A 72089-nucleotide genomic window follows, 5' to 3' on the forward strand; every position below is an offset into this window, starting at 1 on the left:
GAATTTGGGGCACCTCTTGCAGGACCGGTGTCAGACTGGGAGACCTCTCCTGTGTCATCCAGCAGGAGGATGAGGCGGGGCGGGACTGCACTTGGATCTGGAGGTCGGCTTCACCCGAGGACTGCACTCTTCTTATGGAAGGTGACGTGGGACCGTCTTCCGATGAGAATAGTACTGAGTAGGCGTGGCTGGGGGAGGTCGGCATGGCAGTGGACAGGGATCTCGCAGGAGGCCTGGAGTGGGAGACTTCAGTTTCTACATGTGATACAGCAGTGGTTGGTTCGCCCTCGGATATATCAGTAGGCTATCAGAGCGACTTGCATAATACATCAGATCTGGCTGGCAAGGAATGCCCGCACATTCGGCGAGCAACAGGGTGTCACCTAGGTTTGTTGCGGAGTTTGCTCGAGTACAAGCGATAGAGATTAGGCCCACCCTCTCTTCAGATGGACTTTTGTCAGCTCAGGACATTTGGGGTTCCTTCTTTGCTCAGGCAGTTCCTCAGATGGTGTTCTTCACCTGGGAACCTCCACCTTCGAGTTTTCTCAAGGTTAACTTCGACATATTGGTACTGGATGGAGGCGCGCGGTGTGGTACGGGCTTTGTTATATGGGACTCGCACTCCAGGGTGGTGGCAGTGGGTGGCTGCCAGTTGTTTGGCACGTCGGTTCCAGGGGCAGAGCTGTGAGCCATCTGGGCTGGTCTTCGACATGCGCGGCAGGTGCTGCAGGCCAGCTCGATCATTCTAGAGGGCAATTCAGCCATGGTTATCGGGTGGATCCAGGAGGGGCCGAGGGGTGAGAGCACAGACCATCCCTTGATCCGGGATATAGGGATGATGAGGAGGGATGGGGTGGCCTTCCAAACCAAACATGTATTTAGAGAAGCCAATGGGACGGCCGACTGGATGGCTGCCTATGCGGCTCACCATTCAGGGTACACCCTCTGGACGGAAGAGAGGGAGCTGCCACAGGCACTCTGCGAGTTAGTGTTTTTTTGACTTTATTGTGTGTATTCGTACACATATTGTATGAAGAACCCGTTTCAGCACAAAAAAAAAGCAGCATCGCTCAATCCAATTTTCTGCCCTTCTGCCTTCTAGTAATGCTCAAATTGATTTGAAAAAGGGAGAATCTTTAAAGGATGCGAAGCATTGCTTGCCATTTCTTGTCTTTGAAAAGCTTTAACGTTTATATTGCGTTGCCTTAAATTTGATTTATTGCTGATAGGAGAAAGCTATTACAGATTTTGACCAGCTGCCTAGTAGGTTTAAGTTTTCTGTGTCAATACCTGCAAATTGTTTATCTTGTCAGCTTAAATTTAATGTGCTTAAAAGAAAAGAATTTTCAATTCATTTACTTATCAATCAAATAACATAAAGATTTTAGATAAGCTAATTCAACACAGTTCTACATCTAAAGCCAGACAGTCTGCTGTTATTCCTCATTGCATACCTTTATGCTTACCTTGCAATCACCATTATAGGCATTTGGATCCATGCAACTCTTATATCCTTCCGTCAACCACTCTCTTTCCGACTGTATTAACATCAGTGGCGCACCTGTGCATCTATCTATCCATCTTGCCATTGACTAATGAAATAAGCTTGCTGACATGCTCATCCTTAGATGGTGGGAGAAAGCCTTGTGCCTATCAGGATCTTAACACACACATACTGTTAGGAAATTATGAGGTACTAGGGCTAGCAGGCCATGAAGACTTTTTTGTGAGAGTTATTAAGGCCTTTATGCGCCTCTTTAGTGGTTACTTGAACTAAAACTATAAAATGGCTTCAGGTCTTGGGTAAGTACAACTCAGCAGATCTAAGAGGTCTTGTGTTAGTACTCTAGTCCGAGAGATAGCCCTCCATTCTTTCTCTCTGTTTCCACTCTACTTTTCTTTCTTGTTTCATTTTTTTTCTAAGCATTTCTTTCCATCCTTCTTAGAAAATTGAAGGAGTTTATTGGTTCAAACCTTCACATCATTGTGCTTTTAATATAAGGTTTTGGGCTGAGCGTAGTTCATTATATCTTAGGAATGATCTCCCTATGAACCTGCATGAGGGAACAATCTGGTTCCTTTTTTCCATTCTTCATTTTCTTGTGTGAATAACAGTGGAGAGCTTCACCGCTTTGATCGCTCTTAACCTTGCATCTTTTCTCAAGATATTTGGTGGTCTCCCCACGTCAATGGTTGTCTTCTCTTAGTTATCAACTATATCTATGCTGAGGCCCTGGTCAACATGCTGGCAGACAGGTTGCCAAAAGAGTCCACATTCGATGGGGCCTCTCTCCTTAGTAGATTGGCAGGCGGAGAGGCTATCTTCCTTCTTTTTCTCATCATCCAATGTGACCTCTTTCCCAGCATGACTTGACATCATCTCTCGCATGACTTTAGGGAGGTAAATTGAGGGGATAGGATGAGAAGGTGGGAGTATGGTTAGGTGAGGGAAAATACCTTCCAATTGAGAATAAGGTTGGGGTCTAAGTTTAAGGCTAGGGTTGTAGGACAATGGGTTAGCGAGGTCTAGGAAGCTACCCAAGATACAGCTTGAATCCATTGGCTTAATAGGTGGCAGGTCTACTAGGTTAAAAAGGGAGATTGACAAGGGTCTCTTTGTGGCATCCACAATTAGCAACTTGAATCCATTAAGTCAGCCATTTCATGGAGCCCTGCACTTGATATTAGGGCAGCAGTTACAGCAGGTGTTGGAGAGAGAGAATTTGGATTCCTACCCTAGTTTGGTTCTTTCGGGTTCAATTTTTTAATTATATCCGGATCATATCGATCCAACTTGACCGCGTATAAAATCACCAATGAGGTAGGCTATGGCTTGCACAAAAAACCAGCTAAACTGCGGACCCGATTTGAATTGATTTGTTTCGGTTTGGTGTTGGTTTGACAAAGATCTGTACCAAAAAATTTGGTTTAGTTCCAATTTGAGTTTTTAAAAAACTAATCTAAATCGATCTGATCCGACCCGATATACATATATGTATATACATAATACATATGTACATTCATATATCCGTATATACATATATTCATATATAGATATTTTGATGATCATGTCACCGCACCCATTCAACCATCGGTAATTATTAATTGGAGCTCGCCAGCACCCTACATCCCCAAACAAAGGCAAGTGATGTTTTATATTGAAAGTCAAAAGAAAGACCAGAAAAAGAAGAGAAAAGCACTTCCGCTTGCACAAATTCTCCATAGATTGGTTCTTCGCTCTGCATGACATCGCCTTCACTTCCCTCGACTCTTCGATCACCATGGCTTCCACTCGTTGCCAGACAAGATAATTTTCTTGATTGGCATATGCATTAGGGAAATAAATGCTCACTCTTTTTATGTTGCTATCGATTCCTATTATGCCAGCACGATTGGTTAATATATCGAGACTCTCATCCCAAGAACCTAATTCCACAAATACCGGGAAGCAGAGATGAGGTTGAACGGGACGTGGAGAGGATTGTCACTAGGCCCAGTCGGGCCAAAGACCCAATCATACTCGAACATTATAGATCCCATTATGCCCGAAGGTCTCAGGTTCAGGCTTGAATTAATCTGTGGGTGATATATTTCCTTCGCGGTCGTCCAAGCCCCTCCACCTCTTCGCCTAGCCCCAATTGATCTACAAGCGGGTCTCGCACGATAATTCCGTCGATTCGGTCACCGCCCTGGTCATAAGATCCTCCATGACTAGGGCTCAACAAATATTGAACCGGCCTGTACCAGCCGGTTCAGCCTGTACTAAACTGGTCTGTACTCGCCGTTTTAACCCGTACTAAACCGGTATGGTCTCTAACCAGTCTGGTTCGGCGTTAAAAAATTGTATCGGGCTATACAGGTCCAAACTGGCCCATACCGGCCTCTGTACTGGCCTGTACCGACCGGTACCGACCCCCATACTGGCCTGTATCGGCCGATACCGTCCCATACTAGTTAAGTCAATTTTTTTTAGATTTTTGGAGGCCGAACCAGTGGCACCGATTCGAACCAGTTTGATAACCGATCGGTACGCCTACCGATATCGGTTCAGCAATCCTTATTAGGGCTATGATCGAATCTATATGGTCCTCGCCCTCAACTGCACATTCACCGCCGACATCAGTGCCGATGGAGGCGGATGGGATGCGCAGGGCGAGGTGAGATTCGTTGGTCCGGAAGAGGCCCCTAAGCCTGACTACCTTGACTGCGGCTCCTTTCTACGAGAATCTCAATCCCGAGAGGATAAGGGAGTGGATAGCCTGCCGCTGGAAGCTCTTCGGCGAGAAGTCCCACTTTGTGATCCACGACGACGGTGGCGTTCACCCAGGGTTGATGGAGGTTCTCCAGCCATGGATCGAGAAAGGGTTCGTAACGTTGCATGATAACTGGGAGCAGGAAAGCTTTGATGGTTACTACCACATCTAATTCTTGGTAGCTAACTATTGCATACATAGGTATTGGTTAATGGCCAAGTGGATTTCTTCTCTGCCTTGGAATCGGTCCTCGCCTCGTTCTCGGCTCACACATAGTTCATGATCGAGCAGATGCCGATGTAGAGCAAGTTGTGCCAATTGCGTGATGCCGGGAAAACCCCAAGGTAAGCTTCCAATAATCTTTCTTACTCTTTGAGTTTTGTCTGGGGTTGGGTTCTCTCATAATTGTGATTTATGAATTAAATGCATGTCTATTTTTATATGAACATTTTATGAATTAGGCTAACATATTAGGTACAGTTTGCTTCGAGATTGGAACAATATTTTTTGTTGCAAAATATTTATATGAATAGCTAGCCATCCTAGCTTTCTCCTCTGCTTTAATCAACTTAGTTGTTTTCTTAGTGTGACCCATGGCATGAGAGTGTTGATACACATTAGGACTGATCTTCGTTGACAAGACAAGCCAACCAATGAAAGCTTGCCACCTAACTACAAGTTGACCATTCAAAGCTTGCTACATTGCTGACTCAAAAGACATGCAAAGAGTTCTCTGTATTTCAATTTCTCCTTCCATTTGGCAACAACTCGGCTGTGACCAAACAAACATAACGCCCGAGCAAATCTATATGTCCGAGAAGCACAGGCATGATTCGCGGATGAGATATACGGTCTGTTATCATATCAACCAGTGTATAGCCTCAGATTACTCGACGGCGGGCTCCTGCCTCTCTAGGTAAGTTCTCTTTTGGCTCTCTTACGTTGCCTCTCTACCCTTTCTAGGCCTCCTATTTTTTGAGAGCTGTATTTAAGTTAAGCATTGGAGGGTCCCAAATCGTGTTGGGAATTGTATCCTAAATGTCAATCGTCAGCATATTGATGATTGAATTTTGTAAATAAATTGACAAATTAATAAAGTATTATTTGGCATTATTCATCATTTCATCTTCAAATGAACTCTTATATGATGAAGTCCTTAGGACTTATGTTATGATAAAGGAGGATTTATCTCTGAGTCCTTAAACTTGTTCGCGACCAAATAATATGTTGTTACTAGGACGACAACATTATCGAGATTAGGTCGTTGTGTGACATATACGGTGGTTGTCCTCTTAACCAAGGAGTGTGGAGACACTGGTATGCCATACAGGTGAAGTGTAGGAGTACATTTCACTGAACGTGACCAATTCCGGAACGCTCTACTGTCGAGAGATGTTCCGAGTGGATATGGGTATAAGTTTGGCCCTCTGACCTGAGACCACAACCTGTGACTAGCAAGCAACTCACTGTACTTTGGTACCGAACTACCTGAATTTCTAATTCAGTGACGGAAGGTCACTGGGTGCAGTCAAGTACTTGCGTAGTCAGTTGTGAGTCAAGATGGAATTGACTCCTCCTAGAAACAGGAATAATGTCTTGTGATTAATTTAGCAAAACCTTGGCCAGGGTAATCCCAGTGAGGAGTCACGGGATATCTAAAGTTAATCACATAAATGGATGTACTAATTATAGGGTTGACAGTGAGCTCTAAGTCATCCTGGCATTAAGAGTCAAAGGGATTGATTATACAGTAACCATAGTTCAGGGTTCTAGAATATTTGCTTCGCATATATTCGGCCTATTCGGACATCGGGTACCATTACTAGATGGTCACATCGATTAGTGTAGGAAGTCGTTCCTATACTACCGGCTTAGGTTCGAACCTATGAGGTCACACGCATAGAAAATTCCTGATTGATCAAGAAGGCTGATGAATGATTAAGAATCATTTAGGGGTAATTTGGTCAATTCGATTGGCAAATTATCTTATAAAATAATTAAAGTAATTATCGGAGGATTAATTAGTAATTAGATTGCTAATGAACTCAATTGGATTGAGTAATTAGACTAAGGATGAGTCAAATTGAATTAGATTCAATTCTGGGCTCAATCAGGATTTTTGACCTGATTGGATTAGGTCTGAATCAAGAGGACTTAGGTTGACCAAATTAAATTAGATTAAATTTGTGCTTAATTAGGGATTGACCTAATTGGATTAGGTTCAACCCATGGTAATTGGATCATTCTAATTGTTAGAATTTAATTAAATTAAATGGGTTTGATCTGAAACTGTTCGGATCTTGAAATCCACTTGTCACATATCCATACATGGCGCCATAAATTAATTTTTAATATGATTAAAAATTAATTTAATTTATTTAATGGTGCCATAGGACACTTGGCAACATCAGGGACCTCTTTCATCATTAGATGGGTCGAAATGGAGAGATAAATTCATGAAAAGAATTGGATAAGATCAAATTCTCTCTCTTCATGACATATGTCATCCTTATCTTTATCTCACTTCTAATTAAGGTTGAATTTCGAATTTAATCATCACAAAATCACCACGTGACCCTCTAATCTGTTTGGGGGCATGGGAATTTTGAAATTGAAAGAGGAAAGTGGCAACATGATGAATGGTTTAGATTAGATCAAGCTTCATCATGTAATGGCACATGAACTTGAATTTTGAATTCAAAATTCAAAACCCCACAAAATCCTCCACAAATATGGGATGGTTGGCATGAAGTTAGGTAGGAGAGCAACATTAAAAGGACCTCCATCATCTGGTGGTCGAATTCAAGGAAAAAAGAGAGAAAAAGAAGAAGAAAAAAGGGAAAAGAAAAGAAAGGAACCCTAGTTCATGCATGGAAAAATTCTGCATTCAATCTAGCTGACTTCTTCCTCCTCTAAGTCCATCGCGCCATTAGTGTTAGGGGTCCCTGATAAGAGTCTTTAGATCAGATCTAAGTCCTCTTCAATCCCTTTAAACCTTTCCTCCAAGTTCTTCCAAGAAGGCGGATCAAAAGTTGATAGCGTTTGGAAGATCAAATTTCAGCCTCAAGAAATTCTGCGCAAGCTAGCACTTCCGCAGGATTGGATCTCTTCAGGAACTTCGCGTGGACTTCTCGTAGAGGCCATTCGTGTGCGTGGCTGCGAAGTCGAGGATCAGATCCACAAGTTTCATCCATCATAAAAGGTATTAATCCTACATTAATCTTTTATTATGGTGTCAAGATCTAGGTCTGATTCTCCGAGGTTTTATCCTCTTTTGGGCTCCTCACGGAGATATCTCCAGAATCCATTCAATGGATATTCGGAGATTAATCGGAATAGAGTTCTTAAGTTTCAGATCTGATAGTTAATCATGCATTAAAGTTTTAGCATAATTGTTTAAACGATTTCGGCAAAATCCTATGTGTTCTTAAGGTGCTGATTTCTAGATTTGATCTTGTAAGCATGCATGAATTAAATTGTTTGATTCGATTTTTCTGCTGCGTTTTAAAACTTAAAAAGAACTACGTATGGCTTGATCCCCCTTATGAAGGGGTACGTAGGCAACCCGATCAGGTTCAGCCATGGTTTTTTTTTTTAAAAAAAACCAGCATGCTTAACACCGAAGAACCTAGGATTCACTTTCAGTGGTATCAGAGCAAAGGTCCAAGAGTTATGACCGATCTTCGGAAACTCTCACGCGTGATCGTGTGACGAAGCATGGCTCTCCATCCGGAAGCGTATAGAGATGCGTGCTCTGATAGGTATACATGGGTGTCACCCTATTTTTAATAGGACCGAACCCATGTAGGAGTGGAGACTCCCACTTTCAGTGGTATCAGAGCCAGGTTCATGTTTAAACTTTTATGTTTTAATTCTTGTAATTAAATCTGAAATCATTAACATATTTAGATTAGATCTAAAGTATTGATTTAATTGCTGATTATGCATGATTAAGTAGATCTGAAATTTTGGATGCATATGATGCATGTTTGTGTTAGGATTAGTAACATGAATAAATCTGAAATTATAATATTATTTAGATTAGATCTTGTTGCTGGAAATTGGACCCGGGGGCAATCTTCGGTCGAGGAGAGGGAGCAGCGGGAGGTCACCACGGCGGGGCGGCGACCAGTCGGCGGGCGGCGTCCTCCGTCTGGGGTGGTCGGAGAGAGGGAGCAGCAGGTCCTCACGGCGGGGCAGCGATCCGTCGGCGGGCGGCGTCCTCCGTCTGGGGTGCCTGCAGACAAGCCGGTGGCCGGGTTTTCCGGCGCCGGCCCTCCGACCCTCAAGTCAGGGAGGGGGCAAATAGTGTAGAGAGGAGAAGAATAGTGTTTGTAGGGTGCGTAATTTTTCCAACCCCCCCCACCTGAGGGGCCAAGGTTCCCTTTTATAGGCGGGGGTCGGTTTACCTGTGATGTAACGGGGCGAGGCCGTAGTACGGCTCGGCATGTTGTTCAGGTCGGCGCACGATCAGGTGAATCATTGCGTTGATGTCGGTGGTGAGGTCGTCGTACGACCTGGGCTTGCACGCTACCAGACGAATTATTGCATTGGTGTCGGAGGTATGGCCGAGATCAGAGACTTATCATGGTTGACTAGACTCTGCTGGGCTAACTTGCCGTGGAGAGCTGAGAGTCCGTAGATGATAGGAGCCATGCGCATTAAATATGGAGTAAGCCGGAGATCTGCATTAATTGTGGAGTAAGCCGGAGATCCGCATTAATTGTGGAGTAAGCCGGAGATCCGCATTAATTGTTGAGTGAACTGGAGGTTTACAGTAGCCATGCGCAATAAATGCCGGGGGGGGCGTCAGAGTATGGTCCTCAGCCGGACCTCAGAGGGGCATGGCCGTAGTAGGTGGCTGATAAAGGTAGACTTTGAACATCAGGGTTTTCCTAGGTCGGAGGTCTCGAGGCCGGATGTCTTGAGGTCGGGCGTTCCGAGGTCGGACGCCGACTTCGGCTGTCCAGGGTCGGCGATTGTGCGGCTTCTCGGGGGCATTCGTGTCATTGGGGAGAAAAGTCTTATTCCCCCAACACTACCCCCCGACTTTCGAGTTCGAGCGGCTTGCGGGCTCGGACGTGGGAAGTAAAGTCTATCATTAAGGTTGGGCGAATCTCGTCCGTGCCCTTGTGTTTGTCGGAGTTTTTATAGTGAAACTTGCGCCCTTTGGTCCCTCGAGGTTGCTTTATTCAGTGAACTTATGATGAGGCTTGTATCCTTACGTTTTTCGAGGAGGCTGTAACGGGGGTGGCGCCTCTTGGATCACCGAGGTCGCTTCGTGCGGTGGACCCATGATGAGGGTCCTCGAGCTCGGCGAGGCGGCGCCTTGATCCTGTGGTCGAAGCTCCCCGTTCATCAATGAGTGTGCCGTTTTGTGTTTCAAAATGGACACGCGGCATGATCTGAGGTCGGACGTTTCCGATCTCGTGTTACCGGATCATGGATCTGGCGAGTTGGAGGCTACATCGGGGCTCCACGTGCCCCAGGGCCTTATTAAATGAGGGGAGCGGGGGCGCCGTCCGCTCGTTCTTCAAGGCGATTCGATTCTGCAGACCCATGATGAGGCCCCAAGATCCGATGGGACAACATTTTGATTTCGTACCCGATTTATTGATCCGGAGTGAATACGGTGCCTCGGCCTCCGAGGTCGACACGTGGCGCAATCCGGTCGGGGGATGGGAACCGACCCTGCCGATCTGGGCCGTCAGAGGGGCCTATATAAACCCCTCGAGGTTGCCCTAAAGGTTTTATTTGGCTGCCTCTTATTTTTGCTATCCTCCTTCTTGCTCTATTCCCCGTCCAACTCCTGCCGTCGGTGCCCGGAGCGATTTTCGGCGATGTCCAGTAGGTCCCTACCCTGCAACTGCTAGGGTTCCTCTTCCTTTTTCTTCCCCAGTTTTCATCCTCCATTTTCAATCTCATTTCGCTCTTCTATAAAAATGGGCCTCGGTCCTGAGGAGGTTGGGTCAAGTCTGTCGGGGGAGGAGTTGGAGTTGATCCGCTCCCGATTTTTCTTCCAGCCCGGGTTCCGCCTCGAAACTGCGGGGCCGGAAGATAGGGTGACGCGGCCGCCCCCAGGTCGGATCGCGGTTCACCGCGAGACCCTCTGGGCCGGCCTACGGTTCCCCGTTCACGAGTTCGTGAACAGCTTGCTGGTCGAGTACCAACTCGTCCCAGCACAGCTCGCTCCGAACTCGTGGAGAACCATCATCGGGTTCCTCTCCCTGTGTCTCGGGCATGGGATCCCGATTACCGTGAGCGTCTTCCGTCGGTGTTTCTTATTAAAGAAGAACCCAGCGGACGCGTAGTGGCTATACTTTGCCTTCCGAGGCGGTATGTCGCTCTTTCACGGGGCCCCTTCCTCTATTCATGAGTGGAAGGGGAAATTTTTCTTCCTGGCGTTCGAGGCGCCGTGGGGGTTCAATCCGAAGTGGGGACACCCTCGGTTGAAGGCCCTCAACAAGCTCTCCGAGCCCTCGGGGAGGGAGCTGAGGGTCCTGGACTCTCTGCGAGCCCTCGGGAAGGGCTACGACCTGACCGAGCTCCAACGGGAGGACGCCCTGGCGAGCGTGGGTCTGAGCTCGGCGCGCCCCGAGGGTAAGAGCAGTTGCATTACCTTCTTGTTTGTCTTTTCTTTTCGTTTATATTGGTCTAACACTTGGGAAATTTTTGATTTCAGACATCCCTCACATGCCAACCAGCAACGTATCCCTCTTCTCCCGCCTGAGGAGGCGTGAGGCCGAGGCCGGGGGAGCTATGCCCCAGCCTCGGAAGAAGGCGAGGTCGGCCGACGCTTCCACGTCGGCCGGGACGAGTGGCCCCGAGGCGGGGGCCTCCACAGCCGACCCGAGGCGGGCGCGGGTCGTCAGCGACGCGGGCCCAGCGGCCCCTCCTTGCCTTGCCCCCATTGCCCAGTGGGAGGGCCCGGCTTCGGGTTCCTCACAGCGCTCGGGGCCCGAGCCGACCAGGGGCCCTGAAGCAAGCGGCCCCGAGATCCCGAGGCCGGACGTGCCGAGCTCCTCAAGGTACTTTCAAGAGGAGTCGGATGAGCTGGACTCCCCTATCCCCGAGGGGAGTTCAGCTATTCATGATGTTGAGGTCGCACGCGCCGTGTTCCGGCGTGCGATGCTTCCGGCGGACCGGGCCGAGTTCCGGAACATTTCGCTGGAAGAGGTCGTTGACAGTACCTACTGCAACACCGCCCGGGTAAGTCCTTTTCTCGATTTCCTTAAAGTTATTAGCGAATTCATATGTTTTTAACTCACGATCATTTTGTCTCTTTCTCTACAGCATGTTCACGAGCTCGACACCCTGGTGTTCATCGCCCAGGGATGTCAGGAAGAGACCCGGCGGGTCAGTCGGCAGTTGGAGCCGGCTAAGAAAAGGATCGCCGAGCTGGAGGCGGCATTGGCCGAGGCCGAGACTCGGCGAGAGGCCACCGAGGCCGGGCGCCTTGCTATGGCGGAGGCGCTCGAGGAGGAAAGAGCCGCCCACGCCTTGACCAGGTCGGCTCTGCGCGCCTCAGAGGCGCGCCTGGGGGAGGTCCAATCAGAAGTCGCGGGCCTCAAATATGAGGACGGGGTTTTCCGCCTCCGAATCGAGCAGCTTGAGGCCCGAGAGAGGAGGGCACTCGAGCGAGCTGAACATGCCGTGGAACTCTTCAAGGAGTCGGAAGAGTTCCGCGACATGTTAGAGGAGGAGACGGTCGACGGGTTTCTCCGGAGTTTCGAGAACTTCCGGCAGCAGATGGCCCGGTTCTGTCCCCAGTTCGACCTTTCGACGGTCCGTCCGAGGATGAACCTGGGCTACGGGTCCGACACGGAAGACCTTCCTGCCATTTTGACATCCGAGGCAGGATTATATGAACAAGATCCCGCCGAGCCTTCGACGAGGGTGGCCGAGACGGACGGCGTCCCGGAGGCGGCACCCGAGGCCCCTGCCCCCGACCCCGAGCCTGTGCTGGCTGAAGGTCCCGAGGTCATCACCGTGCCAGACGACCCCGCGGATGTTGCTGCCGCCGCTTAAGACTTGGCGTACTTTTTTCTTTTTCATTGTATCCGAGGTCGGCTTTTGGATGGCCGACCTCCAATTTTGTAATTGGCCTCTCCGCCCTTTATTAATGAAAAAATGCTGTCATCCTGTGCTCGTCTTTCCTTTTCTTGTCGTGAATGAGGCTAGAGTCTTAGCTAACCGTCTCACCGACTTCTAACTTTGTATTTTAGTTTTCGGGTTGCTTAACAAAGTCGCCCTTTTTTCTGGGCTATATCTGGGCTTTCTCGGATCCCAGTCATTCCGACCAAAGGGAGCTCCGAGCCCAGGTTTTTTAGAAAATTTTTTCAAGTCCTATAACTCGGATCTTAGAATCGCAGGAGTTGCCATGCCTGGCCTTTAGGTTCTTAAAGGCATCGGGGTCGGGCCTTAGCCCTTCAAGTAAGACCGGGCTAGGTCTGTTCGTGCCGCTATTCGGGGAGTCTAGTAGGGTTTCCGAACTCGACTCCCGGGTCCTTCGTAGGGAGCGCGGGCTAATAGTCGAATTATCGCCGAATGTTTTCATAGTTATCGTTCTCGGGCTTTGCCGAGGTTTCGGTGAGCAAGGCTAGGGTCTTTAAAGATTGCCTTGGTATTTGTGTTCGGCTGATACACTCGCGGCCGGAGTCACTTTCTCAGCTAGACATCGGAGTCTAGGTATGGGGGCCGGGTTGGGCCCTAATTTGTGAAAACTTGTACGAGTTGTGGAGATTTGACGAGCGGAGCATGCATAATGTCATCAGGAGATCGGTCTTAAGCCGACCCATTAGAGTAGCCCGACTTTGGGCGAAATAAGTCCCCAACGTTAGATGAGACTCTGCTTAGCAATATGTAGATAAAATTTGACAAGGACGGCATCGAGTTAGATGTACCTCTCGCATTCTCAGAGTTGTGCTCCACATGGCGGAGTAGGTTGCTTCCCTTCCTCGTCGACTTCCGGAGTCATTTTTGACTTGTAAGGGCTCGGGCTTCTCACGGACCCGACGACACCCGCCGAAGTTGAGAGGACCTGGGGAGGCTTTATTGATTTGTAGCTCTTTTCGAGGTCAAGGGAGCTTGAGACCCTATGGTCGGACCTCGGGGCGCCCCAACCTTGGTCGAGGGATCTTACGTCAGGTCGGCGGGTCTGAGGACGCTTTGCTGACCTGCAGTGCATCCCGAGGTCGAGGGAGTTTGGGACTCTACGGTCGACCCTCGGGGCATCCCGACCTTAGTCGAGGGATCGTTCGTCAGGTCGATGGGTCTAGGCACGTGCTATCGACCTGCGACGCTTCCCGAGGTCGAGGGAGTTTGGGACTCTACGGTCGACCCTCGGGGCATCCCGACCTTAGTCGAGGGATCGTTCGTCAGGTCGATGGGTCTGGGCACGCGCTATCGACCTGCGACGCTTCCCGAGGTCGAGGGAGTTTGGGACTCTACGATCGACCCTCGGGGCATTCCGACCTTAGTCGAGGGATCGTTCGTCAGGTCGATGGGTCTGGGCACGCGCTATCGACCTGCGACGCTTTTCGAGGTCGAGAGAGTTTGGGACTCTACGGTCGACCCTCGGGGCATCCCGACCTTAGTCGAGGGATCGTTCGTCAGGTCGATGGGTCTGGGCACGCGCTATCGACCTGCGACGCTTTCTGAGGTCGAGGGAGTTTGGGACTCTACGGTCAACCCTCGGGGCATCCCGACCTTAGTCGAGGGATCGTTCGTCAGGTCGATGGGTCCGGGCACGCGCTATCGATCTGCGACGCTTCTCGAGGTCGAGGGAGTTTGGGACTCTACGGTCGACCCTCGGGGCATCCCGACCTTAGTCGAGGGATCGTTTGTCAGGTCGATGGGTCTGGGCACGCGCTATCGACCTGCGACGCTTCCCGAGGTCGAGGGAGTTTGGGGCTCTACGGTCGACCCTCGGGGCATCCCGACCTTAGTCGAGGGAATCTTGCGCCAAGTCGATGTTCCATCGTCCTGCGATACTTCCCGAGGTCGAGGGAGTTTGGGACTTTACGGTCGAACCTCGAGGCATCCCGATTTTGGTCGGGGGATCTGGGGATCACAGACGACCCAACATTAGAAGAGAATTATGATTATCAAAATGGGAGAATTATTTGCAGAAAAGAGGCTGAGTCTATTGCCCTGATTGTTTTGAACCCCTCAGGGTTTCACTGGTAGTACATTCGTAGATTCTCGGAGTTCCAGCTTCGCGGGATCAGGGTCCCCTCTAGGGACTTCAATTTGTATGCTCCGGGTCGTTGTGCTCGGGCGATTTGATATGGCCCTTCCCAATTCGGGGCGAGCTTTCCTTGCTCGGTCGGTTGAGAAGCCTCGGCTCTCCTGAGGACGAGGTCTCCTACTTTGAAGAGCTTGGGCTTGACTCTGGAGTTGTAGTATTGGGCCGTTTTCTGCTGGTATCTTGCCATACGGACCCGGGCGACCTCTCGTGTCTCTTCGACGAGGTCCAAGTTGCTCCTGAGCTGGGAGGAATTGGTGTCGGGGTCATAATGCTCCACCCTTGGGGAAGGAAGGCCGATCTCTAGCGGGATGACGGCTTCAGTGCCGTATGCTAGGTTGAAGGGGGTCTCTCCCGTGGGCAGTCGGAAAGTAGTCCGATACGCCCAGAGGACGTTATATAAGTCCTCGACCCACTGTCCTTTGGACCGATCGAGCCTAGCCTTGAGTCCCTGCAAAATAGTACGGTTAGTTACCTCAGTCTCCCCGTTTGTCTGGGGATGGGCAACCGAGGTAAATCGGTGATGAATGCCGAGCTCAGAATAAAATTTCCTGAAATGGACATTGTCAAACTGCCGACCATTGTCGGATATAAGGATACGAGGTAGCCCGAATCTACAAATTATGGACTTCCACATGAAGTCCCGCATCTTTTGTTCGGTGATCCGGGCTACAGGTTCGGCTTCAACCCATTTGGTGAAGTAGTCGATGGAGACGACCAGGAACTTTCTCTGTCCGGTGGCCAGGGGAAAGGGCCCCAGGATGTCGATCCCCCATTGGGCAAACGGCCAGGGGGCGATGATGGAGGTCAGCAGGGCCGAAGGTCGGCGCTGGATATTAGCATTCCGTTGACATCGGTCGCACTTGCGGACGAAATCTGTTGCATCCCTCTGGAGTGTGGGCCAGTAATATCCTTGCCGCAGGATCTTATGGGCCAGTGCCCGACCCCCCAGGTGATTTCCGCAGATTCCTTCATGGACCTCTCGGAGAGCGTAGTCCGCCTCGGAGGGGCGGAGGCATCTGAGCAGGGGAGAAGTAAATGATCGACGATAAAGTCTATTCTCGTACAAGACATACCGGGGGGCTTGGCGCTTGATTCGGCGAGCTTCTGTCCCGTCATGAGGTAGGGTCCCATCTTGGAGATAGCAAACGAACCCGTCGATCCAGCTTGGCTCGGAGTCGATGCACATGGCGGGCTCTGGTTCCTCCATGCTGGGGACCTGAAGATATTCGAGCGTAGTTCCCTTGGGAAGCTCGCTCATGCGGGAGGTTGCCAATTTGGACAGCTGGTCTGCCCTGAGGTTTTCCGCTCTGGGAATGTACTGAATACTGAAGGAGTTCAGGGCAGATGAGAGTTTCCGCACCTTTTGGAGATACTTTTGCATGGATGGCTCTTTAGCTTCAAAGTCTCCTTGGATCTGGTTCACTACCAGCTGGGAGTCGCTGAAGGCTTTTAGATCCTTCACTTTCAGTTCTTTCGCCAGCTTGAGCCCGGCGATGAGAGCCTCGTATTCAGCCTCGTTGTTCGAGGCTGGAAATTCAAGGCGCAAGGCTTGCTCGGCCACCACTCCATCTGGACTGGTGAGGATGAGCCCGGCTCCGCTACCTCCCGAGGTTGAAGACCCATCCGAGTGTAGGACCCATGGTGGCCTCGGTGCTTCCTCCGTAGATACGGGAGGCAACTCGGGGTCGTCCGGCAGGGTACATTCCACGATGAAGTCGGCGAGTATCTGAGCTTTGATGGCCGGCCTGGGCCGATATTCGAGGTCAAATTTTCCGAGCTCGACCACCCATTTGGCGATCCTCCCCGCACGATCCGACCTTTGCAATATTTGCTTTATAGGCTGGTCGGTCAGTATAGCTATTGTGTGGGCTTGGAAGTAAGGCCTGAGTCTCCGAGCTGAGATGATGAGAGCGAAGATGGTCTTCTCAAGTTTAGAATATCGGGTCTCAGCATCTCTGAGAACCCGGCTGGTGTAATAGACCGGCTTTTGGAGCTTGTCCTCTTCCCGGATGAGGACTGAGCTCACTGCAGCTGGGGAGACGGCCAGGTATAAATAAAGGACCTCACCCTTCTGGGGCTTGGTGAGCAGCGGGGGAGAGGCCAGAAGGCTCCGGAGCTCTTCAAAGGCTCGCTGGCATTCTTCTGACCACCGGAAGTCTTTCGGCCGCTTGAGGCTCTTGAAGAAAGGGAGGCAGCGCTCGGCTGACCGGGAGACGAACCTTTCCAAGGCGGCAACCCGCCCTGCAAGCCGCTGCACCTCCTTAACTGTTTTCGGAGGCGCCATTTCTTGCAGCACTTGGATTTTCTCGGGGTTGGCTTCAATTCCACGTTGGGTGACTATGAAACCCAGGAATTTGCCCGAGGTGACTCCGAACGCGCACTTCGCCGGGTTGAGCTTCATTCGGTATCTCCTGAGCTTGGAGAATGTCTCGTTGAGGTCAGCTACATGGTGCTCCACCGCTCGGCTTTTCACCAGCATGTCGTCCACGTAGACTTCCATATTTCGGCCAATCTGATCTTTGAAAATTTGGCTGACCAGCCTCTGATAGGTGGCTCCAGCATTTTTCAGGCCGAAGGGCATCACCTTGTAGCAGTAGGTGCCCTTGTCGGTGATGAAGGCCGTCTTTTCCTCGTCTTCCGGCGCCATTCGGATTTGATTATACCCTGAAAAGGCGTCCATAAAAGTTAGCAATTGGTGTCCTGAGGTGGAGTCGACGAGCTGGTCGATGCTCGGGAGGGGGAAGCTGTCTTTCGAGCAGGCCTTGTTTAGGTCGGTGTAGTCCACGCACATGCGCCATTTTCCATTGGCCTTCTTTACGAGGACTACGTTGGCGAGCCAGTCCGGGTAGGAGACCTCCCGGATGAAGCCGGCTCCGAGTAGTTTGTCCACCTCCTCGGCCGCAGCCCGTTGTCGTTCTGGGGCGGAGCCCCTTTTCTTCTGCTTCACAGGTCTGCTAGTTGGCTTCACCTGGAGCCGATGGACCATGACCTCAGGGTCAATTCCTGGCACGTCCGCGGGCGACCAGGCGAAGACGTCAGCGTTGTCCCGCAGGAAGCTGACGAGGTGGTCCCTCTCGCAGGCGCCAAGGCCGGAGCCGACCTGCACAGTTAGCTCAGGAAAATTTTCTCGTAGTGGAACTTGAACAAGAAGCTCACCGGGCTCTACTTGCTTCTTCCAAGGGGTGTCCCTCGCATCGAGGGTTTCTATGGATAATGAGGGGCCCGTTGGCTGAATCGTTGCCCCGGTTGGTTGCTTTACTCCGTGGGCCGCCATGTAGCATTGCTTGGCAACCAGCTGGTCTCCACGGACCTCGCCTACTCCTTGGACGGTGGGGAACCGCATGAGCAGATGGCGGGTTGAAACTACGGCTTGGAGGGCGTTTAGCCCTGAGCGCCCAAGGATGGCGTTATAGACCGAGGACAGACGGACCATCAGGAAGTCCGTCCTCACAGTGCTCTCCCGGGGAGCGAGGCCAACTGTGACAAGGAAGCTAGCCTCACCTTCAACTGGGACTGAATCCCCAGTGAACCCAACCAGTGGGGCATTAATTCTCCGGAGATGTCCTTCTGGCAACCCCATTTTTTGGTAGGCATGATAATACAAAACGTTGGCTGAACTTCCATTGTCAACTAGGACACGCTTTACATCAAACCTATTTACAATCATAGAGATGACCACAGCGTCATCATGAGGGGTCTCGACCCCTTCTAAGTCCTCGTTCGAGAACGAGTTGACTTCATCAGTGCGTGGGCGCTTCGGGGGTGCTCCCTGGGCGGCCGTTCCTGCCGAGGCCCTTCCAATCATGTTGATGGTGCCGGCAATGGGCCTGTTGTCGTCCGGATTCTTGGACGGTATGGTATTCTCCGCCGGCCTCCTTTCCTCATGTCGGTTCCTCACGAACCGATTGAGTACTCTCCGACGGATGAGTGCTTCTATCTCGTCCCGAAGCTGGAAGCAGTCCTCCGTGTCGTGCCCACGGTCCCGATGGAAGCGACAGTACTTCCTGGGATTACGGGGAACTCCCGTGTCTCGCATAGGAGGCGAGGGTCGGAAGAAGTCCCGACCCTCGATTTCCATCAGGATCTCGGCCCGGGGAGTATTGACAGGCGTGTAGTTCTCGTACCTCCCCGTGTACGTCCGAGGCCGTGGTGGAGACCTCGGTCGAGGAGGGGTCCTCTGCTGAGGTCGTCCCTGCTGCCGGGGCGGGCTCCTCAGCCGGGGGAGATTCTTCTCTCGACGGGGAGATCGACTCCTTTGTCGGCCGCGTTCCTCGCGGCGTTTCTTCTGCTTCTTTGAGGCGGGCTCAATTGCACCCCGCCTGGAGGCGACCGCCTCCTCGGCCTTGGCGTACTTTCGGGCTCGGGCCAGCATCTCGGTGAAGTCGGCCGGGAAGCTCTTCTCGATGGAGAAGAGGAATCGGTAGGAGCGAACCCCAGTCTTCAAAGCCGACATGGCTATTGACTGGTCTAGCTCGCGAACTTCCTAGGTGGCGGCGGTAAAGCGGTCCAGGTACTCCTTAAGGGATTCCCCCTCCTTCTGTTTGATGTCCAAGAGGGAATCTGACGTCCGTCGTTGGCGTCGGCTGGCAGCAAAATTAGTGGCAAACTGCCTGCCGAGTTGCTCAAAAGAGGATACCGTGTTCGGCTTCAGTCCAGAGAACCAAAGCCGAGCGGTCCCTCGGAGGGTTGCTGGGAAGGCCTTGCAAAGTATGGCCTCCGAGGACCCTTGTAGGGCCATGAGGGCAATCTTCGGTCGAGGAGAGGGAGCAGCGGGAGGTCACCACGGCGGGGCGGCGACCAGTCGGCGGGCGGCGTCCTCCATCTGGGGTGGTCGGAGAGAGGGAGCAGCAGGTCCTCACGGCGGGGCAGCGATCCGTCGGCGGGCGGCGTCCTCCGTCTGGGGTGCCTGCAGACAAGCCGGTGGCCGGGTTTTTCGGCGCCGGCCCTCCGACGCTCAAGTCAGGGAGGGGGCAAATAGTGTAGAGAGGAGAAGAATAGTGTTTGTAGGGTGCGTAATTTTTCCAACCCCCCCACCTGAGGGGCCAAGGTTTCCTTTTATAGGCGGGGGTCGGTTTACCTGTGATGTAACGGGGCGAGGCCGTAGTACGGCTCGGCATGTTGTTTAGGTCGGCGCACGATCAGGTGAATCATTGCATTGATGTCGGCGGTGAGGTCGTCGTACGACCTGGGCTTGCACGCTACCAGACGAATTATTGCATTGGTGTCGGAGGTATGGCCGAGATCAGAGACTTATCATGGTTGACTAGACTCTGCTGGGCTAACTTGCCGTGGAGAGCTGAGAGTCCGTAGATGACAGGAGCCATGCGCATTAAATATGGAGTAAGCCGGAGATCCGCATTAATTGTGGAGTAAGCCGGAGATCCGCATTAATTATGGAGTAAGCCGGAGATCCGCATTAATTGTTGAGTGAACTGGAGGTTTACAGTAGCCATGCGCAATAAATGCTGGGGGGGGCGTCAGAGTATGGTCCTCGGCCGGACCTCAGAGGGGCATGGCCGTAGTAGGTGGCTGATAAAGGTAGACTTTGAACATCAGGGTTTTCCTAGGTCGGAGGTCTCGAGGCCGGATGTCTTGAGGTCGGGCGTTCCGAGGTCGGACGCCGACTTCGGCTGTCCAGGGTCGGCGATTGTGCGGCTTCTCGGGGGCATTCGTGTCATTGGGGGGAAAAGTCTTATTCCCCCAACAGATCTAAATAAAGTTTATGATTTATATGATCTCTGATTTTAATGAACAAATCAGATCTGAAAATAAAAGTGAAAAAATAAATACATAAGATGTATGTTGTTTGAATTAATTCATGTTATTGTGTATATGTGATGCATGAACATAAAACATAATGACTTAAACATGAATTAAATCTGATTACATGTGATTAATTATAAAAACTCAGATATGAAAATATGTTTTAAGAACTGAAATATTGTAATTAATATGTAATTAAAAAGAAATATGCAATGATCAAAACTTTCATAAGTCTAAACTTAATTGAGAATTAAGTGTTATGAAATAGAATTGTAACTCAATTAATTGACATTGCATAATTATTTGGGCATATGGGTTAGCTTGAATTAAGTTCCTAGGATTGGGTTAGACCTAAGGTTAGAATCATACATGGACAAATAGAATTAATTGATTAAATCTAATTAAGTAGTAACTAGATTAGATCAAGGAAATTCTAGGTCAATTTACAATAGTTGTAGATGGATCAAGTCCGTGTCTTTGATTAGACCAAGATGGAACTTGATTTAGGCTCAGAGGTGTAGCCCGAGTCATTTTAGTAATCAAATCGAAATTGATTAACCAGTCGATGTCTAAGATAAGTTTGGCAGTTTTGACCGGTGGTTTTTAATTGGGAGCTACTCGCACTGATTCGTCTTTGCCGAGTTAATGGCATATCCCTTCCACCGATCTCACTTACCTGGCCGACATGGTCAATCACATTTTGATTGGATCACTTAATGATTCGAGTTAGCCCATGCCTATAAGAAAAATCAGTTTGACTGATTTAGGTGCCTCCTTAACCGGTTTGAGTCTAATCTGATTTGGTGAAGTCAGTGGGAGAAATTAGACTAACCGGATCTTCTTATCTATCCTAATTAAGAAATTCTCTAAAATTATTAGGTCCTTAAAATGAAATAGTTATGGGGATAACTAGGTCATAGCCTCCCATTAAGTTGGTTATAATGGGTCCAATGCTTTGATAATTATTGGAGGCGCGACACGCCTGGTACTTATCATGCATTGGAATTGTCATTCAATATATGATGAGTTAAGTGTACCTTCAATAGGCGGTCAGGTGAGCTGAGCCACACTCGGGCTTGGTCGTCTATTAGTTGATTAGACTTAACCCTATCATTTAATGGTTGGACCTGACTAGGGTATTCGCTGGAGGCGCCACACGCCTGCCGAAGAACCTAGGGCAAAATTATCACTAGAAGTTGCTTGGTGAAGCAACTGGTTTAGAACCTACCAATAGGTGCATATGGGTTAGCCGAGCCACACTCGGGCCTATATGCGATCCATTGGGTTCTAGTGCCCACTAAAGAATTAGGAGTAATTTTTCGAATTGGAGGTAGAGGCTACCAATTTGTATAAAATAGTGGGAGTACCTTTAGACTAAAGTCCAAGTCTAATGTGTTTAGTCAATTCATATACTAATAGCCAAATTTTTTTTTTTTTGCAGAAATGGCCACTAATTTGTCACTTCGCTCATTGTTGGACAATGACAAGTTGACTGGTCCAAATTTTAATAATTGGCATAGGAAACTGAAAATAGTGCTAGAGCATGAAAGGATCCTTTATGTGATAACGGATCCAGCACCTGAGCAGCCCGCTGCTAATGCATCAAGATCGGCCAGAGACACTTATTAAAAGTGGCTTAGTGACCGGATCACTGTTCGATGCATCATGTTGGCAGCAATGAGTGATGAGTTTAGTAGGCGTTTTGAGAATACACAGCCGGAAGATATTATTCAAGTGTTGAATGAATCATTCGGTATTCCTGACGACGTTGAGAGGCACAAAACTAGTTGTGCCATCTTCAGCGCCCGAATGAAAGATGGAACCTCGGTAACTGATCATGTACTGTACATGATTGAGTTGATCGAGCGTCTAAGCTCTCTTGGTTTTTTCCTTCATGATCAATTGGGGAAGGATGCCATACTAAACTCATTGCCTGGATCATACCGTCCTTTTCTCACTCATTTTCGTATGACGAAACCTGTAGTGAATTATCACCAATTGTTGGGGTTACTACAGACGTTTGAGAATGATCACCAACTTTTTAAGAAGACGGTGAACTTTGTGGGAGGTTCATCCAAGGGTCGGCCCTTTAAGAAAGGAAAAAAGAAAAATAAAATCCAAAAGAAACAAGTGCACCATGCTCAGCCTAGTCAGAAAAAGAATAAAAAGGCTGATCAGAGCAAGGTGGAGTGCTTCTTCTGCAAGAAGCAAGGACATTGGAAGAGGAACTGTCCTCTTTACATTGCATCTCTCGATCCGAACCGGCTTAAGAAAAGTGGGCAATCAGTTGCCAATCAAGGTACTTATATGATAACACCTTGCAATTTTTCTATTTGTGATAATTCGACCTGGGTATTGGATACCGGTAGTCCTTTTAATATTTGCAATTCGTTGCAGGGGCTACAAGTCAGTGAGAGATTTGAAGAAGGAGAAAGGTTCCTGAATGTTGGAGATGGAAGATCAGTTCCAGTTCTAGCTTTAGGAATTCTTAAACTTGAATTTAGCTCTCATGTAAATGTCCTTAGTGATTGTCACTATTGTCCAAGTTTTTTATTGAATGTCATTTCTGTAGGCCTTTTGGCCAAAAATGGTTATGAAATATCAATAAAAAAGGATTATTGCAATATCATTTGGAATGGTGCTGCTGTAATGAATGGAACTCTGAGTATTGGCATTTACATTTTGTCATAGCCTGTTCATGTAATGTACAAGTCCAATAAGCGCCCTAAAATAGATAATGTCACGGATGTCTACCTTTGGCATCATAGGCTAGGACATATTAACAAGAACAGGATGAACAGGTTAAGTAAAGAGGGAATCCTCGATGTTAATGATTATGAATCATTGACAACCTGTGAATCATGCCTTCTTGGTAAAATGACCAAATCACCTTTTACCGGAAAAGGTGAACGAGCCAGTGACTTATTGACCCTTGTACATTCTGATGTATGTGGGCCAATGAGCACAAATGCTAGAGGTGGGTATTCATATTTCATTACGTTTACAGACGACCTTTCTAGGTATGGTTATGTCTATTTAATGAGACATAAATCTGAATCATTTGAAATGTTCAAATTATATCGTAATGAAGTAGAAAAACAAACTGGAAAGAGTATTAAAACTCTTCGATCAGATCGAGGAGGTGAATACCTCACCAGTGAGTTTTTGACATATCTAGGAGAAAATGGGATTCTCTCTCAATGGACTCCTCCTGGTACACCACAATATAATGGTGTATCAGAAAGGAGAAATCGAACTCTGTTAGACATGGTTCGATCCATGATGGGGTTTGCTGATCTGCCCATATCCTTTTGGGGATATGCTCTTGAGTTAGCCTGCTACATTCTAAATAAGGTTCCAAGTAAGTCTGTAAATAAAACACCACATGAGATGTGGACTGGACGTAAGCCGATGCTCTCTCACCTTAGGGTTTGGGGGTGTCCAGCGTACGTCAAACGTTTGAAGACAGACAAACTTGAACCCAAGTCTGACAAATGTTTCTTTGTTGGTTATCCTAAAGAAACTAAAGCATATTACTTCTACTTTGCTAAAGAACAAAAGTTATTCTTAAGCAATAGAGCTGTTTTCTTAGAGAAAGAATTCCTTAGTGAACGAACTAAAAGCTCTAATGTTGAGCTTAGGAAAGTTCAACATGTAGAAGATCCGACACCATCTACTGAACTAGTTGAGTCGGATTTGATTAGATCAGATCCAGAACCCATCTTAGATGCACCATTAAGGCGATCAGGTAGAGTACCACGTCAGCCGGACAGATACTACGGTTTCTTGGTCCAGGACGGGGATCCTGTCGAACTTGATGAAAACGATGAGGATCCGATCACCTATATGGATGCTATGCAGAGGCATGACTCTGATGCATGGCTTGGAGCCATGCAATCCGAAATGGAATCCATGAAGGTCAATGATGTATGGACATTAGTTGACCCACCCGAAGGGATTAAACCCATAGGGTGTAAGTGGATTTTCAAAAGAAAACGGGGCGCAGACGGAAAAGTAGAGACCTATAAAGCCCGTCTGGTTGCCAAGGGATATCGTCAACGTTATGGTATTGACTATGACGAGACGTTTTTTCCTGTGGCAATGCTCAAATTCATTCGGATTATGCTTGCGATAGCAGCACACTTAGATTATGAGATCTGGCAGATGGATGTTAAAACCGCTTTTCTAAATGGAGATTTAGAAGAGGAGGTGTAGATGATGCAACTTGAAAGTTTTATATCTGTAGATGAGTCTAAGGTGTGCAAGCTTCAAAAATCCATTTATGGATTAAAACAAGCTTCACGGAGTTGGAACATACGATTTGATAAGGTGATCAAATCATATGGCTTCGTTAAGAATGAAGAGGAACCTTGCATTTATAAATGGGCTAATGGTTCAGTTATTATATTTCTTGTTTTGTATGTGGATGATATTCTTTTAATCGGGAATGACATTCCTGCATTACAAGGAATAAAGGTTTGGCTATCATCTCAATTTGCCATGAAGGATTTGGGAGAAGCATCTTACATCCTAGGGATGAAGATCTATAGAGATAGATCTAGAAAATTGCTTGGATTATCCCAATCCACATATATTGATACTATACTGAAAAGGTTCAGTATGATTAATTCCAAGAAAGGCTATCTTCCAATGGGCCATGGAATTAACCTCTCTAAAAGGGATTGTCCGACAACCTCTCAAGAAAGAGAAAGTATGGATAGAATTCCATATGCTTCGGCAGTGGGATCTATAATGTATGCCATGACATGTACTAGACCAGACGTGGCATACTCACTAGGAGTAGTGAGTAGATACCAGTCTGATCCAGGTAGCAACCACTGGAAGGTTGTAAAAATCATCCTTAAGTATTTGAGAAATACTAAAGATCAGTGGCTTGTCTACGGTGATTCTGACTTAAAACTTGAGGGATATACCGATTCAAGTTTTCGGTCAGATCAAGATGATAGCAAGAGTGTGTCGGGATATATCTTCACTCTTAAGGGTGGGGCCATCTGCTGGAAGAGTTCCAAGCAACATACAGTGGCAGATTCTACATGTGAAGCAGAATACATTGCAGCATCTGAAGCAGCCAAGGAAGCCGTATGGTTGCGCAAGTTCATCACCGAGCTGGGAGTGGCACCTTCCATTGATGGTCCAGTTCCTATATTTTGTGATAACACTGGAGCCATAGCTCAGGCAAAGGAATCTAAAGCACATCAGCGGACCAAGCATATTCTGCGACGCTATCACCTGGTTCGAGAGATTATAGAACGAGGTGATATTGATCTTCAGAAGATTGACACAAAAGAAAATCTGGCTGACCCATTTACCAAAGTCCTCGGCATCAAAGAGTTCAACGAACACAAGTCGAAGATGGGTATTAGATACTGTGCCGATTGGCTTTAGGCTAAGTGAGAGTTGTTGGGAATTGTATCCTAAATGTCAATCGTCAGCATATTGATGATTGAATTTTGTAAATAAATTGACAAATTAATAAAGTATTATTTGGCATTATTCATCATTTCATCTTCAAATGAACTCTTATATGATGAAGTCCTTAGGACTTATATTATGATAAAGGAGGATTTATCTTTGAGTCCTTAAACTTGTTCGTGATCAAATAATATGTTGTTACTAGGACGACAATATTATCGAGATTAGGTCGTTGTGTGATATATACGTTGGTTGTCCTCTTAACCAAGGAGTGTGGAGACACTGGTATGCCATACAAGTGAAGTGTAGGAGTACATTTCACTGAACGTGACCAATTCCGGAACGCTCTACTGTCGAGAGATGTTCCGAGTGGATATGGGTATAAGTTTGGCCCTCTGACCTGAGACCGCAACCTGTGACTAGCAAGCAACTCACTGTACTTTGGTACCAGACTACCTGAATTTCTAATTCAGTGACGGAAGGTCACTGGGTGCAGTCAAGTACTTGCGTAGACAGTTGTGAGTCAAGATGGAATTGACTCCTTCTGGAAACAGGAATAATGTCTTGTGATTAATTTAGCAAAACCTTAGCCAAGGTAATCCCAGTGAGGAGTCACGGGATATCTAAAGTTAATCACATAACGGATGTACTAATTATAGAGTTGACAGTGAACTCTAAGTCATCATGGCATTAAGAGTCAAAGGGATTGAATTATACAGTAACCATAGTTCGGGATTCCAGAATATTTGCTTCGCATATATTCGGCCTATTCGGACGTCGGGTACCATTGCTAGATGGTCACATCGATTAGTGTAGGAAGTCATTCCTATACTACCGGCTTAGGTTCGAACCTATGAGGTCACACGCATAGAAGATTCCTGATTGATCAAGAAGGCTGATGAATGATTAAGAATCATTTTAGGGTAATTTGGTCAATTCGATTGGCAAATTATCTTATAAAATAATTAAAGTAATTATCGGAGGATTAATTAGTAATTAGATTGCTAATGAACTCAATTGGATTGAGTAATTAGACTAAGGATGAGCCAAATTGAATTAGATTCAATTCTGGGCTCAATCAGGATTTTTGACCTGATTGGATTAGGTCTGAATCAAGAGGACTTAGGTTGACCAAATTAAATTAGATTAAATTTATGCTTAATTAGGGATTGACCTAATTGGATTAGGTTCAACCCATGGTAATTGGATCATTCTAATTGTTAGGATTTAATTAAATTAAATGGGTTTGATCTGAAACTGTTCGGATCTTGAAATCCACTTGTCACATATCCATACATGGCGCCATAAATTGATTTTTAATATGATTAAAAATTAATTTAATTTATTTAATGGTGCCATAGGACACTTGGCAACATCAGGGACCTCTTTCATCATTAGATGGGTCGAAATGGAGAGATAAATTCATGAAAAGAATTGGATAAGATCAAATTCTCTCTCTTCATGACATATGTCATCCTTATCTTTATCTCACTTCTAATTAAGGTTGAATTTCGAATTTAATCATCACAAAATCACCACGTGACCCTCTAATCTGTTTGGGGGCATGGGAATTTTGAAATTGAAAGAGGAAAGTGGCAACATGATGAATGGTTTAGATTAGATCAAGCTTCATCATGTAATGGCACATGAACTTGAATTTTGAATTCAAAATTCAAAACCCCACAAAATCCTCCACAAATACGGGATGGTTGGCATGAAGTTAGGTAGGAGAGCAACATTAAAAGGACCTCCATCATCTGGTGGTCGAATTCAAGGAAAAAAGAGAAAAAAAGAAGAAGAAAAAAGGGAAAAGAAAAGAGAGGAACCCTAGTTCATGCATGGAAAAATTCTGCATTCAATCTAGCTGACTTCTTCCTCCTCTAAGTCCATCGCGCCATTAGTGTTAGGGGTCCCTGATAAGAGTCTTTAGATCAGATCTAAGTCCTCTTCAAGCTCTTTAAACCTTTCCTCCAAGTTCTTCCAAGAAGGCGGATCAAAAGTTGATAGCGTTTGGAAGATCAAATTTCAGCCTCAAGAAATTCTGCGCAAGCTAGCACTTCCGCAGGATTGGATCTCTTCAGGAACTTCGCGTGGACTTCTCGTAGAGGCCATTCGTGTGCGTGGCTGCGAAGTCGAGGATCAGATCCACAAGTTTCATCCATCATAAAAGGTATTAATCCTACATTAATCTTTTATTATGGTGTCAAGATCTAGGTCTGATTCTCCGAGGTTTTACCCTCTTTTGGGGCTCCTCATAGAGATATCTCCAGAATCCATTCAATGGATATTCGGAGATTAATCGAAATAGAGTTTTTAAGTTTCAGATCTGATAGTTAATCATGCATGAAAGTTTTAGCATAATTGTTTAAACGATTCCGGCATAATCCTATGTGTTCTTAAGGTGCTGATTTCTAGATTTGATCTTGTAAGCATGCATGGATTAAATTGTTTGATTCGATTTTTCCGCTGCATTTTAAAACTTAAAAAGAACTACGTATGGCTTGATCCCCCTTATGAAGGGGTACGTAGGCAACCTGATCAGGTTCAGCCATGGTTTTTTTTTTAAAAAAAACCAGCATGCCTAACACCGAAGAACCTAGGATTCACTTTCAAATCGGACATGCTCTGGTAGATGGACTTCTTAGTTTTTGTTGTTTCAGGTCGGAGCCAGCATCGGAGCACCGGTCAAGGCCATTTCTCCACCATCTAACGCCAACTCATGGATGCTCGACATCAAGATCATCACCGATTGAGCTCAGCAACCATTATACCATCATCATAGAGGCGTGCAACAATCCCATCCGATCTTTTCAATCGGAATGGTAGACAAGCTAAGATCTCCAGCAACCATCAACTTAGCGTTTGGGTCAGGCTAGTTCCAAGCGGCAGTAGAGTGGCACTAAAGGAAGGATTTTGATCCTATCTTTGGATGTCTGATCGATCAAATAGGCAACATACATCTGTGAATTTAAGGAGAACACAGGTCGTGATCGCAGCCACCAAGCAAGATGCAACCCTAGAGTCCAATGACTCTTTATAGAGCTCTTGGAGGGCTCCTCCGTAGAAGCTACAGCCTGATTCGCCGCTGAGTAATTTTGTCTACTTATGTAGCAAGTTCAGACATTGACCATTGACATCTAGAACCTGTAACGGACGATGGCTAATTAGCAGCAGTCGTAGTAGCTGCCGCAACAGTCATGCACTAGGAGATCAATAGGATCTAGTGCAGCTAAGTTGCATTCCCATCCTCAGAGTCCAAGATGAGCCCAGCACAATCATTATTCTACCCATGGAGCACAGGGCGAGATAGGAGGCGCTGATCCCCATGCTCATAGTCTCGGGTGGGATTATCTCTAGGACATTCGTCCCACCACCAATTGGAGAAGATCTTCCAAAGAGAGGTTTGAGGAGATGGATTGAAGCCTTGAAGCTTTGAGAGATAGTAATGTCGAGTTCAAGGATGATGTCGACTTCACAACCGACCCCTTATTCTTGGCGAACATCATAGAGGCACCCTTTCCTCCTCGATTCAAGATGTGCCAACTAGAGACGTATAATAGGACTACCCGACACTCTAGACCACCCGAAAAGTTTTAGAACCCTCGTGATGCTCCAACGGCCCACCAATGTAGTACTTTGCTGAGCCTTTCTAGCCACTCTTCGAAAGGCAGCTCAGTTATGGTACACGGGGTTGTAGTTGAATTTGATTCATTCCTTCAAGTAGTTCGGTCGACAATTTATTGTACACTTCATAAGAAACCACAAATAGAGAAAGCTTCGAACTACATGTTCGCTATCTTGCAGTAAGATGGAGAGTCCCTCCGAGACTATGTCAACCATTTTAACATGGCAATCTTGGAGGTGTGTGATTTGAATCATTTAGTCGTAGTATCCATATTGAAATGCAGGTTGAGGGTGTGCAATTTGAATCATTTAGTCGCAGTATCTGCATCGAAATGCAGGCTGAAGACCTCTCAGTTCCTCTTCTACCTCGAGAAAAGGTTCTCGAGAAGCTAATTAGAGATCCTCGCCTGAGTTGAGAAGTACCTAAATACAGAAGAAGCTATGACAGCTTGACGAGAGTCAGCCGAGAACAAGCCCAACAAAAAAAGAATAAACATGCTAGGGAGGATAAAGACAAGCCCAAGAAGAAGCCAAGTACGAGTAACCAGAGTCCTTGTCGACCAAGGAGGCCAACTTGACGGTTGAGAGATACATGACCCTTAACAGCCCTCGAATATAGATCTTCCTTGAGATAGAGAACCAAGGCTATGTGAAATGACCTCAAAAGATAAAGGAAGCTGCCAAAAAGATAAAGGCAAATTCTGCAAATTTCACCAGGACTTCAGTCGCAACATCAAAGACTGCAAGCAGCTCAAGAATGAGATTGAGGCCCTCATCCAGTGAGGGTACCTCGGTCATTTCATCGACCACCTGCAAGATCGAAACACTATTGGATGGGAATTGCTTTCACCTAAGTAGAAAATTGACAATTGACCTACGACAGGCATCATCAATGCTATTTTGGGTGGTCCATGTTGGTGGAACGAGCCTATTCCTGTGAGGGAACTACACATGCGCTGCCCAAGCAGGAGGTTCAAATGCAAAGAGGGTGAGGATGGCTGTGATTTTCTTCTTGGATGCTAATATCGAGGACATGCAGACTCCGTATGATGACGTTGTTATTGATTCCTTAACTATCACTAATTATGATGTAAAATATATTTTAGTAGATAATAGAAGCTTGATGGATGTATTGTTTTATGAGGCTTTTTGTAAGATGAATCTGTCTACTAACTGATTAAGAAGGATAAAACCTCCTCTAATCAGGTTTTCAGGATGTCTCATCTTCTTAGAAGGGGTTATCTCCCTCTAGATCACAACTAGCCGAGCCTAGAAGCAAATGACCTTGATGCTTAATTTTCTAGTCCTAAAGATCTCCTCGATATACAATGCCGTCTTGGGCCAACTTAGGTTGAACATCCTTCACACCATAATATCCACCTACCACCTATTCATAAGGTTTTTGATTAGATACTATGCAGGAGAAGTTCGAGATGATCAAGCTTTGGCTCGGCAATGCTATGTGGTGACTCTCCAAGGAAAGAAGCCTATGAAAGCACTCCAAATTGATGGGTTCAATGCTTGGGATGAGCTCCTTCAAGTTTCTCTTACCGAAGTGAATCTGAGTAGGACAATGCAGATCGGAGTCAACCTCAATGAGGCTACTAAAGCCTAGCTGGTGGGTTTCCTCCGGACCAATGCTGATGTCTTCGGTTGGTTAGCCTTCGACATGCCAAGTATAAGCAATGATGTTCTTGTTCATAGGTTAAGCATGAACCTAGTATACAGGCTAGTTCAGCATAAGAAGAGAAGCTTCTCCCTCGAGAGAAAAAATGCCATCGACGAGGTGGACAAGCTCTTTGCAGCCGGCTTCATCCAAGATGTCTCATACCCCGACTAGTCAGCTAATGTAGTCATCGTGAAGAAAGCTAACAAAAAGTGGCAGGTGTGGATTGCTTCCACCGACCTCAACAAAGCTTGTCCCATGGACAACTTCCAACTATCGAGGATTGATCAGCTCATGGTTGCAATATCGGGGCATCGGATGCTAAGCTTCATGGACGCATTTTCAGGCTACAATTAAATTCAAATAGCACCCAAGGACAAAGAAAAATCCACCTTCATTACCGATAAAGGGCTATTCTACTACAAGATCATGCCATTCGAAATAAGGAATATTGGAGCCATGTACCAATGCTTGGTTGACAAGATCTTCAAGGACCAGATCGATCACAATATGGAGATCTATATTGACGACATTTTGGTAAAAAGCAAAGAGATCGAGTAGTATGTGATCAACCTATAGAAAGCATTTGCTACCTTGGAAATGTTTTGCATGAAGCTCAACCCAAGTATGTGTACTTTTGGAGTCACTATAGAAAAGTTTCTTGAGCTCATACTTACTCAATGCAGGAACAAAGTCAATCAAGAAAAGATCTGCTTAGTGATGGAAATTATATCCTCGAAGATGAAGAAGGAGATCCAATGTTTGGCAGGCCAAATTGCAGCATTGAGCAGGGTTGTGGCGAGATCAATCAAGAAATGCTTACTTTTCTTTATAGCGCTGAGGTAGGTCAAAAACTTTCAATGGTCTGAGGAGTGCTAGATCATTTTCAACTAACTTAAGCAATACCTTAGCTCGCTACCCCTACTCACCAAACCAAGCTCGGGGGAGATGTTTTACCTTTATCTGACCATGTGCCCCTCGGTGCTAAGCTTAGCTCTCATTCGAGAAGAAGATGGAGTACAGATGCCGATCTATTATATGAGCCAAGTCCTATGAGAGGCCAAGACAAGGTATCCTAAGCTTGAAAAAGTGGCCTATGCTCTCATCACCTTGCCTAAAAGAATTTGACCCTATTTTTAGGCCCATTACGTCATCGTATTGACCGACCAACTACTAGGGCAATTCTTGCAGAACTGGAAATGTTGGAAAGGCTGACTAAATAGGCAGTCGAGCTCGGAGAGTTTATATCCACTATCAACTCCGATCATCCATCAAAGCTCAAGCATTGGATGACTTCCTCATAGAGTGCACAATTCTTAAAGATATAGAGGTCAACATAGAGGCAAAGGAATATGAGCAAGAATCTTCCTAGGTGCTCCATATTGACGGGTTCTCCAACCTAAAGTGAAGTAGAGTTGGGCTAAGCATCACCAGCCCAGATGGAGTCATGGTGGACTATGCTTGCATTTTGGCTTCTAGGCATCCAACAGTAAAGCCAAGTATGAGGCTCTCCTCACCATTTTCTTCCATAAGGTGCATAGGTAACTTGGTGGCTTTCTCCAAAGATATAAAGATCATCTCACAAATTGTGTACGTATTAGGTAGTACTAAAGCCCGAATAATATGGCCACAATAATCCAGAACTCAGCTTGAAAAGAGTTTTAGGGTTTACAAAAGAAAAGTTTAAAAGCTTTAATGGAAAATCCTATAGAGACACCCATATTTATAAAGCAAAGCTCACATAATTGTTCCTTGATTTAGGCTGTAGAAATAAGAAATAATCAGCCCTTATGAAATAATTTACTAGTAGATTGAGCCAATTAAGTTATTACACAAATATGGTAAATTTATATGAGAAGAAAAAAGGTAAAATTCCCTATGGTAAAATCTAGAAAAATCTAATTGAATTAATATGTTTAATTTAAAAAAAATAAGATGAGCTAAATAAGGTACATGGTAACTAAGATATGGAGAGAACACATGCCTACGCCCACCATAACATGCTATTCTCAGGGCTACATGTCGTTAACTTTACTGAGTTATGCTGCATCATGTATACACACATATATGGTCGCATACCCCAAAAATAAAAATTCTAAAATATGTACAATACATCAAAATATACCAAAGTCTGACAAGTGTTTCTAACAAGAACAACAAATAAATTTTATTAGAAACAAATGTTATTGTGTTTGCGACAATGTTTATTACAAGAGTGTCAACCAAATAAATTTCCAACATTTGAATGCTTGTATTCAAGAAAACCCATAGTCAAGATTAAGGTGCTTCATTGTTTCCATTGACTAGTTTTTCTAATATCATAAATTGCAATATTTTGAGCATCTACGAAGATACCATGCAACCCTTGTCTTGCCATACCTGCAAAGTATAGTCCATTTATTCCCTTCCAATGGTTTGGTAATTTTTGCTTGGGGAATCCATTTTTATTTAAGACGAAATCATAATCCTGCAAGTAGGTTAAGTAGGCTCCTCAAATTTAGAGGGTCAATGAAGTGAAAAAGAACAATCAAAAATATCATTATGATGTATTTTTTCACCTTCAACCAAGTTTTTATGGTAGTCTTGTATCCTATTGCTAAAATTTTAGCATCAAGTTGATACAACTTGCCATCTGAAAAAGTGACCTCATCTTGTCTAATGTGTAATGGATCTTTGAGAACCTTGCAATCAATTCAACAAAATGATTTAAATCCCTTCTATGTGAAGCATAACATTGTGAATAGAACTCTAAACATAAAATGGTTTTATATGTTTGAATTACCTGAATCTCTCCACTCTTGGTCTTTATTATGGTGCCAACATCAATAACTGCAGACATACCAGCGGCGGCTTTAAGAGAAAGCGGGCCCAATTTTGGCCTAACAATCCCATATTTGGACAAATCCCCATACTTGAATTTGCTCAGCATGAGAAGAAGGCTATCAACAAATCTGATAGGGAGGTATTTTACAAGAACCATCCCTAACCATATCCACTCCTTTGTCATCACATGAAACTATGCACAAAAAGCCCATGAAACAATATGACATCATCTCCTACATTTGTTATATTTATGTGCTACTTCAGAAATATGCAGACTTGTCTAAACTTTTCTCAAGGTCAAGATACAAACTATATTTACCGGACTTCGAACAACAATGGAGGTCTGGGCTCCATAATTTGAGAGATCAAGTGCAATCTCCATGCCAGAGTTGCCACTACCAATAACAAGAACCTTCTTATTGATGTATAACTTCCCTGATTTGTAGTATGATGAGTGGATGACTTCCCTAGGGAAGCTCTTAAGCTCGGGGATATCTGGAATATGTTAGAAGTATGCCCTATAAGCCAATCTGGCTGACACATTGTTAATTCTAGGGACATAATTTTGTACTTGACTATTTATTATTGAATAAATAAAGGGCATCTTTTCATTCATATTATTTATGTGTCTATGAATCATCCAAGAAATTAATAAGATGATGATGCATATTCTCAAGAGTTGAGAATTTGAGCCATGTATCATTGGTGATTAATTTCTAAATGCTCCTGATCAATGGATCATCACGAGGACGGTGATCGATCCGATCAGTGCACATATCACTTTCCTTCTGGATGGATGAGACTTGAGTCCACAGTGTAGGGACATTGAAGTGATAGTGCAGGTGTTTGTTAGAGAACAAGGGTACTGAGCGTGATCAAGACAAGAAGTCACTTGGATGTCTATCCACTCGTCAGTGACTTGCTTGATGTTGCAGTAGTATGACTGGTCCTTTGACCTGCGGTGCTTCGGCTACTCACAGTGAGGTTATTGTAGTTTGACTGCACACATACATGGTCTCTAGCCATATGGGTCCATGCAGTGTAGATTGGCTGCAGTAGGTTCACTGTAGGAGTAGGGTATGCACCTACAAGGAATCTATCGACCTTGATAGAAGAGGAGTGATCCTATGTGATTTGTTAGACTGAGTTCTAAGACCTTGGCCAGGGCAGTAATATAAAGTGGAGAAAGAGTTTTCCACTATCGAACTCGAGACGAATAAATCTTGATATATGACAGACGATGGGGTTTGACGAGTTGTCCATAACCTCTGTCCTGTAGGGATCCACGATAGTAGGACTGTATCACACGTTAACTGCACCTAGAGGTTCATCATTCCATTCTACTGGGTAGCCACTACATGCTGCTAGGTGTCACTGGTGGATGGTGGGACTCACAGAGATTATCTCGATGATCGATAAACCCTAATGAGTTGAGTTGGAATCGTTCCAACCCATTGAAAGGAGTTTTCAATGATATAGTGATAGAGATCACAATATATCTCACTACCAGTCAGAATAGAACCTATGGGGTCACACACACTAGAAGTATTGACCGATCCGATGGTTGAAAAGTGATTATGAATCATGAGTAATCAATTTGATTGATAAGAAGTTGAAGAAGGAAAGAGAATTAATTAATTGGACTTGAAACAAGAGTCCTATTTCGAGTAGGATTCCTAGAGTCTTAATTGGATTAGGACTGGGAATCCTAGTTGGAGTAGGACTGGGATTCCTACTTGGAATAGGATTCCTGCAATCCTAATGAGATTAGGAGTTTTGAATCAAAATTGGATTCCTACTTGGAGTAGGATTCCTAGAGTCCTAATCGGATTAGGACTTCGGATTCAAATAAGAGTCCTAATTAGATTAGGACTAAAATTAAATATGTCCTAATTTGGATTAGGATTTCTTAAGTCACAATTAATTATCTAATGAGTCAATAAGACTCCTAATTGGATTAGGATTGAAGAGTTCAATTGAGTCAAAATTGATTTAAGTTCTAATTGGATTAGGACTTACCTAAATTGGATCCTAATTGGTTCACCCTTGGGCTAAGCCTAAATGGATTAGGGCTTGACCACATTAGGGCATTTCAAACCCTACTTAATGTGGATTAGGGTTTACCATGAGGAGAGGAATATGCCCCTCCCTTTTCCATGTGGAGAAGGGAGAAGAGAAAGGTAATTACTCTAGGGCTCCTAGATTGTAGGAGCCCTAGATGGTTATAAAAAGGGGCAAAGGGGGCCGGCGCCCTAGATGAGATCTTCTCCTCCTCCAAGCCGTGGCCACCCCTCTCCCTTCCTTGGTTCAGCTGCCATCAGCAAAGGGAAAAGAAGAAGAGGCGTGCACCTCTCCTTGGCCTCCTTCCTTGGTTCCAACGCAGGGAAGAAAAGAAGGCTGCGTGGGGATTCTTCTTCTTCCTCTTCTTCATCCTTCTTTTTCCTCCTCTCAAGCACAATCAAGGGTTGATTGAAAGAGAGGAAATCAGCCATCAAAAGAAGTCTTTGCAAGGGAGCTAGCACCCCGGGAAGACTAGAGAGCTTTGATCGGATCACTGCTTCGTGTGGATACCCGTAGAGGCCGGACACTTGAACGGCTTCAAGCGAACCTTCATCCTAGACCACGAACTTCAGTTTGCGGTGATCATCTACCCGCACAAGGTAAAGATCTGATCTTCTAATATATTTAAAAAGTTTTAATTCTTATCTAACTGCGAACAGTTCATGAAACAACGTTCATGCGATGAACGTCGATCCCGCTCATGCCGATTCCGCTGCCATCTGAATTTTTTTTGAAATATCAGCGGCGTGGGCGGGTTCCCAATAGTGGTATCAAAGCCAGATTTCGTAGATTAAGGTAAGGATTAATTATTAGTAGGCTTATTAGATCTGAAAATTGAAAGATTATGCATGCTGAAAATTTTCAGCATGCAGATTTTTTCTAGGGTGCTGATTTTTGCATGCTGATTTTTATGTGATAAAATGATGATTCTAATTGCGTTGTTAATGAGATTACAAAGTTTAGAATCATGATTAGCATGATCAGCAACCTATGTCATGATATAATCAGTTAGTTTTCAGATCTGAAAATTATAATTGTTGCATATGGTGATGATCATAGGATTCAAACCCTTTTGGTATCAAATGTAATGACCTGCGATGTGATCTGCAATATCATGTAATTTTTCAGATGCTTGCATGCATCTTATTTGATGTTTTGAGAGGCCTGCGTGCCTCCTAAAAGGAGATGTAATTTATTTTTATTTTTATTTTACAATCTGGTTGTATTTGTGTGATGTGATGTACGTCAACGATCAAGTTGAAGACTAGGCATGAGATGAACAGGTGATCTAAGCGGTTGATGGCGATTGAATCAAGAGTTGATCAAGGATCGAATCAAGGAGGCTTGGAACCAATTCAAGAGTTGAAGACCAGTTGATCGATTGACGTACATGTGCTTGTAATACGACCTAACTAGAATCCATGATCATCACCTATTTAAAGTTTATCTTTATTTTGATGCTGCGATTATAACTGCCTGCAATGTGCCGTTTGCATGTAATGTGAATGCGAGTCGGGTAGATAGATTTACATGTGATGTAGCAAACCCAATTGAGACCTAAATCAAAACCTCCTCAATCAAGTTGAGAGTGAACCGACATGAGCAAGTCATATTAGATTAATTGATCTAATTGGTGTCTAGGAAAGCATGAAAGGTGGTTACTTAATTAGGACCTTACTCTATGAGTAAGGGGAGCCTCCCACCTGCTTACCTGGCCAATTGTTCGATTACCTCTTATGAAGAGCTCAAGTTGCAAACACTAAGACCTGATTAACCAATATTAAGTCAATAGGTCTTCCACTGTAGTAGAGCTGCTAAGGCCTTTCTGATGTTGATTTGTCTCGGCTGGATACAGTGGTCAAGTTGCATCGGAGGGCTGGACCTCTCTATAGACATGAGATGTTGTAGGGTAAAGGTGGGGTTGGGCACTAATAACTGTTAGGTGAGGACCCAATGACGACTTTATTCCTACGGTTATACGGTGGGTCTGACTTAACTAAGAAATGGGACCAATAACTGTTAGGTGAGGTCTTCATGGCTTAGAGACCAAGTAGCACTGCAACATGCTTGAGAAGCATTGTACAAGAGTTGTACATTCATCAATTTATGTGTCACCAATAACTGTTAGGTGAGGTGGCATGTAAATCGGTGGGACCGCAGTACCCACTAGAAACCCTAGTCGTGTGGGATTTCCGTTTTCCTACCAGGGGAGTGTGAGGAATTCGAGAAAATAGTGAGAGTTACATTTGTTCTAAAAGACCCTAGAACAAATTAGGATCAAGTACAAAATTCTAACTAGAATCTTTACTCTCTGAGGATTATAAAGTCAGCTTCTAGACTTTTAACTCATATCCTATAGAACAACCGTTTGACCAAACCCAATTATAAAGACTGGCTCAGCAAATTTCAAAAATAATTTTGAAATTATGAAATTAGGGTATGTGCTAGACCATGGAATCCCCATGTTACCAATCTGTCCGATCACTGATCAGCGTAAGACGCATGCTAAAGTGGACGAACAATGACAATAAGGTTAGGTGCTGCACAATGGCATCCATGTCCAATGAATTAATAATGCCAGCATGAGAACATGAAGACTGCCAGGGACATATTAAATCACCTGCAAGAGTTGTATGGTGATCAGAGTCACGCAACTCGGTTTGAAGTGTCCAAGAGGCTCTTCAAAGCCAAGATGCACGATGGGCAGTCTGTCCATGATCATGGTTTGACCATGATAAAAGACTTAGAGAAGCTTGAGAAGCTTGGCATGACCATGCACAAGGAATTGCAAACGGATTTGATCCCGCAATCCCTTCCAACTTCATATGAATAGTTTATAGTAAACTACCATATGAACAAGGTTGTATGCACTAAAATAGAATTGTTAAATAAATTGGTAACTAACTTAGGGACCCTGAAGAAGTTCAAGGGGCATCGGTTTCGCTGTCAAGTTGGTTTCTACTTTCAAGAGAGAGTCTATTTGGAAGAAGAAGAAGCCTGCGAAGAAGCAGAAGACTAAGAAAACACCAAGTAAGAAAGTTCCAAGAAAAAGTCCAATTGCAAGGAAAAGTGTTTCCATTGCATCATGGACGGCCATTGGAAGAGGAACTGTCCTACATACATGGGAAGCATAAAGAACATGAAGGGTGACAGACCTTCAGAAGATATGTCAGATATGCTCAGGATACTTAGGGACTGTTACCTATTGCTAGCAGAAATTTGATTTCTGTATTTTATTTAGCACAGAAAGATTTTTATTTAAAAAAAAATTGATTCAAAATGGTTTTATGATTGACAGTCTCTATCACATACATATGGATGTATCTGTGAATATATCTGAGCAAACAGTGAATACAATAGGATCTAATAGATCCAAAAATGAGATAAATCTAAAGTATTTATGGCACCTCAGGCTTGGCCATATAGGAGAAGACAGAATAAACAAATTGGAGAAACATGAGCTTTTGGGCTCATTGACTTTCGAGTCATATTTGATTTGTGAATTCTGCCTTCAAGGAAAGATGGCCAAATTATCCTTTATAGGACACAGGGAGGTCCACTGAAATACTTACCCTAGTACACACTGATGTGTGTGGCTCATTCGATGTGCAGGATAGGGGTTGTAATTTTTTACTTCATTTTACCGATGATTACTCACGGTATGGATATGTGTATGAGACACAAATATGAAACTTTTGAAAGGTTCAAAAAGCTTAGATATGAAGTAGAAAAATAAGCATAAAAACTCATTAAGGTTCTTCGATCAGATCGAGGAAGTGAATACCTTAATGGAGAGTTCCATGATTATCTTAAGAAGAATGGTATAGCTTCATAATGGACTCCTCCTGGTACACCTCAGCTCAATGGAGTGTCAGAGAGGAGGAATCGGACTCTATTGATATGGTCCAGTCCATGATGAACTTCACTGATTTATCCTTGTTTCTTTAGATAGATGCCCTATTTTCAGCTATTTACTTGTTGAATAGAGTTCCCTCTAAATCCGTTCCTACCACACCGTATGAGATATGGCATGGTAAGAAACCAAGTCTGGGTCATCTCAAGATTTGGGGATGTCCGGCCCACGTCAAGAGACTACAGGCGGACAAGTTAGAGGCTAGGACCATAAGTGCTCGCTTTATAGGATATCCTAAAGAGTCATTAGGATACAATTTTTACGTCTCAGAGGATCACAATGTGTTTGTGAGCCGTCATGCCATCTTCTTGGAAAATTAGTTTATCCTTGATAGAGGCAGTGGGAGGAAAATTGAGCTTGAAGAGAAAGTCTCTGAAAAGCAACGAGTCATGGATCCTATTGAACCCATTCATACAGAGCCAGTACACGATGTCCCTCGACCACCTCGTAGATCTAGTAGGGTCTCCCATCCTCCCGATAGATACTTAGGTATACTAGAAGAGGATACCGAGGAAATGTTCCTAGTGGGAGATAGGGATCACATACAGGATCCCAAAACCTACAACGAGGCGATATCTGATATCGATTCCGAGAAATGGCTGGAAGCCATGAAGTCAGAGTTAGACTCCATGCATTCCAACCAAGTCTGGACCTTAGTAGACCAACCAGAAGGTATTGTACCTATTGGATGCAAATGGATCTACAAAAGAAAAATAGGTTCGGATAGAAAGGTAGAGACCTATAAGGCAAGGCTTGTGGCGAAAGGGTATAGTCAGCGCGAAGGCATTGACTATCAGGAGACCTTTTCACCTGTAGCCATGCTAAAATCCATCCGAACATTGTTTGCCATTGCAGCATTTCATGATTATGAAATCTGGCAGATGGATATGAAAACTGCTTTCCTGAATGGATATCTTGATGAAGATATCTATATGGAACAGCCTTTGGGTTTCACTTCCAGTGATGGAGATCACAAGGTCTGCAAGCTGCAAAGGTCCATCTATGGACTAAAGCAAGCATTTCGGAGTTGGAACACTCGTTTCGATGACGCAATCAAAACGTTTGATTTCATAAAAAACGAAGAGGAACCGTGTGTTTACAAAAAGGTTAGTGGGAGTGCTGTCGTATTTCTCGTACTGTACGACATCCTCCTGATAGGGAATGATATTCTCATGCTAACCTCGGTCAAGGTCTGGTTGTCAAAAGAATTCTCCATGAAAGACCTTGGGGAAGCATCCTATATTTTGAGAATAAAGGTCTATAGAGATAGATCTAAAAGGATGCTTGGCCTTTCACAGAAGATGTACATAGAGGAGGTGCTGAAGAGGTTCAGCATGGAAAACTCCAAGAGGGGTCTCTTACCCCTAAGACATGGAATTCATCTCTCCAAGAAGATGTGCCCCAACACATCTGAAGAGATTCAACGCATGAGCAAGATCCCCTATGCATCAGCAATAGGGAGCCTCATGTATGCCATGCTATGTACACGACCTGATATAGCCCTTGCTGTGAATGTCACAAGCAGATATCAGTCGAATCCAGGTGAAGAACACTGGACAGCTGTGAAGAATATTCTTAAGTACTTAAGAAGAACTAAGGACATGTTCTTGGTCTTTGGAGGATCATCAGAGTTGAAGGTAGAAGGATGCACACATATTGATGATAGAAAGTCTACATCAGAATATGTGCAATGATGGTTCAGTAAATTGGAAGAGTTCCAAACAACCGATCATTATAGATTCTACCTTAGAAGCTGAATGTTAAGCCGTATCTAAGGGTGCAGTGGAAACCTTCTGGTTAAAAGTTCATTGCAGAGTTAGGTGTAATGTCATTAGATGCCACAACACTTTACTGCGATAACATTGGCACCATAGTACTAGCTATGGAGCCAAGGTCTCATCAGAAGTTCAAGCACATAGAGCGGCGCTTCCACCTCATACGCGACTATGTTGAGAAGAAATATGTAGATGTGCAGAGAGTAGACTCCGCGGATAACATGGCAGACCCGTTCACTAAGCAGCTAAGTCAGCAAAAGACTGAAGCCCACCTTGAGAAGATGGGGCTTAGATATATAACTGATTGGCTTTAGTGCAAGTGGGAGATTGTTAGAAGTATGCCCTAGAAGCCAATCTGGCTGACACATTGTTAATTCTAGGGACATAATTTTGTACTTGACTATTTATTATTGAATAAATAAAAGGCATCTTTTCATTCATATTATTTATGTGTCTATGAATCGTCCAAAAAATTAATAAGATGATGATGCATATTCTCAAGAGTTGAGAATTTGAGCCATGTATCATTGGTGATTAATTTCTAAATGCTCCTGATCAATGGATCATCACGAGGACGGTGATCGATCCGATCAGTGCACAGATCACTTTCCTTCTGGATGGATGAGACTTGAGTCCACAGTGTAGGGACATTGAAGTGATAGTGCAGGTGCTTATTAGAGAATAAGGGTACTGAGCGTGACCAAGACAAGAAGTCACTTGGATGTCTAACCACTCGTCAGTGACTTGCTTGATGTTGCAGTAGTATGACTGGTCCTTTGACCTGCGGTGCTTCGGCTACTCACAGTGAGGTTATTGTAGTTTGACTGCACACATACATGGTCTCTAGCCATATGGGTCCATGCAGTGTAGATTGGCTGCAGTAGGTTCACTGTAGGAGTAGGGTATGCACCTACAAGGAATCTATCGACCTTGATAGAAGAGGAGTGATCCTATGTGATTTGTTAGACTGAGTTCTAAGACCTTGGCCAGGGCAGTAATATAAAGTGGAGAAAGAGTTTTTCACTATCGAACTCGAGTCGAATAAATCTTGACATATGACAGACGATGGGGTTTGACGAGTTGTCCATGACCTCCGTCCTGTAGGAATCCACGATAGTAGGACTGTATCACACGTTAACTGCACCTAGAGGTTCATCATTCCATTCTGCTGGGTAGCCACTACATGCTGCTAGGTGTCACTGGTGGATGGTGGGACTCACAGGGATTATCTCGATGATCGATAAACCCTAATGAGTTGAGTTGGAATCGTTCCAACCCATTGAAAGGAGTTTTCAATGATATAGTGATAGATATCACAATATATCTCACTACCAGTCAGAATAGAACCTATGGGGTCACACACACTAGAAGTATTGACCGATCCGATGGTTGAAAAGTGATTATGAATCACGAGTAATCAATTCGATTGATAAGAAGTTGAAGAAGGAAAGTGAATTAATTAATTGGACTTGAAACAAGAGTCCTACTTCGAGTAGGATTCCTAGAGTCCTAATTGGATTAAGACTGGGAATCCTAGTTGGAGTAGGACTGGAATTCCTACTTGGAATAGGATTCCTGCAATCCTAATGAGATTAGGAGTTTTGAATCAAAATTGGATTCCTACTTGGAGTAGGATTCCTAGAGTCCTAATCGGATTAAGACTTCGGATTCAAATAAGAGTCCTAATTGGATTAGGACTAAAATTAAATATGTCCTAATTTGGATTAGGATTTCTTAAGTCACAATTAATTATCTAATGAATCAATAAGACTCCTAATTGGATTAGGATTGAAGAGTTCAATTGAGTCAAAATTGATTTAAGTTCTAATTGGATTAGGACTTACCTAGATTGGATCCTAATTGGTTCACCCATGGGCTAAGCCTAATTGGATTAGGGCTTGACCACATTAGGGCATTTCAAACCCTACTTAATGTGGATTAGGGTTTACCATGAGGAGAGGAATATGTGTTAGATGTATGCCCTAGAAGCCAATTTGGCTGACACATTGTTGATTCTAGGGACATAATTTTGTACTTGACTATTTATTATTGAATAAATAAAAGGCATCTTTTCATTCATATTGTTTATGTGTCTATGAATCGTCCAAAAAATTAATAAGATGATGATACATATTCTCAAGAGTTGAGAATTTGAGCCATGTATCATTGGTGATTAATTTCTAAATGCTCCTGATCAATGAATCATCACGAGGACGGTGATCGATCCGATCAGTGCACAGATCACTTTCCTTCTGGATGGACGAGACTTGAGTCCACAGTGTAGGGACACTGAAGTGATAGTGCAGGTACTTGTTAGAGAACAAGGGTACTGAGCGTGACCAAGACAAGAAGTCACTTGGATGTCTATCCACTCGTCAATGACTTGCTTGATGTTGCAGTAGTGTGACTGGTCCTTTGACCTGCGGTGCTTCGGCTACTCACAGTGAGGTTATTGTAGTTTGACTGCACACATACATGGTCTCTAGCCATATGGGTCGATGTAGTGTAGATTGGCTGCAGTAGGTTCACTGTAGGAGTAGGGTATGCACCTATAAGGAATCTATCGACCTTGATAGAAGAGGAGTGATCCTATGTGATTTGTTAGACTGAGTTCTAAGACTTTGGCCAGGGCAGTAATATAAAGTGAAAAAAGAGTTTTCCACTATCGAACTCGAGTCGAATAAATCTTGACATATGACAGACGATGGGGTTTGACGAGTTGTCCATGACTTCCGTCCTGTAGGGATCCACGATAGTAGGACTGTATCACATGTTAACTGCACCTAGAGATTCATCATTCCATTCTGCTGGGTAGCCACTACATGCTGCTAGGTGTCACTGGTGGATGGTGGGACTCATAGGGATTATCTTGATGATCGATAAACCCTAACGAGTTGAGTTGGAATCATTCCAACCCATTGAAAGGAGTTTTTCAATGATATTGAGATAGAGATCACAATATATCTCACTACCAGTCAGAATAGAACCTATGGGGTCACACACACTAGAAGTATTGACTGATCCGATGGTTGAATAGTGATTATGAATCACGAGTAATCAATTTGATTGATAAGAAGTTGAAGAAGGAACAAAGGGAATTAATCAATTGGACTTAAACACAAATCCTACTTCGGGTAGGATTCCTAGAGTCCTAATTGGATTAGGACTGGGAATCCTAGTTGGAGTAGGACTGGGATTCCTACTTGGAATAGGATTCCTACAATCCTAATGAGATTAGGAATTTTGAATTAAAATAGGATTCCTACTTGGAGTAGGATTCCTAGAAATCCTAATTGGATTAGGACTTCGGATTCAAATAGAGTCCTAATTGGATTAGGACTAAAATTAAACAAATCCTAATTGGATTAGGATTCCTTAAGTCTAAATTAATTAATAATCTAATGAATCAACATGACTCCTAATTGGATTAGGATTGAAGAGTTCAATTGAGTCATGATTCATTCAAGTCCTAGTTGGATTAGGACTAGCATAGATTGAACCCAATTGGCTAATCCTAATTGGATTGGGATTAAACCATAAGAGAGGCACCCAATCCTCTTTGGAAGAGGATTAGGGCATCACAAGAAGGAGGGATCACGCCCCTCCTCCTCTCCTTGTGTGCGGCATGAAGAGAGGGGCCGGCGCCCCCCTTCTCTCTTTGGAAAGTTATCTAGGGCTCCAACTTTGGAGGAGCCCTTGATGGCTATAAGAGGGACTATGAGGCCGGCACCCTAGAGCATTGAAACCTCTCTTCCTCCAAGCCGTGGCCCTCTCCTTTCCCTTGGTGTTCAGCCGCAAGCAAGGTGCAAGCAAAGGAGAGCTTGGCGACATCCCTTCTTCCTCCTTTTGGCTTCAACGCGTGTGAAGAGAAGAAGGCTGTGAAGGGCTTTGATCTTCTTCCTCTTCTTCATCCTTCTTCTTCCTCCTCTCAAGTGCAATCAAGAGTTGATTGAAAGAGAGGACATCAGCCATCCTATCTCTGCAAGGGAGCTAGCACCCCGGTGAGATAGAGAGCTTGGATCGGATCCTGCTTCGTGTGGATACCCGTAGAGGCCGGACGTTTGAACGGCTTCAAGCGAACCCTCTTCCAAAAACCACGAATTCAGATTTGCGGTGATCATCTACCCGCGCAAGGTGAAGATCTGATCTTCCTAATAGTTTTAAAAGTTTTAATTCTTACCTAATTACGAAAGGTCTCGAAACAACGTTCATGCGATGAACGTTGATCCCGCACATGCCCCCCTTTCCGCTGCCATCTGATTTTTGTTTTGAAATATCAGCGGCATGGGCGGGTTCCCAACAGTGGTGTCAGAGCCTAGGCATCGTAGATTAAGGTAAGAATTAAATATCTAAAGGCTTATTAGATCTGAAAATTGAATGATCATGCATGCTGAAAATTTCTGCATGCAGATTTTTCAGGGGTGCTGATTTTTGCATGCTGATTTTTATGTGATAAAATGATGATTCTAATTGCGTTGTTAATGAGATTACAAAGTTTAGAATCATGATTAGCATGATCAGCGACCTATGTCATGACATAATCAGTTAGTTTTCAGATCTGAAAATTATAATTGTTGCATAAGGTGATGATCATAGGATTCAAACCCTTTTGGTATCAAATGTAATGACCTGCGATGTGATCTGCGATGTCATGTAATTTTTCAGATGCTTGCATGCATCTTATTTGATGTTTTGAGAGGCCTGCGTGCCTCCTAAAAGGAGATGTAATTTATTTTTATTTTTATTTTACATCTGGTTGTATTTCTGTGATGTGATGTACGTCAACCATCAAGTCCAAGACGATGCATGAGATGAACAGGGGTCTAAGCGGTTGATGGCGATTGGATCAAGAGTTGGTCAAGAATCGAATCAAGGAGGCTTGAAACCAATTCAAGAGTTGAAGACCAGTTGATCGATTGACGTGCATGTGCTTGTAATACGACCTAACTAGAATCCATGATCATCACCTATTTAAAGTTTAGCTTTAATTTGATGCTGCGATTATAACTGCCTGTGATGTGCCGTTTGCATGTGATGTGAATGCGAGTCGGGTAGATAGGTTTACATGTGATGTAGCAAACCCAATTGAGACCTAAATCAAAACCTCCTCAATCAAGTCGAGAGTGAACCGACATGAGCAAGTCATATTAGATTAATTGATCTAATTGGTGTCTAGGAAAGCATAAAAGGTGGTTACTTAATTAGGACCTTACTCTCTGAGTAAGGGGAGCCTCCCACCTGCTTACCTGGCCAATTGTTCGATTACCTCTTATGAAGGGCTCAAGTTGCAAACACTAAGACCTGATTAACCAATATTAAGTCAATAGGTCTTCCACTGTAGTAGAGCTGCTAAGGCCTTTCTGATGTTGATTTGTCTCGGCTAGATACAGTGGTCAAGTTGCATCGGGGGGCTGGACCTCTCTATAGACATGAGATGTTGTAGGGTAAAGGTGGGGTTGGGCACCAATAACTGTTAGGTGAGGACCCAATGACGACTTTATTCCTACGGTTATACGGTGGGTCTGACTTAACTAAGAAATGGGACCAATAACTGTTAGGTGAGGTCTTCATGGCTTAGAGACCAAGTTACACTGCAACATGCTTGAGAAGCATTGTACAAGAGTTGTACACTCATCCATCTATGTGTCACCAATAACTGTTAGGTGAGGTGGCATGTAAATCGGTGGGACCACATTACCCACTAGAAATCCTAGTCGTGTGGGATTTCCGTTTTCCTACCAGGGGAGTGTGAGGGATTCGAGAAAATAGTGGGAGTTACATTTGTTCTAAAAGACCTTAGAACAGATTAGGATCAAGTACAAAAGTCTAACTAGAATCTTTACTCTCTGCAGATACAATGTCAGCTTCAAACCCTTTGACCCGTATTCTTGAGACCAACCGACTGACCGGAACCAATTACAAGGACTGGCTTAGAAATCTCAAAATTGTTTTGGACTGTGAGAAAATAGGCTACATACTCGATTCAGATATCCCCACACTACCAACACGTCCTACTGATGTTCAGTGTGAGATGCATAAAAAGTGGTTGGATGATGACATTAGAGTAAAATGCTATATGATGGCATCCATGTCAAATGAACTCCAATGCCAGCATGAAAATATGAAGACTGCTAGGGACATACTGGCACACCTGCAAGAGTTGTATGGTGAGCAGAGTCGCACAGCTCGTTTTGAAGTGTCCAAGAGGCTTTTCAAAACGAAGATGCGCGAGGGGCAGTCTGTCCATGATCACGGTCTGACCATGATCAAGGACCTAGAGGAGCTTGAGAAGCTCGGTATGGACATGCACAAGGAATTACAAGTGGATTTGATCCTACAGTCACTTCCTGATTCATTTGGTCAGTTTATAGTAATCTACCACATGAATAAGATTGAATGCACTAAGACTGAACTCATAAACATGTTGGTAACTGCTGAGGGAGCCTTGAAAGGTTCAAGGGGCAATGTCCTTGCTGCTGAGTTGACTTCTGGTTCCAAGAGAAAGTCTACTTGGAAGAAAAAGAAGCCTGCTAAGAAGCAGAAGAAAGACAAGAAGCCAAAGAAGGAAGTTCAAAAGAAAAAGGCTGACGACAAAGGAAAATGTTTCCACTGCAATGTCGAAGGCCACTGGAAGAGAAACTGTCCTTCATACCTCGAGAGCCTGAAGAACAAGAAAGGTGACACACCTTCAGAAGGTATAGACTTGCTCATAATTGAAACTAATCTAACGGTTTCTTCTACTTCTAGTTGGGTTATAGATTCTGGTTCTAGTGCTCATTTGTGCACTACCATGCAGGGTCTAAAGGAAAGTAGAAGGCTGGTGGAAGGTGCGGTAACCCTTCGGGTTGGCAACAGGGCAAAAGTTGCTGCTGTGGCTGTGGGCACCTACCATCTGCGACTATCGTCTGGATTTAGTTTATTACTTAGAGACTGCTATTATGTACCTGCTGCTAGCAGAAATTTGATTTCTGTTTTATGTCTAGCACAGGAAGGTCATGTTTTTACATTTGACAAAGACTGCTGTTCTATTTATTTAAGAAATAAAATAGTCGCACGCGGTTTCATGATTGACAGTCTCTATCATTTACATATGGATGTATCTGTGAATGTTACCGAGCAAGATGTGAGTGCCAAAGGATCCAAAAGATCCAGAGATGAGATAAACCAAAGATATTTGTGGCACCTCAGGCTTGGCCATATTGGAGAGGACAGAATGAACAAAATGGATAAAGATGGGCTTTTAGGCTCATTGACTTCCGAGTCATATCCAGTTTGCGAGTCCTGTCTTCAAGGAAAAATGGCAAGACTGCCCTTTGTAGGACATGGGGAGAGGACCACTGAATTACTTGCCCTAGTACATACAGATGTATGTGGCCCATTCGATGTGCTAGCCAGGGGACGTTATTCTTACTTCATTACCTTTACCGGTGATTACTCACGGTATGGGTATGTGTATCTTATGAGACACAAGTCTGAGTCTTTTGAAAAGTTCAAAGAGTTCAAGAATGAAGTAGAAAAACAAACTGGAAAACCTCTTAAGGCTCTTCGATCAGATCGAGGAGGAGAATACCTTAGTGGGGAATTCCGGGACTATCTCAAAGAAAACGGCATAGTCTCATAATGGACACCTCCGGGTACACCTCAACTCAACGGGGTGTCAGAGAGGAGGAATCGGACCCTATTAGATATGGTCAGGTCCATGATGAGCTTCACTGATCTACCTATGTTCCTTTGGGGAGATGCCTTACTCACAGCGATTTATTTATTGAATAGAGTTCCCTCTAAATCCGTTCCTACCACACCGTATGAGATATGACATGGTAAGAAACCAAGTCTGGGTCATCTCAAAATTTGGGGATGTCCGGCCCACGTCAAGAGACTACAGGCGGACAAGTTAGAGGCTAGGACCATAAGTGCTCGTTTTATAGGATATCCTAAAGAGTCATTAGGATACAATTTTTACGTCTCAGAGGATCACAATGTGTTTGTGAGCCGTCATGCCATCTTCTTGGAAAATCAGTTTATCCTTGATAGAGGCAGTGGGAGGAAAATTGAGCTTGAAGAGAAAGTCTCTGAAAAGCAACGAGTCATGGATCCTATTGAACCCATTCATAAAGAGCCAGTATACGATGTCCCTCGACCCCCTTGTAGATCTAGTAGGGTCTCCCATCCTCCCGATAGATACTTAGGTATACTAGAAGAGGATACCGAGGAAATGTTCCTAGTGGGAGATAGGGATCACATACAGGATCCCAAAACCTACAACGAGGCGATATCTGATATCGATTCCGAGAAATGGCTGGAAGCTATGAAGTCAGAGTTAGACTCCATGCATTCCAACCAAGTCTGGACCTTAGTAGACCCACCAGAAGGTATTGTACCTATTGGATGCAAATGGATCTACAAAAGGAAGATAGGTTCGGATGGAGAGGTAGAGACCTATAAGGCAAGGCTTGTGGCGAAAGGGTATAGTCAGCGCGAAGGCATTGACTATCAAGAGACCTTTTCACCTGTAGCCATGCTAAAATCCATCCGAACATTGCTTGCCATTGCAGCATTTCATGATTATGAAATCTGGCAGATGGATGTGAAAACTGCTTTTCTGAATGGATATCTTGATGAAGATATCTATATGGAACAGCTTTTGGGTTTCACTTCCAGTGATGGAGATCACAGGGTCTGCAAGCTGCAAAGGTCCATCTATGGACTAAAGCAAGCATCTCGGAGTTGGAACACTCGTTTCGATGACGCAATCAATACGTTTGATTTCATCAAAAACGAAGAGGAACCGTGTGTTTACAAAAAGGTTAGTGGGAGCGCTGTCGTATTTCTCGTACTGTACGTAGATGACATTCTCCTGATTGGAAATGATATTCCCATGCTAACCTCGGTCAAGGTCTGGTTGTCAAAAGAATTCTCCATGAAAGACCTTGGGGAAGCATCCTATATTCTGGGAATAAAGGTCTATAGAGATAGATCTAAAAGGATGCTTGGCCTTTCACAGAAAATGTACATAGAGGAGGTGCTGAAGAGGTTCAGCATGGAAAACTCCAAGAGGGGTCTCTTGCCCCTTAGGCATGGAATTCATCTCTCCAAGAAGATGTGCCCCAACACATCTGAAGAGATTCAACGCATGAGCAAGATTCCCTATGCATCGGCAATAGGAAGCCTCATGTATGCCATGCTGTGTACACGACCTGATATAGCTCTTGCTGTGAGTGTCACAAGCAGATATCAGTCGAATCCAGGTGAAGAATATTGGACAGCTGTGAAGAATATTCTTAAGTACTTGAGAAGAACTAAAGATTTATTCTTGGTTTTTGGAGGATCATCAGAGTTAAAGGTAGAAGGGTACACAGATTCAGACATCATGACTGATGTCGATGACAGGAAGTCAACATCTGGATATGTGTTCTTGTGCAATGGTGGTACGGTAAATTGGAAGAGTTCTAAACAACCGATCATTGCTGATTCTACTATGGAAGCTGAATACATCGCCGCCTCTGAAGCTGCTAAGGAAGGCTTCTGGTTCAAGAAATTCATTGCAGAGTTGGACGTGATGACATCAGATGCCATAACACTCTACTGCGATAATAATGGCGCCATAGCCCTTGCTAAGGAGCCAAGGTCTCATCAGAAGTCTAAGCATATAGAGCGGCGCTTTCATCTCATACGCGACTATGTTGAGAAAAAATATGTAGAGGTGCAGAGAGTAGACTCCGCGGATAACGTGGCGGACCCGTTCACTAAGCAGCTGAGTCAGCAAAAGACTGAAGCCCACCTTGAGAAGATGGGCCTAAGATATATGACCAATTGGCTTTAGTGCAAGTGGGAGATTGTTAGATGTATGCCCTAGAAGCCAATTTGGCTGACACATTGTTGATTCTAGGGACATAATTTTGTACTTGACTATTTATTATTGAATAAATAAAAGGCATCTTTTCATTCATATTGTTTATGTGTCTATGAATTGTCTAAGAAATTAATAAGATGATGATACATATTCTCAAGAGTTGAGAATTTGAGCCATGTATCATTGGTGATTAATTTCTAAATGCTCCTGATCAATGAATCATCACGAGGACGGTGATCGATCCGATCAGTGCACAGATCACTTTCCTTCTGGATGGACGAGACTTGAGTCCACAGTGTAGGGACACTGAAGTGATAGTGCAGGTACTTGTTAGAGAACAAGGGTATTGAGCGTGACCAAGACAAGAAGTCACTTGGATGTCTATCCACTCGTCAGTGACTTGCTTGATGTTGCAGTAGTGTGACTGGTTCTTTGACCTGCGGTGCTTCGGCTACTCACAGTGAGGTTATTGTAGAACATACATGGTCTCTAGCCATATGGGTCCATGCAGTGTAGATTGGCTGCAGTAGGTTCACTGTAGGAGTAGGGTATGCACCTATAAGGAATCTATCGACCTTGATAGAAGAGGAGTGATCCTATGTGATTTGTTAGACTGAGTTTTAAGACCTTGGCCAGGGCAGTAATATAAAGTGGAAAAAGAGTTTTCCACTATCGAACTCGAGTCGAATAAATCTTGACATATGACAGACGATGGGGTTTGACGAGTTGTCCATGACCTCCGTCCTGTAGGGATCCACGATAGTAGGACTGTATCACATGTTAACTGCACCTAGAGGTTCATCATTCCATTCTGCTGGGTAGCCACTACATGCTGCTAGGTGTCACTGGTGGATGGTGGGACTCATAGGGATTATCTTGATGATCGATAAACCCTAACGAGTTGAGTTGGAATCGTTCCAACCCATTGAAAGGAGTTTTTCAATGATATTGAGATAGAGATCACAATATATCTCACTACCAGTCAAAATAGAACCTATGGGGTCACACACACTAGAAGTATTGACCGATCCGATGGTTGAATAGTGATTATGAATCACGAGTAATCAATTTGATTGATAAGAAGTTGAAGAAGGAACAAAGGAAATTAATCAATTGGACTTAAACACAAATCCTACTTCGGGTAGGATTCCTAGAGTCCTAATTGGATTAGGACTGGGAATCCTAGTTGGAGTAGGACTGGGATTCCTACTTGGAATAGGATTTCTACAATCCTAATGAGATTAGGAATTTTGAATTAAAATAGGATTCCTACTTGGAGTAGGATTCCTAGAAATCCTAATTGGATTAGGACTTCGGATTCAAATAGAGTCCTAATTGGATTAGGACTAAAATTAAACAAATCCTAATTGGATTAGGATTCCTTAAGTCTAAATTAATTAATAATCTAATGAATCAACATGACTCCTAATTGGATTAGGATTGAAGAGTTCAATTGAGTCATGATTCATTCAAGTCCTAGTTGGATTAGGACTAGCATAGATTGAACCCAATTGGCTAATCCTAATTGGATTGGGATTAAACCATAAGAGAGGCACCCAATCCTCTTTGGAAGAGGATTAGGGCATCACAAGAAGGAGGGATCACGCCCCTCCTCCTCTCCTTGTGTGCGGCATGAAGAGAGGGGCCGGCGCCCCCCTTCTCTCTTTGGAAAGTTATCTAGGGCTCCAACTTTGGAGGAGCCCTTGATGGCTATAAGAGGGACTATGAGGCCGGCACCCTAGAGCATTGAAACCTCTCTTCCTCCAAGCCGTGGCTCTCTCCTTTCCCTTGGTGTTCAGCCGCAAGCAAGGTGCAAGCAAAGGAGAGCTTGGCGACATCCCTTCTTCCTCCTTTTGGCTTCAACGCGTGTGAAGAGAAGAAGGCTGCGAAGGGCTTTGATCTTCTTCCTCTTCTTCATCCTTCTTCTTCCTCCTCTCAAGTGCAATCAAAAGTTGATTGAAAGAGAGGACATCAGCCATCAAAGCTATCTCTGCAAGGGAGCTAGCACCCCGGTGAGATAGAGAGCTTGGATCGGATCCTGCTTCGTGTGGATACCCGTAGAGGCCGGACGTTTGAACGGCTTCAAGCGAACCCTCTTTCAAAAACCACGAATTCAGATTTGCGGTGATCATCTACCCGCACAAGGTGAAGATCTGATCTTCCTAATAGTTTTAAAAGTTTTAATTCTTACCTAATTACGAAAGGTCTCGAAACAACGTTCATGCGATGAACGTTGATCCCGCACATGCCCCCCTTTCCGCTGCCATCTGATTTTTGTTTTGAAATATCAGCGGCATGGGCGGGTTCCCAACAATATGCCCCTCCCTTTTCCATGTGGAGAAGGGAGAAGAGAAAGGTAATTACTCTAGGGCTCTTAGATTGTAGGAGCCCTAGATGGTTATAAAAAGGGGCAAAGGGGGCCGGCGCCCTAGATGAGATCTTCTCCTCCTCCAAGCCGTGGCCACCCCTATCCCTTCCTTGGTTCAGCCGCCATTAGCAAAGGGAAAAGAAGAAGAGGCGCGCACCTCTCCTTGGCCTCCTTCCTTGGTTCCAACGCAGGGAAGAAAAGAAGGCTGCGTGGGGATTCTTCTTCTTCCTCTTCTTCATCCTTCTTCTTCCTCCTCTCAAGCACAATCAAGGGTTGATTGAAAGAGAGGAAATCAGCTATCAAAAGAAGTCTTTGCAAGGGAGCTAGCACCCCGGGAAGACTAGAGAGCTTTGATCGGATCACTGCTTCGTGTGGATATCCGTAGAGGCCGGACACTTGAACGGCTTCAAGCGAACCTTCATCCTAGACCATGAACTTCAGTTTGCGGTGATCATCTACCCGCACAAGGTGAAGATCTGATCTTCTAATATATTTAAAAAGTTTTAATTCTTATCTAACTACGAACGGTTCATGAAACAACGTTTATGCGATGAACGTCGATCCCGCTCATGCCGATTCCGCTGCCATCTGAATTTTTTTTGAAATATCAGCGGCATGGGCGGGTTCCCAACAGAATAAACCCCTCACCATTCTCCCCAGTGGCCATGACTAAATACATTGTAGTATACACATCCACCTTGCCTGTTACTCTATTCCGAGCCTCTATTCTCTATGTTTTGCTTCTTTCATTGAAGGAAGCAAACTCGACGACAGTACAATAAATGGGCTTCAAGTTGAAATGTGCTACATACTGATCCAAATACTGGATGAATTCATTCTTAGGAATAAAGGTTGGTGTAGACTTAGGAAATTGCAAATGTGGTAGTGCACAAAATTGCTTGGCCAAGTGAAGCTTGAAACGATCATATGCCCTCTTCTTCCAAAGAGAGCAGCGCAATCTTCCATCTCCAATATGATATTAGGGATGGAGAGGCAATTTAGACAAGCAGTAGAGGCAAGGCCTGATGGGCCGGCTCCCACAATCACTATTACGACCTCTTTTTATATACGTGTAATGCAAGATAACAATAAATTTCTATTTTCTTTTTTCTTATTTCTTTGGATGCTCTAGAATGTTTATGTTTAATGGATTTAGTCATTTTGATCATTTTAACGAAATACTGACATGAACAAGATACAATGTATTCCATTTTGTTACTTTTTTTTGCCCATCAAAAGGATCATACAAATGTTTATACTTCCTTGCCTATATGTTATAGATAAGGTTGTATTAAAATGTTTATTATATATATGTATTGGATAAGGTTGTAAACTAAATTTTCTTTTTAGATTATGTTAAGAATTGTCTGCAAAATAAACATGAATCTAAATATCCTCTTTTGAAAAGAAATGAATTTAGTGCAATTATGTCGCTTGGTTTTCCTTCCATTTAACCATTAGGATCACCTTACCAAAATTTTACTTTTCGGTCTCTTTTTTCAATTGCCGCCTTTTTAGTCCCTAGCCTATGTAGAAGAGAAGACATTAGTGTATATAAGAGAGACATGAAATTTTCGTAAGTGCATTTAATAAATAAAAGCATGCATTATATATATATATATATATATAAAAGATAAACAAAGATGGATCGAACACTACAACAAAAATAGTTTTTGCCGACTCTATATTACCAACGCTAGATAAAAGCGTCGGCTAAATTTTTTCTCCCCACAGTAACCGCCGACGCTTCTAGAAGCGTCGGCAAAAACATCTGCCGACGCTTTTAAGCGCCGGCTTAACGGAAAAATACTCGTCGTCGGACTTTAACCCTCCCACAACAAAACCCAATCGACCTTCTCCCTCTGCAGCCCTAAATCCCTAGCTAGCTCACGCCGACCGACTCCCAGCTCCCTCCTCAACCCTTTTCACCGATCTCAGCCATTCCCTCCGCCGAGCGACCCCAAATCGCGTTCCTCCGCCGCATCTCCTTCCCCTCCTCCCCCTCTCCGTTGGCCTCCTCTCCGTGGACATCTTCCTCTTCCTCCGCCGCAGAGCACTCACGCGGCGTTTGAAGTTTGGAGCCGGCAAGGACAGGGACAAGGCCAGGTTTGGGATCTTCTTCTCTTGCTTCGATCTTTAAATTTTGGATGTTTTGGATTTTCTCTTGTTTTTATAATCGGATTGTTTAGGGATTTTGTTGTAGTTTCTCTGTTTCATGAATTTATAATCTGGTCATTAAATTCATTTATCCGTTATAGGAGGAGTTTGTAAGATTCTACTCTCCTGGAAAGGGGCGATCCTCGCTACCGTACGAGTCTTTGCTCAGGTGAGTTCAACTGCTGACCCAAGCTTCCTCCTGTAATAATCCCCATATTCGTTTGGGGATAGTGCGGAATAAGCTGGTATTCCTCCTTCTCCTGCAGCCAAACTACCATTTCTTTTTTAATCTGGAATAAGGCATGGTTGGTTGATAGTCAAATCGATATCTAAGGGAAGAACTGGCCGAGGTCGCCTTTGTCCTGTGATTGCAGTAGTGTTTGACAAGCATGTCTTGCATTCATTCCGTGACTGGCGAAAATGGTTACTCTGCCAAAAAAAGAAAAAAAAGAAATGATTGCAGTAGTGTTTGTTCATAAACTTCAGCATATGGACTCAGAAAACAAATTTCTATGAAAGTCTAGAATATGCAAATGCTTCCAGCACGTCCACGTATAAAATCACCTGAAAGCATAGATATGCTTTTGTGACCAATTCTTCTGATGTTTCACATATTGCCTATTTAACTAGACCCTATATGTACCAGTTCAGGTAACCACCATGTAGACATCCTTTCAGTTCATGTCTATGCTTATACTAGAATCCCTTTATATGCAATTCATGTTTGAACAGAGACAGGAAAATATATTCATCTCTTATATCTCATACTAATCAGCATAAGCAGCAAGACCATATTCTTGATATAGCTGATATTGTCTAGTGGCTGATATATTAAGTAATACATATTCTTTCCTTTTGTTTAAGAACCTTCTAGTAATCATAAGTGTCTGGAGGGTTTCCATCTCAAGAAATGACCAAATACTTTTTCCTGCCACCAATTGTTTCTCACCACCATCAAACTTTTTTGAGGGCTTAAAAAGTAAATTTTTTCATTTCAATTTTTGTACATCACATGTTCTTCTTTTCAATCATAGGATTTATGTTCTAGAGTTTCATATATTATCATTTCCTTTATCACTCAATGTGTGAGAATAAAATACTTCATGCTTTTAATTGCTTAAGTTAGATTAACTTGCTATGTTACATAAATCATCTGTTCATACAAAAGATGACACTCATGTCTCATTTCAATTAATAGTAAATTCAGTCAAAGAATTGATGTGAACTTGGACAAAATCTGGGTTACCTTATTTCCTTTATCATGAAGGTATCCTCAGTGAATGATGACAAACACAATACTCAACAATTTGATATTAATGGAGCTAGTACATTAGTCAGAAATGATTTCACTTGCTGCATTAGTAAAGGACACTTTGCACCAGACATTTATCCATCATGTATAAATGTCTATTCTACTCAGTTTACAAAAAAGAAAAAAAAAAAAAAGAACAGTGAACACCAATCACTTAGCCGGCTCTTATTGTACAACTTCTGCCTATCAGACTGTGGACACAAACAGTGAACACTAATCATTCAAATTAGCCGGACAGGAACTATTAGTAGTATTATAGAATTTAACCTTTATATTTAAATTTGTTCTTGAAATATAAATTAGCCTTCAGTGATTATAGATGATAAGGAACTTCATACTCTGCATGCAAAAAGAGAAGAGAGGAGGTCGGGAGCTTAATGCAGCTTGCAAATCTCATGGGTAACTTATTAGTAGTTGTTGAAACTTCATTCTTCTACACCTCAATGTCTAGTTGGAGAAAAGGTTTGTGCTTCATCCACTGTTTGCAATTAGATGCTTGAAATTTTCTGTCTGCTCTGGCCTAATCTGCTTATTCTTTTTTTATGGATTGTGATTTATGTGGTTTGCTATGAGCTGGTTCAATAGTGATTAGGTAGTGATTTAGTGTGTTATTTGGATTTTTTCCCTGTTCTGGTGGAGCTTCTTACTCGGTAGAAGACCTGTGGATGGGTGAGAGGGTAAAGGGTGCAGGGACTTGGGGACATGGGGCTGATTCAGATGAAGTCGATGTGGCAATTTGGAATGAGGTCCAAGAGAAACAACTTGGGGTGGTTCTTGAGACACCATGCAAATGCATCAGCTTAGAACCGCGGCACAGGCCCTCACAGAGTTGGGTCTGATGCCTGATTCTCTTAAACCATTGTTTCATCTGGACTGATATTTTCACTTTGCATCCACATATATACTATCACAGCATTGTTATGTTTTTAAAACATTTTAACAGTCATGGAGTTTTGAATTTGGACTGGTTAGGCATGATCGATGTCTATTACTCATTGTAAGTCTTAAAAGTAGATGAATTAGAGAATAGCAGAGAAAATATAATTGCTTTGAATTTTCACTTTTGCTTTTACTAAACAATTTTATTTCTGTTGTCAGGGAAAAAGAATTAGTAACTATGGTACATGTTTCTATTATAAGAAATCTGGTACATGTTTCATCTGTTCTCCTATTTGCTAATGAATTATCATCACTGATTAAACAGATAGTTATAATCTGCTAATGCTATTCCTTTCTAATAACTGTTTCTTTTGCCTAATGGTGCTATCCTTGCCTGTTACATGCATAATTATATATGAATAAGAACAGAAACTTTATGTTCTTTATTTTTGTTATGTGAATTCCTTTGCTGGTAAGCTCTTAAAAATTTTCTTTTCATTTTTTCCCTTGCCCGTTTGGCAAACTTAAAACTTTTTTTTCGAGGAAAATGCTATTCCTTTCTAGCAACTGTTTCTTTTGCTACGTGGTGCTATCCTTGTTTGTTAATTGCGACTTCGAACGACCGGTGTGACCATACCAACACAAGCTACAGATCAGTAATGAAAGTTGGAAACAAGGTGTAAAAACCCTGTTAAGCTTCATATTGAGTTATATGAGCTTGATTCAGGGTTGGTTCACCCATGCATCAGTCTCAAGGGGCTGCCTTGTACCAGATCACACTAAAAGGGTTGAACATGCAATTGCGCACCGCTGAATACTTGTTTATGACTACACAAGTTCCTATTGGAGGGTTAAATATGTCCGAGTACTATGGATCTATTACCGATCACATTGCTTTGATCTTAAAATATGCTGATACATTTTGTTTATCCTTTTTCAGCAGAAGACATTAGAGAATTTCAAGAACATTATCCCATTATCTTCGCCACAGGTATCGTTTCTTTCTCCATTAATAATAATGGCTTCTTCTTTCTCAGATAGTTTTAGTTTGCAGTGAGAGATATGGGATGATTATGCTGTTAACGTACTCTTGAAGGCATGCCAGAATACACAGAAATATTGATGCAGACCTGGAAATCTTGTTCTCTTTCCTTCACCTTTCTAATTATATTTCCTTTCCCCACCGGGATTCTTCAGTTACTTTTTGTAATCAAGGATAAACAAATTTGGATGAGACCTACATGATTTTTCTTTAATTCCTTATTTCCTTTTGAACTGTCTTATAATGTTTTAGTCCTCTGTTGCAAATAATCTAAATTGAATTACATATTAACAAATGCATATGATCAGGCAATGGGGCATTAGCTTCTGTAAAAAATTGTATGTCTTTTACTTTCAAGGCTGATCACACTCTCACATGTTCGTATTCTAATTAAAATTTCTGCTGTTATTTGATAGTTACTTCTTCTGTAGAGATGGCTATGTCAACAAAAAACAACTGAATGCCTAGATATTGTGATGTTCTAGAACAACTCAAATAGATAAACTTGGAAACTTCTGCTAGAGAAAATGTTTTGATCCATATGAATTTAGTGCAGTTCTTAAGTATATCTTTATTTTTACCCATACTTAATGAATTTAATGTTAGCTTGAAGAGTGGGATTTATGCCCAAGTTTCATTCCTCATCATCCACAAATATTCCCAAGATCTCATCAGCAAAGCAAGAGGCTAAGATGGCTGCAAGTATGATTCAGATGGTGGTGAAATGGGTCCAACTTTGGTACCATTATGTTTAGTTCATGTGTAAATCCCTTGCTGCATTCTATCCAATATAAATGTCCGGTATTTACACTTGACCTGGTACAAATAATTGAGATGCTTGTTTTTGGTAATTTGGAAATTGTTCCATGCTTGGACTGGTTAATTCTTATGCAGCCTCTGACAGTACACTTACAGGAAAGCACAAGGCACCGTAAGCCTAAGCTTTAAGCCTGACTTTCCCACCTCTGAGGCTACTGAGCATCAGTATTTGGCTTTGGAGTCTTCAAGACTTTTGTATCTTTATGATCTTTTGAATTATCTCTCGATTTTTTTTACTTAAATCCTCTCCATGGCTTTCAACATGTCATGGCTTTGGGAATGTGATTATCTAGGGGATTGGATCCTCTCAGATATAGCAAGAAAAAGGGATTATTCTTGACATTTGAGGACTTCAAAGAAGGGACCAGCCTTAAAGAAGGGATTATTCTTGACATTTCAGGGATGTGTGCAGCAACTCTTTTTTTCAGTCATCCCTTAAACGCATTATTGGTGTGACAGCCTCCCATTAAACTGTTATTCTCCATCGGTGGACTGTTATTTAGCAATCTGTTGAGCAGTAAAAGGGTGAACCACTGTTACAATATTTTCATTATTTTATCGCTAATGTTATGATGATCATCATTACGGAGAAAAAGGACAAATCAACAAAAATGAAGGTGTTTTTTGACTACTTCCCTCTGCATTGGATAAAATATTATTCTTCTAATTAAGATCAATTTATGCTCTTTTATTTGTGAGAATACTGGCATGAGTTGTATGTATGGCACTAATCTTTTTATTATTTCTTTATGCAGTCGAATGGGAACCTGTAGGTATTTACTGATACCAGAAATTATGTTATAAGTAGGGATGGCTCGGCCGAGATAAGGGCAGGACTTCAACCAAGATGAGTATATTTCAAATCAGTAGCTGCACACCGGGGGTCCAAACCATCTGATTACAGAGGCATTAACATTTGTAGATGCGCAATAACGTTCCTTCTTTATGATGGGATCTACTAAGCACTGGCATTGCCGTGGGGTCTGTGACTGTCAACGTAGTCCTAAAGTCTCAAATTTATCTCCACCTTTCCGTATATAATGCCGATTTAAGGCTTGCCATCTTGTGTGATAAATGTGACTTGAGTGGTTCTTGGTCATAAGCATGTTTGGATCAGCACAGGATGGTACGTACTTCTATAAAAGAAGAAATATAACAAGAGGAATGGTTTTCTTTTGCAAGAAAAGAAAATGGTGTATCAGGTACGACCGCCGAATGATAGCCATCGACAAATTACGTCATGCACGCTGGTAGAACGGACTGTATGCGGAGTCTCATCCATGCGGTTCATCAAATAAACTCAACAGTCTCAAGAGAAGCCCTTCACATAATATGATGGGACTTTGATTTTGTAAACAGGATTTACAAATTTTAAAAATTATTTTAAAAAAAAATTAATATTCTAACGACGCTTTAAAGCGTCGCTACAATTTCGACCAGAAATCAATTAGCGACGCTTTAAAGCGTCGCTAAAATTTCGACCAGAAATCAATTAGCGACGCTTTAAAGCGTCGTTAAATTACAGCTAGCGACGCTTTAAAGCGTCGCTAATTTTGCAATTGCCGACGCTAAAAAGCGTCGGTAAATCTGCCGACGCTTATGAAAGCGTCGGGATGATTTTTAGCGACGCTTAAAAGCGTCGTTAAAGGCCAAAAAATGCGTCGCTAATGACCATTATTCTTGTAGTTTGAACTATAGTTAAATGGCAATCAAAACAACGACAAAGAAGACTTTTTTTTTCCAAGAGCAAAATCAATATTTAGCAACATTGAACTAATTGATATGGCAAAAGAAACCAAGATTAGATATATTTTCAAGATTTTTACATCAATTTTACCTTTTTTATGATTAAATATGCATCTACAATATCTTTGTGTTAAGGATGGAAATAGAGTGTGATTGAGATCCTTTATGGAGTAGCAATGAAGCCCGCTCGCTTTGGTATTTCTTTTGTTCTTTGTTTTTATTTTGGAAACCAAGAAGAAAATTGAATGGATATCAATGATGAAGCCCTTTTATTTTTTAAATTGTTTGTAAAACCTTTAGATATCACGAAAATAAAGAAAAATTAATTTCAAAAAATAAATATAAAGATGGTTCGAAAGAAGTTAATATGGTAGAAAAGAAGTGGATTGAGTGGTCATGCGAGAGCATAACTTTTAGAGAATATATCTTCGTATCTCTATAGTGAGTGCTCTAATTAGTGACAAAGTAAATTGAAAAGCTAAGTTACACCCTTAATAGATCCAAGATAGGAAGTTTGTATGGTTTTAGGTTGCAATATTATTGGAGGATTCACCTATGTGAGAGCAGTCATAAAAGCTACAAAGGGTTTGAGCTAACCTAGTGAATTTAAACTTGAAATTTGATTTCATATCTATAATGTAGGTGTTACAAAGTAAGTTTGAGTTCTTATTGGACTTTGTAATTGGAACGTAAATATTATGAATTGATTTTATTTGAATTTGAATTTAAAATTTGAAAACCCTATTTCTCGGTTGACTTGTGCATTGTAATATATAAGGTCTTAATGTACATGCATTGTCAGACCATTATGAGGTGTTAATGCTAGCAAGCCATTCAGGTTTTCAGTGAGAGAGTTATTGAGGTCTTTATGGGCCTCTCTAAAGGTTGCTTAAATAGAGCCCATAAAAAGCTCTAAATCTTGAGTCTCAAAAACAACACAACAGACCTAGAACAGTCTTTATCTACTACATTAAGAGATAGCTCTCCACTAGCCTTTTTTACTTCTTTTTAATATTTCTTAAGTATTTCTTTCTCTCCTTCCTAGGCAACTAAGTAATCCATTGGGTTAGACCTGCACATTGTCGTGCTCGTGATAGAATGCTTTGGGCTAAGCCAATTTTATTATATTTTGGGATGATCTTGGCATGAACCTGCAAGAGAGGGTGATATTCATTCTTAGGGCATTGTATTCACGCCTCATTCCAGTCACACCTTTTTTTCTATTTATTTGGAAATTTATCTTGTTATTAAATTTTAAACTTATTATTTTATACAATTATTTGCAATTTCTAGGAACCACCATCTAACATCTATCAATAGGAGACAAGAATATGTAGTTCTAATTGGAGGAGACTCCTACTTTCCACATCCATGCTTTACTTCACTCACTCATGACTAATCGAGAATCTTGCACCAACTTTTTAGGCACAAGCAATACTTCTAATCTCTTAGGAACAATTGAATAACTAGGCTAAATCTAGAAATAGGATCCTAGTTAAATTATGACAAGCACTAGCCTTCCAATTCTCCCCTTTTTTGCAAAGTTGTGCTAACAGTGTTGAACTTGTCGATGACTCAATAGCCATTGCCATAATTACTATGGTAGCAACAATATGGTACAACATATTGAACAAACTTGTGCAGCTCTTTTATGGCTCAAAACAGTAACTCCCTCACCGACTCATCCCCTCCAATGTATGTGCTGAAATTGATGATATCCCCTTTCACTTAGCATTGACTCCGAAGTTACTATGCGGATGTTCCATTAAGCATCTAGTTTACACCATCAAATATCAAGCTGCGATTAGAATGGTATATGATGTTGTTGCATGTCATTTTACATCAGATCTGGGGACTCCAAGCATCAGTCATGATGTGATATAAGCACTCTTAACCAAATACAACTCAAATTGGTCCTAGTCCAACTAACTTGACCTAGCATTACCCAAGTAAATTCTTGGTTAGAAATTACCAAGTTACGATGCGTCTGACTCGGTTGGTCAGATTCTAAGTCAAGTTTGGTGAAATTAGAGTTAAATAGTTTGAAAATTCTATTGTGTATCAATTAGGCCTTAACCAGACCTAACTAAAGTTTCGTTCCTATTGGAGAGCTTGTTGTTTGCAATTTTCCTCAAGCTTAATTCGTTCTATTCCATTCTAATGCTTGGTGTGTTGGGCGGCAGGCCTTCAACCTAGATAAGGTTAAGAATATACCACTTCGATTAGCAGCATCAGTGATAGAATCTAGGCAACTAAAGAAGATTGTAATGGAAAGAAGGAGGAGGAAGAGAGAAAGAGTAGAGACCAAGAGATAACGTGGTTCGGCTGTAGTAAGCCTACATCCACAGTAGAAATCCCTCACACCTTTTTATTATTTATGATAGGTGATGAGAGCACAAAAGTGCGGCCTACATGTTACTAAAATTAGTGTTATTGTTAACCGATAATAATAAATTCACTAGATTAATATTATATTTGGATTTAACATAGATTAGTATAAATTATAAATAAAATGCACATTGAGTTCAAATTTGACTAAAGAAGGATCCCTTCCTAGATTCGACCCGGTTGAAGATCGAGTCGGGTCCGAGTCAGGTTCGGGTCCGAATCGGGTCCATTTCTTTTGTGCTTTTTGAAAATAATTTTTGGCAAATCTAAATTGGCTATAAGGTGCTGGGTGACCCATGACTTGAAAGAATTGCACTTGACCTCCAGCCAGGATAGATGACCCGTCTACAAGCCAAATTTCATATCATACTATTTTCTTTATCTATATGGCTAATTGGACAGAACTTGGTGTCTCCCAGCTCCCATCTTACAAGGGAAAGGAAAATCCAAGCCGCCCGCAGTGCATCACCGCCCTTTCCTTTCTCCCGATCCAAGCGCGCCTCTCATCCGTGATCCCGGCAAAATCCTCAGCATCCCAACCGCGTGCCAGATCCCGTGCGAAAGAAGGGGAGAAAAAGGAATTCACCAGCCCGCATCAGACCACCTTCCGCTCCTTCCCAGCAACCAAAGAAGGACGTTCTCACCGTGCCAGCCACCGTGCCAGCAACGCCCGGAATCCCATCGTCCCGAATCCACGCACCACCAGCTCATCCCACGCGCTTCCTTCCTCTTCCGCGTGTGATCCCGATGATCAAGCCCAGCCGAAGCAGAGAAGATCCTCCGCAATCGTAGCATCTCAGCTCTTCCGGCTTCAGCCTTTCCTTCCGACTGCAAGCACCCCAGCCGTGATCCACTCCTCCGCATTCAACGCCCAGCTCCTTCCCAAACCAAGCTGTCCGCACTCATCGTCCGACTCAGCCCCTCTGCGCGCCTCCTTCCTTCCGCATCAGGCCGCCATCTTCAAGCATCCCACGGCACCCTCCACAGATCCCGCATCCGTGAAGGAAAATCCCAGCGCCTCCTTCCTTCCGCATCAGCAGCACCCGAAGAAGGAAGCCAAGTCCCCACCTTCCGCTTCAGCTCCCAGCGATTCCGCATCCGTGGCCCAAAGAAGCAAGACAGTGCCTCCCTTCCGCGATCCGCCCCGGCGATCCCGCTGATCCCGCCTCCACCACATTTCCAAGGGCCTATAAAAAGAGGGAGAGGCCAGTGGGGAGGGGGAGTGCTCGGTGGAGGCCAAGACACAAAGGAGGAGGGCGAGAGCTCTCGGCTGGTTCAAGAAGGAACAGGGGTGCTCGGTTGGGGAAGAAGAAGAGAAATGCTCTGTTTTCTCTTTTGAAAACAGAGCATATTCTGTTTGTTTTTTTTTCTTTCTTTAGTTTTCTTTTTGTTTTATTAAGAGTTTTTATTTGAGAGCAAGTGTTTTGGGATTTTTTTTTTTGTTTTATTCATGCTAAAGTTGTAATTTCTGTTTTAAATCTACGTTCTTCAAATTATGCAATCTTTTAATTTTTCTTTGATGCAATATATTTAATTTTTCTTCATGCAATCGATGTTCTAGTCTTCAATATCCCTAGCACTGTTTTCATCCATTTTATGCCAGAGTTTTTTTTTCATTAAATATATAAATGATCCTCGAATTTAAGTACCTGTCTTTCAATTAATTTCAATTAGAAAACATTCTCCGGTAGACCAGGGAATCCATCAACATCTTCAAAGTAAAGTTTTTCTTCCATCATTTAAAAGTCTATTTTGAATCCGAATGAATGTTCTAATTTTTATGCAACTCCAGTCGCCTCCCTGTGGATCGACCTCTTACAACCGCTATTCTTCGAGTAGGAAAGGTAAGAGTAGAAATTTAAATTTAAACTTTGTTCGTCGGTTCTAACAATGATTTGTCTAGCATATTTTTAGGTAGACAGGAAAGGACGAACAGAATTTTGGCGCCGTTGCCGGGGAGGCAAATCGAGAAGCAAGAACGATCACGAAGATCAAATTGGATTTTGGATGCCCGGAGTGAACGCACTCCGGTAGTAAGTTTTTATTTTTATTATTTTGATTATTTTCAGTTAATAATTTCGTAGTTATTAAATTCTGAAATTTGAAATTCGAAAAAAAAAAATTTTCAAAAAAAAATAAATATAAAAAATATTTCAAAATTCAAAAATTCAAAAATTTAAATTCAAAATTTGAATTTTGAAATTCGAAATTTGAAATTTAAATTTAAATTTTTTTAAAAAAATATAAAAAATATTCAAAAAAAATTAAAAAAAAATTTCAAAAAAAAAATATTATTTTTGCTAGTAGTTAATAAGGTGCAATCCCCCGAGGTGATCATACCTCTATTGGGGCTTCTCACGGAGTAATCTCCAGAGCTTATTCAACGGGCATTCGGAGATTGAGTGACGCATAAGGATTAGTTTTAGTTTACATTCAAGTTATTGCTTAAAAAAATAAAAAAAAATAAAAAAAATAAAAAAAATAAAAATAAAAAAAAAAGTAAAAGTAAAAAAAATATATTTTGCTTGCTCATTTAATCAATACAACCTAATGACATTGCATAAACTTTAAAAAAATTATTGATTATTTGTTGCATCAAGCATTTGCATAAAATAATTTAAGGGCAAAACCCACTAAAAAGATAAGGTCGGGAAGTCATTACCTGTCCTTAGCCCAAAAATCACCACCTTGCATACTTATCCTAAGCCAAATTAAATTAAAATCAAATTAGACGTTGGCCTTAGGGTTTTCGAGCTCAATTAGTCTCTTGGAAAGAAGCGGCTGAAAGCCACTCCAGTGAGGATTTAGTAATTGGTGATGTCTAGGAAAGTTTTACAATAGTGAGAACTGTTACGGGTATTGTGGTATTGGTGTATCCCTTCTGGCACCACCACACACCCCGGGACTTTCCTGGTCACTGATTACTGGATCGCTTAACTGGTAAGCTCAAGCTTAATCTGAAAGGGAGATTAGGAGCTGTCTAATCTAGGAGAGAATTTCAGGAACTTTTTAACCTGATAAATCTCTGTGCAACTAGATTAAAAGCTACTAAACCTTCTTTAACCTCAAGATTAAAGAGCCAATCTATTGTGTGGTGTTGATTGTGGTCATCTTGGTCTAGCCCTTCTTCTTATCTTTTAGGATTTCGTTTAAAAATTGAGTCTAATTAAGTTGTGGAAAATGTATGCATGGTAGAAGATCATTAAGGGATAAGTTAACCCCATTTGATCCTGAGATTGACAGAACTTTTCATCACAACTTGCGAAGTGTAAACCAACTGTCAATCTCTACAATGGGTGAACATATTAGAACTTTGAATGAATTATTCGCACCCGCATCCGCTAGTCCCCCTACTTGCATAGTTTTACCAATTAATAATGCAGCCCAATTCGAGATTCGGGCTGCAACAATAAATATGTTACCCAAGTTTCATGGGTTCGAGAGTGAACAACCCTACATTCATCTAAACAAATTTTTGACAATCTGTCAAACGTTTAGAAATCAAAACTTAGATGAAGAGGGTATTAAATTAAGATTGTTTCCAATGACTTTAGAGGATCGTGCTGCTGCATGGCTGTATTCCCTTGCTTCAAATTCTATCACATCATGGGAACAACTATCTAGGAAGTTCATGGCAAAATTTTACCCCATGATTAAAACAGAAAAAATTAAGGATGCTATAAGAACTTTTAGAGGAAAATCAGAGGAGGAATTTTTCCAACTTTGGGAAAGATTTCATGATCTTTTGGTCAAATGCCCGCACCATGGGCTTGACAAGGCTGATCTAGTACATTTCTTTTATAAAGGACTACCTCCGGCACATAGAAACATGATCGAGTCCATGCACAAGGGTAGGTTCATGGACCAAACCCCGGATCAAGCCTATGAATTTCTTGTTGACTTAGCCGAGAACGCCCAAAATTGGAGTAGCTATGGTGAGGAAGTAAATAGAGATGAGTTCGGGTCTAGAAAACCGGGTAATTATAAAATGAAAGCAGACCCAGAACTCAAAAATGTCATGTCCAATCTGGTGACTGGAATGAACAACTTAAGCAAAAAGTTTGATGCTTTCACTGTTTCCACTAGCTCAAGTTCATATAAAGAGTTAAATCCCATCATGAAAGTGGATCATGAGTTACAAAGTTTATGTATCTTGTGTAACAGTTCTGAGCATCTAGTGGAGTGTTGTCCTAGTTTACCCACCATAAAGGCCGAGCAAGCAAATGCTCTAAATTCATATAGTGCCTTTAAGAAGCCCACTCCCAACTCGTTCAGCCCAGTTTACCACCCTGATAATAGGTTCCACCCAAATTTCTCATATAAGCAAAATGAACCTATCAGCATCAAGGTGGTCCACCAGGTTTTTAGAACAACTTCCCCAGGATAGGTCCACCACAAATGAACCAACCTTTGGTTCCATCTGTACCGCCTTATAATGCCCCTATCCCACAGCAACCTTCACAATTAGAAACCATGATGGCTAATATAATGAAACAACAACAAGATTTTATCAAGCAACAACAACAGACCAATACAGCCCAAGCCCAGACTAACCAATTCCATGCGCAAGCAATTGCAAAACTTGATGTTAGTCTGAGCCAAATAGCTAACTCTCTAGGGGATAGGAAGAAAGGTGAACTACCTAGTCAACCAGTGCCTAACCCTAGTAGACAACAAAATCAAGGTCAGATAGGTCAGTATCAGATTGATTCTAATGGAAACCAGAACCATGAAGTCCAAGCAATTACTACTTTACGGTCTGGCAAGCAAGTGGACAATAAGGTTCAACTTTCTATACAAGAAAAAGAAGAAAAGCATGAACCGAATCCCACTCAGAAAAAGGCACAAGAACAGAAAACACAAGGAATAGAGGAGAAACCAATAGAGACATACACACCCAAGGCTCCCTTTCCCAGTAGACTTCAGGACTCAAAGAAACAATCTAACTTTGATGAAATAATGAAAGTCTTTAAAACTGTTCAAATAAATATACCTTTTCTCGATGCCATAAGACAAATTCCCTCCTATACAAAATTCTTGAAAGATCTTACCACGGTTAAAAGAAAAACCAGCATTCCTAGGCAAGCTGTTATGGCTGCACAAGCCTCATCTCTCATTCAACAACAGATTGCCCCGAAATTTAAAGATCCTGGTTGCCCCACCATTGAAATAAAAATAGGAGAGACGATCATCCAGAGAGCCCTATTAGATTTAGGAGCCAGTGTGAACCTACTTCCCTACTATGTGTACCAAAAGTTAGGTTTGGAAAAATTAAAGCCCACAAATATTACCCTTTCCTTAGCAGATAGAACGGTGAAGTACCCCAAAGGGATTGTAGAGGATGTAATAGTGAAGGTAAACGAGTTTTACTATCCTGTGGACTTCGTTATCCTTGAGACCGAACCTGTAATACATCCAGACAATCACACACCTATAATTTTAGGTAGACCCTTCTTAGCCACAGCGAATGCTGTGATCAATTGTCGGAATGGGATGCTGAAGTTATCTTTTGGCAATATGAAAGTCGAACTTAATGTCTTTAATATAAGTAAACAACCACCAGACGACAAAGAAATCAATGAAGTTGACATGATTGAAAGTCTGGTTCAGGAGACTTTCTTACAAACTTATAATAAGGACCCTTTAGAAGCTTATCTTGCCCATTCTGAGGAAGTGGTCGAGCATGCACCCCCTAATTCTGTTCCTCTTATAAGCATAGATCGTCACCAGCCAACTGTTCTTCCTTGGACTCTTCCAAAACCATTCTTAGATAATGGTTGAAAAAAAATGGGGATTTACATTTTGTCTGGCTGAAGACATAAAACTTAGCGCTCTTGGGAGGCAACCCAACATGTAACTATTCTCAAAAAAAAAAAATTGCAGGTTTGGGGGTATTTTGCCCCAATTTACCCGCCCATATCAGGTACCTTCTCCTCTGTCCTCTTACTGCTTTAAATTTTCTTTAACATTGAGGACAATGTTAGATTTAGGTATGGGGGTGAGAATATTTTTGATTTTTCTTTAAAAAAAAAGGGAGAGAATATTTTTGATTTTTTTATGCAATTAAAAAAAAAATTAAAAAAAAATATTAAAATTTCAAAAAAAAATAATAAAAAAAGGGGATTTCAAATTTTTAACTCAAACTCTAATCTTTTTGGCTGTACAAACTAGGAATTGCTCTGACAATAGCTTTGAGTTAAGAAATATGATAGCAGTTCTAGCTTAAGTTTTCATCCCACCTATCTTCTGCTAACATGATACAAGATGAGTTAGCACCTACACGTAAGCACATGAATAGTGGGGTATGTAAACTTACGACTAATATGAATACTTTTAATTTTTGGGATAATTTAGAGTTATATGTATGATGAACACCCTAGCCTAACCAAAAAAAAAGAAAAAAAAAGAAAAAAAAAGAGATAAAATAAAATAAAATAATGAGTTTAATTTAAGTCTTCTTACTGAGTAACCGGGCCTCTTGCCTGGCAAGCAGCGAGTGTTCGCGTAAAAAGGTGAGGATGATTGAGATTAAACTCTGAGTGACTAATTTGGCCTTGAAGCCTAGTTAACCTGAGTTATTAAGCCTGTTAGGGTGTCTCTACACCTAGTGCCCTGAGCCATCTGGATCAGGAGTCATTGGCCTAACACTCGCTACATGGGTTAGCTAGAAAGCTTAATAAGGCTAGATATTGCACAAGTCATTCTTCTTAGCACTCAGTCTGAAAAAAAAAAATGAATAAATAAATCCGGGGTATTCATTACCATTTAACTCTAGAAAGTCTTGAAAATTGGAGTGATCATGTTGGAAGTAAGTGAAAGCCACTCATTTATATGATACTATCTTGCACCTCACTACATTCTTGACTTGTTAGCAGATAGATGGGGTGTAATGAAACTTGAGTTAGAGTCTGTTTAAATATAATAACAACAAGTCTCTATTGTCCTTGCAATTCTAGTTTCATACAGTAATACTTGTTCAAATTTCGAGTTAAAATTTGGAATTCCCTAACTGATGAAGTTTGTGGGTAACTTCACTGCAAACCCTCACGAGACAACACTCGTCCGCTAGGGTAACCTAGGGGTTTAACGGCTTGTTGCACATGCTAAGTGCAATCGTAATGCTCTACGAAAGTGAGTATTTATCTTAGGATATTTATATAATAAATAATACTTTTGCTCTCTCATGTTATCATTTTCGCACTGAATTGCTAGAGACTAGCAATAAGCTAGTTGGAGGGTGTGATGAGAGCACAAAAGTGCGGCCTACATGTTACTAAAATTAGTGTTATTGTTAACCGATAATAATAAATTCACTAGATTAATATTATATTTGGATTTAACATAGATTAGTATAAATTATAAATAAAATGCACATTGAGTTCAAATTTGACTAAAGAAGGATCCCTTCCCAGATTCGACCCGGTTGAAGATCGAGTCGGATCCGAGTCAGGTTCGGGTCCGAATCGGGTCCATTTCTTTTGTGCTTTTTGAAAATAATTTTTGGCAAATCTAAATTGGCTATAAGGTGCTGGGTGACCCATGACTTGAAAGAATTGCACTTGACCTCCAGCCAGGATAGATGACCCGTCTACAAGCCAAATTTCATATCATACTATTTTCTTTATCTATATGGCTAATTGGACAGAACTTGGTGTCTCCCAGCTCCCATCTTACAAGGGAAAGGAAAATCCAAGCCGCCCGCAGTGCATCACCGCCCTTTCCTTTCTCCCGATCCAAGCGCGCCTCTCATCCGTGATCCCGGCAAAATCCTCAGCATCCCAACCGCGTGCCAGATCCCGTGCGAAAGAAGGGGAGAAAAAGGAATTCACCAGCCCGCATCAGACCACCTTCCGCTCCTTCCCAGCAACCAAAGAAGGACGTTCTCACCGTGCCAGCCACCGTGCCAGCAACGCCCGGAATCCCATCGTCCCGAATCCACGCACCACCAGCTCATCCCACGCGCTT

At 43.0% G+C, this 72089-nt stretch overlaps 1 protein-coding gene and 1 long non-coding RNA gene across 2 annotated transcripts; one reads left to right on the forward strand and one right to left on the reverse strand.

Annotated features, from left to right (window-relative positions):
• Nucleotides 1-29982: 29982 nt before the first annotated feature.
• On the reverse strand, nucleotides 29983-34193 carry LOC103700478 (putative indole-3-pyruvate monooxygenase YUCCA10). The gene is made up of 4 exons (XM_089925641.1): nucleotides 34131-34193; nucleotides 33771-34004; nucleotides 33547-33669; nucleotides 29983-30132 (listed from the first exon to the last, which is right to left on the reverse strand). The coding sequence occupies exons 1-4, from the start codon at nucleotides 34191-34193 to the stop codon at nucleotides 29983-29985; spliced, it is 570 nt and encodes a 189-aa protein (XP_089781767.1).
• A 21366-nt stretch (nucleotides 34194-55559) lies between these two features.
• On the forward strand, nucleotides 55560-61065 carry LOC120104863 (uncharacterized). The gene is made up of 5 exons (XR_016396443.1): nucleotides 55560-55887; nucleotides 56040-56107; nucleotides 59070-59120; nucleotides 59778-60607; nucleotides 60746-61065. It is a non-coding gene; the product is annotated as an uncharacterized LOC120104863 (long non-coding RNA).
• The last annotated feature ends 11024 nt before the right edge of the window (nucleotides 61066-72089 follow it).

This window comes from Phoenix dactylifera, chromosome 9, assembly GCF_051530095.1.
Source record: "Phoenix dactylifera cultivar Ajwa chromosome 9, Ajwa_hap1_PhDact_Kaust_v1.1, whole genome shotgun sequence".
NCBI classification, from domain to species: domain Eukaryota; kingdom Viridiplantae; phylum Streptophyta; class Magnoliopsida; order Arecales; family Arecaceae; genus Phoenix; species Phoenix dactylifera.

Bases quoted from the DNA above. Each gene is read 5' to 3' on its own strand.
- LOC103700478 (XM_089925641.1), bottom strand. From the start codon at position 34,193: ATGGAGATTGCACTTGATCTCTCAAATTATGGAGCCCAGACCTCCATT. The intron at 33,670-33,770 runs GTAATTCAAACA...ATTGATTGCAAG, and splicing joins CCAAGAGTGGAGAGATTCAG to GTTCTCAAAGATCCATTACA. The intron at 30,133-33,546 runs GTGAAAAAATAC...TCGATCTTGCAG, and splicing joins CCATAAAAACTTGGTTGAAG to GTGGTCGATGAAATGACCGA.